General features: G+C 36.8%; 3 protein-coding genes across 3 annotated transcripts; 1 reads left to right on the top strand and 2 right to left on the bottom strand.

The window, feature by feature from the left end:
- Nucleotides 1-16,222: 16,222 nt before the first annotated feature.
- On the bottom strand, nt 16,223-18,775 carry LOC141670585 (uncharacterized). The gene is made up of 2 exons (XM_074476519.1): nt 18,578-18,775; nt 16,223-16,567 (listed from the first exon to the last, which is right to left on the bottom strand). The coding sequence occupies exons 1-2, from the start codon at nt 18,691-18,693 to the stop codon at nt 16,342-16,344; spliced, it is 342 nt and encodes a 113-aa protein (XP_074332620.1). The 5' UTR covers nt 18,694-18,775; the 3' UTR covers nt 16,223-16,341.
- Nucleotides 18,776-26,036: 7,261 nt separating this feature from the next.
- Nucleotides 26,037-26,913, top strand: LOC141671353 (uncharacterized). Its single transcript, XM_074477562.1, has one exon. It carries the CDS (start codon nt 26,072-26,074, stop codon nt 26,786-26,788), a length of 717 nt encoding a protein of 238 aa, XP_074333663.1. The 5' UTR covers nt 26,037-26,071; the 3' UTR covers nt 26,789-26,913.
- On the bottom strand, nt 26,914-32,285 carry LOC141671352 (ultraviolet-B receptor UVR8). Its single transcript, XM_074477561.1, has 5 exons — nt 32,145-32,285; nt 31,828-32,007; nt 28,774-28,809; nt 28,493-28,617; nt 26,914-28,410 (listed from the first exon to the last, which is right to left on the bottom strand). The coding sequence occupies exons 1-5, from the start codon at nt 32,233-32,235 to the stop codon at nt 27,130-27,132; spliced, it is 1,713 nt and encodes a 570-aa protein (XP_074333662.1). The 5' UTR covers nt 32,236-32,285; the 3' UTR covers nt 26,914-27,129.
- Between the last annotated feature and the right edge of the window lie 39,804 nt (nt 32,286-72,089).

The raw sequence follows: 72,089 nt of genomic DNA on the forward strand, positions 1-72,089 counted from the left end.
TAAGATTTCAAAGTAGAATAAGCTCAAGCTACAAATGAAGCTCTCAAAGTTCTGTTGAAGAATATAATAGAAGAAAAATAGATAATGATCCAAGTAAGAACTCCATTCATAAATATCATCTGATGTGGTTTTGGTAAATATTATCTGATTAGATACTTCGTAAAAAAAATTTTGATCTTGTGTGGAATATGAACCCTACTGCATAATGATAATTATGTCATATAATCTGCGTACACAGAGAATGTGATTGCATTAGTCCGTTAGTGGATAGTGGTGGTCTTGATTTCTCCATGTTTTCATGCTCTTGTACTATCATACATTTTATCACTATGTAAACAATTAAAAAGACTATTGCTCATTATTCTCTGGACTTGTTACTCCAGAGTAAACCTCCTCTCCCATCACTAAGCTCTATAATTTCTCCATGCTTATGGATCTGTTAATACTTTTTATAATTCTGGCTTTTACAGAAATATTTGCAGTCTATCACCATCAGAGAAGAGGAGATGAGGGTAAAAAGGAGAGATGTCGAGTTATGGATGTCACATCGTATACTCCGAGAGAGTCTAAGGGAGAGAATTAAATGTTACGAACATTACCAATGGAAAGAAACCGGAGGAGTTGATGAGGAATTTCTCATCCGTGACCTTCCTAAGGATGTGTGAAGGGACATAAACCGCCATCTTTGTTTGGATTTACTGACTAGAGTAAGTGGCTAAGTGCAATGCAACAAGTTAGCACATTGCTGTACATTTTAGCTATCATTTATGTTTTCATTTGATACATTTGTGTTGCATATCTTATGTCTCCTGCTAGTACTATATTTACGTTTCTGTTGGCACGGTCTCTTTGGATGCAAAATATTTTCTAGCCTAGACAAAGGCGGTGCTATTCAGTACTTACCGCGTAGCCTGATTTTTAGATAACTGCATTTTATGTGAATACTATACTACGCTGCAGAATTGGATTACATAAAGTTGAAATATAAAAAAATATAGATCTGAACTAGATAATGAAATTATATGAAGTTGCCAAATATTTTACAGTGCTTGTATTTTGGCTCCCCTGACCCTCAATCCTGGCTTGTAGGCGCCAATGTGTGCAAGCATGGATGAACAATTGTTGGATGCTATGTGTGATCGACTTAAGCCAGTTCTTTATACAGAGAAGAGTTGTATAGTCCGTGAAGTTGATCCAGTTGATGAAATGCTTTTTGTGATGCGTGGAAAGATTTTGACGATGACCACCAATGTATAAACTCTTGACAAGTCCTGAGTTAAAAGAGTCTGGATAACTAAGTTATTTTATTGTTATTGGTTAGGATGTTTATTTTAGACTTGGAATGTATGTCCGAATTGATTGTTGGAATATTGTATGTTAAGAAATTTGGTATCAATGTAGCTTTATGTTTCTGTTGGATGTTTTTAGTTGGATGTTTCATTGTTTGGTATTTTTTTGGTTGTGTAAATGTAATTGGTTCATGTGGCTGTAAAACAGGACCAGGATGGCATGTAATTTATACCACATTAACATCACAATGGTAAATGTAAACCGATGTAAAAAATGTACAAAAGACATCATGTAAAATAATATTAAATGAAAAAGAACTAAAAAAACCGATGTGAAATAGCCATTTGATATCGGTTCTGAGAAATTGGCCGATGTTAAACAAAAAGATTTAACATCGGTTTCGTGAAGAACACCCATGTCTTATCCATCATTTCACATCGGGGGGCTAATTTAACCGATGTCTGATCAAATATTTCACATCGGTCAACTAATCTAACCGATGTCTGATCAAACATTTCACATCGGTCAACTAATCTAACCGATATATAGCACTGTAATAGACATCGGCTGTTAACCGATGTCAAAGACTGATGACATTTAACATCACACGCGAAGACATCGGTTCAGATTTTTTTTTAACATCGGTTCTGAACCGATGTCTGATCTCATATTTCTAGTAGTGTATGCATTATCTTGTAATAGATGCATGACGGTTATATTAGCAAATTCTTGCGATATATTGTAGCATCTGATATGGTACATATGCATGCCTGTTTCGTATTCTTGCCATATATATCTGTTGGTTCAGTTGATAATACCTATGCTAGAGAATAGCGGTAAATTGCATATACCCTTAAGATAGGGACCCAAAGGTGAAAATATTTTCTAAAACCGGGAGTCGAGGATAACGAGTAGATTTTATATATATATATATATATTTATATATATATATATGGTTATAGTTTTCAAAACTATTAATCGAATAAGGTTTATTCGATAACTTTATTTTATTATTGAATATTATTTCGAATATTCATCCGAGGACTTATGACTCCTTTATTTTATTATTGAATATTATTTCGAATATTCATCCGAGGACTTATGACTCCTTTATTTTATTATTGAATATTATTTCGAATATTCATCCGAGGACTTATGACTCCTTTATTTTATTATTGAATATTATTTCGAATATTCATCCGAGGACTTATGACTCCTTTATTTTATTATTGAATATTATTTCGAATATTCATTCGAGGGTTTATGACTCAGCTTAATTTATTTATTGAATATTATTTGAATATTCATTTGAGGATCTATGACTCCGATTATTTGCTGAGATATATTCTTTATTTTATTAAAGAATAATGTTTCGATAATCAAACTTATTTTCGATTATTCAAATAAAGATAGTACTTTTGTATAAGTATATCTTTGATTATTTAATTTTCATTCAAGTAAGAGTTTTAAAACTTCTACTTCAATTATTTTTATAAAGATTATTCTTTATGGGAATATTATTTAAATAATAATATTCAGATATTTTCTAATATATTGGGACTGATTTATTTTACTAAATCAACATCACTCCGAACATTCTTAAAAATGTTTCGCGAGCCTTCAAAATGATTTTTAAAAGTTAGAGCCGATCCCAAAACTCATTTTTATATTTAAGATCCTCCTTTCGAAGGGGATTTAAATACTCGCTCAAAACCTGAGGGATCCGGCTCTGTGGTGTGTTTTATATTCGCAACAAGGTTGTTGTTTTGATAAATGAATTGATTACTTATCCAACACTCGGGAAGTAAAATTCTTGGAACAAGTTAATCCATTAACAGGCATCGCCTAGGAAATATCGGTGAGTTTTCCTTTCCAACTAGATACGACTTCTTGGTGGAGCCGTATCAACAAGTTTCTACTTGGGGAAAGGGGGAACGAGCTTTACATTTCAGAGTCATGGATTTCATCTGAACTAGGAGTGGCGTAAGTGGTCGAGTGGCGCCGACCCAGCCTTATTATATTGGCCCAAATGGCCTGGAAGTTCCGCTAAGGCGGTCCATTCCTTAGGAGTTCAGTGTTCGGTTGACAAGTAAATCCGACAGGTTCTCCTCTACATGTAGAAAATGGTGGGGTTGCACTACTACGACTGATCATCGTAAGTGGTCTTCCTGGCGCGGCAAACTCCCGTAATGAGTTCATCATCCAATTGGATATTTCTGCAACACTACCCAGAGCACTTCGATAGAAAGGCTACGGTTGGGCGATTGTTGAGTGTTGGCAGGATCAAGTTTTCAAAATGATGTTTGCATCAAATGAAGTATCTCATAACTTCATTTTATTTTGATAATATTTTAAAGGTTGAATCTATTCAAGTATTATCTTGTAGTCTCATCTATGTGATGAACTTTTGAACTAATTATAACTTGAACGGTGGTAGTTCAAGTAGTATTTGGAAAAGATATAAGTATATTGGAGTATCTTGTAACTTCATCTTTTAAACTTATATCTAATAAATGATTATCTTATGCATGACAAAGATTTTCAGAAAAACGTTGAGACAAGGTTAGATATATGAGATCACCTTGCAACGGTATTTTTATACAGTTATACACTGGAACTCTGTGTGTATTATGCATGGAAGAGGACTTCCAATATTTTGAAAAGTATATATGTATATATATATACTGAATATTTTGCGACTTCATCGCATTAAGATATCAACTTGGTTCATTTCTTTTGACCAAGACTTTCATGAGTACTATGAGAAGGCTCATATATTGTTAATCATTATACATATTATTTTGGTGGGCTTGCTGCTCACCCTTGCTTTCTTCTTTCATCACACAACATCAGATAGACAAGATGAATAGGACCAAGCTCCCAATTCGCGAGCGGATAGGAAACGTTCCGCAGTTTCCTATAGGCATTGATGTCGTTGTAGCTGATGTAGGAACTACCAATAGGCTAGGCTTTCAACTTTTGATGTACCAGACTTATGTATCTTTATCAATTGTAATAATGGCAAAGAAATATAAATCTATTCAGAAACCCTTTTAAGGTGTAATGGCATATAATTTTGGAATAAAATGACTCGTGTTACTTTTGGATATTCATCTCTGAGACTATAACTTGTGGTGTGTGTGTGTATATTGTGGGGTCACAGTACAGAGTAGTTGATTGTTTAATAAGATTGGTTGTTATTAAGGGAAATGGAACTCGTGACAACCCGGATCCCCGACCCCGGATTTGGGGGTGTTACAGAAATGGTATCAGAGCTAAGCGTTATAAACCTCAGAGATGATGTGACGTTAAGATAATAAGTTCACTAAGATAATAAGAACTCTTGCCAAGTTCATAGTCGGACTACCTAATGTAGTACTGACAGTTAAAACCCTTTGGGGAACCCTTATAAATATCGTGATATAAGCGTAGTTCGTTATCGTATATGGTAGCGGGACTCCGAACCCTGAGGTTGAGGAGCAACAACGCGATGATGTTTTATTAGTTATTGGAGATCAGATTGTGGATCCAATGGAACACCCTAATGAGGGATCGGATGATGTTCATATTGAAGATGTAGCGGTTGAGGATGTTGTCCTATAAAGGATTGTTGCTGAGAAGAATCCCGTAGAGGGTCCTGACAAGAATGAATAAAGGACCACCGAGGAATTGATGACCATGGTTCGGGGAATTACCAGAGGTAGGATTGGCTGGTCACTACCGGAGATTCGTTCAAGTTTGTAAAGATAGTAGCCCCTTTAACGCGGCTTACTCATAAGACTAAGAAGTTTGAATGGACAGAGAAATGCGAGAACAGCTTTCAAGAACTGAAGCAAAGATTGGTGATGGCCCCTATGTTGGCGTTGCCGGATGGAAAAAGGAGATTTTGTGATTTGTAGTGACGCTTCGCATAAGGAATTTGGGTGCTTCTTATACAGCACAGCAAGATAATCGCGTCCGTGTCAAGACAATTAAGGGAATATAAAATTCGATATCCCCGCCCATGAGCTTAGGCTCGTGGCAATAGTTTTACCCTACAGATTGGAGGCACTACTTGTATGGAGAGAAGTGCGGGATTTACACAAACCATAGGAGCTCTAGTACATTTTTACGTAGAAAGAGCTCAACATACGCCAGAGGAGGCGGTTAGAGCTAATCAAGAATTATGATTGGGAGATTCTTTATCATTCGGGGAAAGCCAATATGGTGGCTGATGCCCTTAGTAAAAAGGAGAGACTCAAGATGATAATGTCTTTTGGAGAGTTTATAAGAGATTTTGAGAAAATGGAAATAGAAGTGAAGGTAACCGGAGCCGGTACCGAAAAGCTGTTTGAGATTGCAATACAGTTCAAATTATTGGAAAAGAACAGATTGTGCCAGAAAAAGTGATGAACGAAGGCAGAGAGCCAACAATTAGATAAAAGATTAATATCGAGAAAGATGATAAGGGAATAATGAGGTATTCCTACAGAATTTGGGTTCCAAATGTTCAAGAGCTTAAAGATGAGATCTTAGATGAAAGCTAGTTTGAGGAATAAGATTTAGAGCAAACCCTGAACGTGATAGTCAGGGAGGTCGTCATCAAGATAGAAAGAACCCATAACATAATGAAGTGGAAAATGAGGATTTAAAACATGAAGGATGACCCCGATTACGGGGAGGAGGAGGAAACGTTCAGACTAAGGAAATAGAAGTCGAGTAAGGAAAGGAGAACCGAGACGGTACTCCTATATGATAATTTATGGACCTTTCTAGACAGAACTTAGACTATTATCCCCAACCACCACCCTGAGGAAACAATGCGGTGAGAAATTCTTTCAAGACCTTTAAGTTGCTAAGCTCTCAGAGTTCCAAGGAACAAGCTGACCCAGTCGAGGCAAGAGCCTGGCTAAAGGAAATATAGGAATCATTTGAGATTCTAAAGGATTGATGAACCACAAAAGACTGTTTTTGTCACTTACCCTCCTAAGAGAGAGACCACCCGCTGGTGAAAGGCCAAGGAAGGCACGGAGCAAGAGATTATAATAAACTGATTTAAGTTCAGTCAATTGTTTTTAGGAAAGTACTTCCCAAGGTTATGGAGATAGTGTAAAAGCTTTAGAGACAGAACAAAGGCAGACGAGTATGATGAATTATGAACCTAAGTTGTAAAAGTTATCAAGATTCGTTCTGAGGACACGAATCCAGAATGACGGGATGTATGAAATCAATGCTTATGTTGTGTTGGTTCATGAAATAATGATAAGAGAAAGGAAAATAAAAAGAAACTGAAGTGGAAAGGAATATAAAGGCAATAGAGTTTGAGGAATGATAAGGGAGTTGGGTATGAGGAAACCCTAAAGACTCGTAGTAATAGAAATAGAAAAGTATGTAATCGTCAGGATGAGGGTGATTCACCATGAATTAAATTGATGGTTGAAGGTATAAGAGATACATATATTTTATCCCCTGAAAGTTGGGAGGATTTGAGGAAACCTTGAGATAGTTCGAAGGATAAATAATGAGACGCAGATAGACTGAGGAGACAAGAAAGTAAGAAATTAGGAAAATTGGATGAAGGAAGTGACCTTCAAGAATGTGAAGTGTAAGACCAGGGGCATGATACCCAGAAAGGGAGACGCCAGGTATGAAAGATATCCCAACATTGAGATGACTGTTGAGATAAACAACAAAAGTAAATAAGGATTTATTAAGAAGAAGTTCACGTTGAACACGACCAATATCTTCCAGAACATCCATGTGATCACTACCAAATCAGGAAAGAAAAGCGGATAACCGTTATTATCTTTTGGAGGCCATATTGATTGACCTCATTTTGAATATAGATGTTATTGTGAAATTAGGAATATACTATCGAGGTAGAAATGATTGAATAAGACACCCTTATCAGGAATATATGACTTGATTTATCCATGGAAGGATGCATGTACCTTTTTAAAGGTGGAATTAAGGATAGAACATCGGTAACTTAAAACGAATCCTAGGGGAATACCTAAAGGTTGGCATTTCACCCTTAATAGGGATAGTATGAGTTTTGACAGTATGAATTGGAAAGGATTAAGGTAATAACAACCTTTAAGAATCAGTGGAGAAATTTTTTTTCAGAAGTATATAGACAATGATTCTGGTATTAATAAATGGTATCTTGATATGCCCTGTATCTAGGGAATACAGGAGGAACGATTCAAGGATAACCTTAGAGGTTTTACAAGGAGAAAGGTAATATTCAAAATTCTCAAGAATAGAAATGTTGATAAAGGAAATATGACGTCATTATAATGATGCCAAGTGGGGCACGTGTTAAACCACGAGAAAGTATGGATCGAACCAGTAAAGGTCGAAATTGTTCAGGGCAATTAGGGCCTAAGATAAAAGATGTTCTAAGTATGATTGAGAGTCAGTCGTGACAGTGATTAACCTCTAAAGACTGAGGCAATAACTTATGGAAAAATGGTGATATTTTTTTTTACTCATTAGATTTTAAGGAAAACATCTTCACAAAGGCAGTGATTGAAATAAGGTAGAAAATTTATTTGGAGGTGGTTAAAATGACATTGACTGTAACGAAATTTTACCATCAGGAAAGGCCAAAGAGGTGGTCGACACTTTAAATATAAGAGGATAATTATAGGCGCTCGTGCGAGAGGATTACAGTGATGATGGTTGAAGCCGGGAAGGTTGTATTACGGTTCGGAAGATTGACATTCCTTCTGATGACTGTGCAATACTCAACTGTAATAGTAGTTGGGTAAAGGTTTAATTCGTGTAATCGCCATTAGCGGGCTATCTATCTTAGAAGGTCCTATCTTGAGAATAAGCCAGGACCATATTTCAAAAAGGACCAAACAAACCTTTGAGTTAAGTCTTCTATTGAAGGCATATGATTAAGAATGGTATTAACCTGCTATCGGTGCTTTGATTGAAACTCTTCTGCAATTTTATATGCTTCTTGTCATGAAAGTACGTCAGAATTTAGAGTGTTCTTCATGAATTATGAATGGTGATTATGTTAACTCCTTAGAAGAATTCGATACGATATGTATGGACTCCGTATGGTTAGCTATTAAGACTTCATGAAAAACGAATGACGATAGTAGGTCAGTGGGGGACCATAGTAATACAGCAATAATTCTGCGAGTAATGAGCGGATTACAACCGTGAGAGTTGTATTGGAATGGATGTTGAGATTAAGTACCACTAATCGGGTCGTGGTGATGTATAAGTTATCATTGAATAGACTAATTAAGTAGATTATTTACCTATTGAATATTTATTCCTCCTTATCAATAGAGGGTCGTATGACTATATGAGGAAGGTTGCGGTGCAAGCATAGAATTCTAGTAACGATGATGTCTAGAATGAGATCCCAGGTTCGATTTTCAATATCGAGGGAGTTTCAAAGGTGATTGTGTATAAGATCGAGGAAGAGCATGGGTCCATAGAAGGATGGACGGAATAGCGAAAATATTTAGGCATGAGAAATACGATGCTATAATACTTGATGTTGATATAAATACATATATGTTTTGTTCTCCTATGACAAACCTCTATAGTTCAGAGGTAGATTCCAAGCCATATATTTTATGGCAATATTTTTTTACATATATACAATTCTCTTCGGTTCGTTCTTTTCTCTTCTTTTCATTTCATGTAAGCTGAGAAGAACAACCCTTCCAGAAGGGGAGGTATTGCCGAATGACTATCTATCTTTGTGATAGAAGCCTAGTAGGATACCATATATTGTTTAATTGCTTGTCAAGTACTAAAGGCTGGCCACCTTCTGTACTAACTATGCGATATAACAAGTGTTCATGATCATAGTGATCTCTCAACAAATTCCTTTACTTCTATATGATTGATCAAATTTTGGAAAATAGAAACAGCTGAAAAAGGAGTAATAAAGTTGTGGTAGTATTCGGAATGGAAACACATTCGTGATACTAAGGTTGACGTGGTTATTAAAAGGTTATAGAACGCTAACGAGCAAAAGTATAACCAGTATAATATTAGGAACGGAAGGTAGTAGTGACTACGAACTGGAAAAGGATGGGTAGTGAGAAGCAAAAGCTATAATGCTAGAAGCTATAATGAGAGTCTGTGAAATAGACTTGAAAGAAATTGGAATGATCACTTAACGCGGATTGAGTTATCTTACGACAATAGATCGCATGTCAGGTATCGAGATGTCGTTTTATGAGATTTTTGAGGGAAGACAATGTCGATCCCCCTTATGTTAGGATGAAGTTGTAGAGCGCAAGATACTCAGACCCGTAGTAGTCCAAAGGACCATGGATATAATAGATCTAATCAGAGGACGGCTGGTAGTAACCCAAGATGGACATAAGAGGTATGCTGATTTGACTCAAAAGGACAAAGAGTATGAAATAGGGGACCTAGTAATGTTATAGGTATCCCTTGGAAAGGATTGATGAGGTTCAAAAAGAAAGGAAAGCTAAGTCTACAATTTGTTGGACCCTTGGATATATTAAGACGTTTTGGGAAGTTAGCATATGAGCTAGCCCTACCCCCGAACATGTAGCAAGTTCATAACGTGTTCCACGTATCAATGTTAAGAAAGTGTAATTCGGATGCCAGATAAATAAGGGCATATGAGCGCATAGACATGCAACCCGACGTAACCTATATGGAGCAACCAGGAAGGGTTATAGATTGAAAAAGGAACAATTGCTTAGGAAAAGGGTTATCAAACTAGTCAGAGTTTGATGGTAGAACCACAATGTGGGAAAATTTACTCGAGAGTTAGAAAGTGCAATGCTAAGAGAGTATCCCTATTCATTTTCTATTTGATTTCGGGACGGAATCCTTTTAAGGAGGGGAGACTGTAATAACCCCAATTTTTGGAAATTTTTGGAAATTTTTGAAACCCTTATGAATAGTGTTTTTGCTGAATGAGAAAACTTTTCATGCCACACTATGTAGGGGTTCTGTTATGGATATTCTGAGATTTTATTAGTACTCTATATGGTATATAAGTGTATGTAAAGATCGTCAGAATCCAATTCTGAACACTTTGATTTTTCCCGAAAATCTACCAGATACAGAAAGAATTGAGTATAAGGTAACAGAATAAAAAGGATTTAAATTCAAGGATTATAAGAGAGGATCATGAAAGGAATATAATGTATTGAGAAAGGTTAAAGAAACCTAAGTAATAAGATCCCGGGTATGATCCCTCAAACGATAAACGAAAACGAAAGTTAAGCGAACCGTATAACAGATCAGCGGTCATTAGGCAAGCAATTAGGAGTTAATCAAGGAGGTTAGGGATGATGATGTCATCAAACCAACAAGGTGTGGACAAGTGGAAGCATTATGACATGTGCAAGATGACATAAGCATGACAAGGGGTTTTGTTTTGTTGGTTGATTTTGGGCCATGTAAAATTTACCATGGTAAAAAGCTAAAACATTTTCCAAGGCCAAAAAGGAGAAGCAACCAAGCAAATATCATAAAACACAAAAATTAGAAGTTGACTTTCCCATTTCAAGAAGAAAGCTCTCGGCTAAAACAAACCCAGCAACTTCAAACTGCCATATCTCCTTCAATACTCACTCAAATATTGTGTTCTATAGCTCGTTGGAAATGTATTGAGATGTCCTACAACTCTTTTTCACAAGTCTCTTCCAAATAAGCATGGTAAGACCCTCATTTTTACAGTTCTTTAAATCGGACTTTTAGAAACTTCAAAGCCTAACTTTGTGTTCTTGATTTCTTTGGAAAGATCAAGCTTGTAGGAGGCTCCCTAAGGCTTCCTAGAAACTTAACACCTTCCAAGGAAGGTATAAATCTTCACACCCTTTAGTAATAAGTTTGAATGTTGAAGTTTGGAGATGGTTTGGATGGATGAGTAGTAATTTGAATGATAAGCATGATTCGAGCTTAATTGTTAAGTAGTTTAGTTGAATTTGGAGATGTTATAATATATGATTGGATTGAGATCCTTGAGCTTATTATGACTGAAATCAGTAGCATTGATGTCTATCTTGAGTTGTTGTTGATTGGTAGTTGGATTGATATGATTTGGAATGGTAAAAATTTGGGAAATCGCGTAAACATAGCCGTCGTAATGTCTGATTTACTTTAGACTGCTTTTGTTCATAACATGAGGACCCGAGAACTCCCTGCTAGGTTTTGACCATTGCCATGTTTAGATAGTTCATGTTACGAGCTTCGTTTTGATATGTAGTTTGTTTGATTCCGATGTACGGTTTAGGAGAAACGACCGTTTTAAGTAACGGCATTTCGCGACCGAACCATTACCCCTCGCCTTACTTTGAAACCTTGGTTAAGGACCTTAAAGGGTTAATTAGTGTATGAAACAATTATGTTAAGTGTGTTAGGCAGTTGGTAAGACACTCGCGAAGGAATCTCCTTAAAACTCGTAATGGTTAAATTATTAAAAATGGTGGAGCCGAGGGTACTCGAGTGACTTAAGAGAATCAGTAAGCGCAAAGCAAGCGTTAGAGTCTAAGTTGGTTAAAGTATAGATTTACAAGTGACTTTGGTTTAATTCCAACTTACTTGTTGTTTATAGGTTATCAGACTCGTCCCGAGCCATTTGTAACCCCCAGTCGCTCAGACAAGTTTTCTATCCGTTATACTGTTGTTGTGATGTATACACTTGTATATGCATTATCTTGTAATAGATGCATGACGGTTATATTAGCAAATTCTTGCGATATATTGTAGCATCTGATATGGTACATATGCATGCCTGTTTCGTATTCTTGTCATATATATCTGTTGGTTCAGTTGATAATACCTATGCTAGAGAATAGCGGTAAATTGCATATAACCTTAGTATAGGGACCCAAAGGTGAAAACATTTTCTAAAACCGGGAGTCGAGGATCCCGAGTAGATTTTTTATATATATATATATATATATTTATATATATATATATGGTTATAGTTTTCAAAACTATTAATCGAATAAGGTTTATTCGATAACTTTATTTTATTATTGAATATTATTTCGAATATTCATCCGAGGACTTATGACTCCTTTATTTTATTATTGAATATTATTTCGAATATTCATCCGAGGACTTATGACTCCTTTATTTTATTATTGAATATTATTTCGAATATTCATCCGAGGACTTATGACTCCTTTATTTTATTATTGAATATTATTTCGAATATTCATCCGAGGACTTATGACTCCTTTATTTTATTATTGAATATTATTTCGAATATTCATTCGAGGGCTTATGACTCAGCTTAATTTATTTATTGAATATTATTTGAATATTCATTTGAGGATCTATGACTCCGATTATTTGCTGAGATATATTCTTTATTTTATTAAAGAATAATGTTTCGATAATCAAACTTATTTTTGATTATTCAAATAAAGATAGTACTTTTGTATAAGTATATCTTTGATTATTTAATTTTCATTCAAGTAAGAGTTTTAAAACTTCTACTTCAATTATTTTTATAAAGATTATTCTTTATGGGAATATTATTTAAATAATAATATTCAAATATTTTCTAATATATTGGGACTGATTTATTTTACTAAATCAACATCACTCCGAACATTCTTAAAAATATTTCGCGAGCCTTCAAAATGATTTTTAAAAGTTAGAGCCGATCCCAAAACTCATTTTTATATTTAAGATCCTCCTTTCGAAGGGGATTTAAATACTCGCTCAAAACCTGAGGGATCCGGCTCTGTGGTGTGTTTTATATTCGCAACAAGGTTGTTGTTTTGATAAATGAATTGATTACTTATCCAACACTCGGGAAGTAAAATTCTTGGAACAAGTTAATCCATTAACAGGCATCGCCTGGGAAATATCGGTGAATTTTCCTTTCCAACTAGATACGACTTCTTGGTGGAGCCGTATCAACAAGTTTCTACTTGGGGAAAGGGGGAACGAGCTTTACATTTCAGAGTCATGGATTTCATCTGAACTAGGAGTGGCGTAAGTGGTCGAATGGCGCCGACCCAGCCTTATTATATTGGCCCAAATGGCCTGGAAGTTCCGCTAAGGCGGTCCATTCCTTAGAAGTTCAGTGTTCGGTTGACAAGTAAATCCGACAGGTTCTCCTCTACATGTAGAAAATGGTGGGGTTGCACTACTACGACTGATCATCGTAAGTGGTCTTCCTGGCGCGGCAAACTCCCGTAATGAGTTCATCATCCAATTGGATATTTCTGCAACACTACCCAGAGCACTTCGATAGAAAGGCTACGGTTGGGCGATTGTTGAGTGTTGGCAGGGTCAAGTTTTCAAAATGATGTTTGCATCAAATGAAGTATCTCATAACTTCATTTTATTTTGATGATATTTTAAAGGTTGAATCTATTCAAGTATTATCTTGTAGTCTCATCTATGTGATGAACTTTTGAACTAATTATAACTTGAACGGTGGTAGTTCAAGTAGTATTTGGAAAAGATATAAGTATATTGGAGTATCTTGTAACTTCATCTTTTAAACTTATATCTAGTAAATGATTATCTTATGCATGACAAAGATTTTCAGAAAAACGTTGAGACAAGGTTAGATATATGAGATCACCTTGCAACGGTATTTTTATACAGTTATACACTGGAACTCTGTGTGTATTATGCATGGAAGAGGACTTCCAATATTTTGAAAAGTATATATGTATATATATACTGAATATTTTACGACTTTATCGCATTAAGATATCAACTTGGTTCATTTCTTTTGACCAAGACTTTCATGAGTACTATGAGAAGGCTCATATATTGTTAATCATTATACATATTATTTTGGTGGGCTTGCTGCTCACCCTTGCTTTCTTCTTTCATCACACAACATCAGATAGACAAGATGAATAGGACCAAGCTCCCAATTCGCGAGCGGATAGGAAACGTTCCGCAGTTTCCTATAGGCGTCGATGTCGTTGTAGCTGAGGTAGGAACTACCAATAGGCTAGGCTTTCAACTTTTGATGTACCAGACTTATGTATCTTTATCAATTGTAATAATGGCAAAGAAATATAAATCTATTTAGAAACCCTTTTAAGGTATAATGGCATATAATTTTGGAATAAAATGACTCGTGTTACTTTTGGATATTCATCTCTGAGACTATAACTTGTGGTGTGTGTGTGTATATTGTGGGGTCACAGTACAGAGTAGTTGATTGTTTAATAAGATTGGGTGTTATTAAGGGAAATGGAACTCGTGACAACCCGGATCCCCGACCCCGGATTTGGGGGTGTTACACATAGTATTAGACTGGATAGTTTTTGTTTTATTATCTTGTCTTATTACTTTGTAATCTTGGTGATATATAAACCAAGAAGCAGCAAATAGAACAACTAACTGAGATAGAAGGAGAGAAACATTTGTAAGCTGTATTCTTAGCATTTCTCTGTATTCTTAGTTGTTCTACATTTGTAAGCAGCTGCGAGCATTTTGCTACACAGAGTTCTCTCGATATATATTATATATCTCTGGTGGATACATTCAAATCCACCAGAAAGTTTTTAAAGACTTGTATTTTTAATTACTCGTGTTTTGATTCATTTGAAGTTATTATTCCGCACTCTGCAAATTAATTCACACTGATATATATTTGAGTTAGAACAATTTTATTTAAGAAAAAGTTTCAAGAATTCCATTCAACCCCCCTTCTGTAATTCTTGTTGAATTGTTAAGGGACTAACATATACATTATAAACAGACGCATAAATCAGTTCATATACGTCTGTTACTTTTTGGGTGGGGTACTAAGCTCAAAACCAAAATTATTAGGAAGAGGCATCGCAATCCGTACTAAAATTATTGGGAAATAAAAAAATAAAAAATTCAATATAATCAAATTAGCAAACTAATTATAAAGTATTTATAAAAAAATTAAAAATTTATATATCAATATTTTACCAGACGACAGTTTCAAAAATCCAATGAAATCACCAATCACAACTCCTTCATGCAAATCTTATCGACCCAAAATCAAAACTATAAACCCATTCATTCTAATAGAATTGTAAAACAAGTATATATATAAATACAAAAATATAATAATGTTGTAATAATGTGAATTTGGTATTAAATCAAACAACTCTCACAAGATATTTATCTTACAAACATAGTTTGATAACTAATTTTTAAGATTTTTTTTGTATATAAAAATTTAAACGTTAAATTATTATTTAGAAGAAAAAAAAATTAACAATAATTCTTGAAACAACATCTTTTAGGAGCCTTAAAATGCTTGTCAAACTCTCATCACCAAGGTAAACGTCTTGGGGACATACGGAGTACTATGTATAAAGATATACATTAAAATACTACAGACTACCACTATATTTTAATAATACTACCAAAAATTGACATAATGCTAATAATCAAATCCGAACATAACGTTAGTGACTAAAAACAAATACGAACCTAACATTAGTAATTAAAAGAAAAACAATAATAGCTAAATGGTAAATTCCTAAAAACACGATAAGTTGGTTGACGAAAAAATCAATTTCCCCCACATATAATATAGCCATGAAAGTGATCAAAAAATTATATTGTGCCACAGTTTATCCTTCAAAAATTGGGGAGAAACTTGGCGGATAAATTATTGAGAATTTCTTCTCTGATTTCTCACATATAAAAAATTAAAAATCGGGGGCCTACTTATAATAATAAAAAAATGGTGGCTTCTCCTCTCATCTCCTGTTTTATCAAACCACACAGACGCACAATATAAAAACGTTTAGCAAGTGTACAAACCACTGCTTAAGTTATGAGTGAAAAAACGAAAAAGTAAAATCCTAAATGTTAGTTTTAAATATTTCTAAATTGGGTCTGTCTTAAGCGCTAAATTCTGTGAATTTGGAGTGTTTTTATTAAGAATGTAAATGTATGGGGTCCATTAATTTTTATGATTGAAAAACCAATAAAATTTTTACACATGCTTCTTAGTCACACCTCAGAAAATCCCAGGAACCCTTCTAAATTATAACAAGTATACCTGACAACATCTTTGAAAGAACAATGAACATTTAATGCCCAACACACTTTTGAATTAAGAGAAAGAAAGGATAAGTATCAAGACTGGGACACATTTGAGCATTCTGGGCAGCTAAAATGTCCTTTAGCTCTGCAATTTTTACAAGACAGAGATCCCTTCCTGGAGTTACCCCCATATGACTGAGAGAGATCATCCATTGCATTGAAGTTAAAAAACATGTTTTCCCTGATTATTCCTTGTCCCTTGCATTTCGAGCAAGCTATCAACTTAAGGTCGCCACATCTTTTGCACATGCCAAGGGAGCTGCGAATTTAGAACATTGCACACATATCAAAAGCATGATTCATGAAATGTAAGAATTATGCAGAGTTTATCGACACTATTGTGGTTCTCTTACAAACTATTCTGTTATTAACAATGATTCAATTTGTATTTTTATGAGATCCTTATGTCTTGAACTGTTGAAAGTTTGAGTTTCGGGAAAACACTGATCAAGATTTGGATGGATACTTAAACTATATGCAACTTGAGTGCTTGCTAGAATAACTGGCCTAACTAATATGTCACGGTCTAAGGTTGTGTCTACTTGGAGAGAATGAAATGGAAAACTAATGTGCAGTTTAAATTTTCTGTGAGAAAGATTGCAGGGAAAATGAAGCATTATTTCCAAAATTATTGGGTTAGACTTGTACTTTAAATTGCAAGGAAAAGAATGAAGGAATGAATAAAGGTAGTAAACATTTCTTCCTAATCTCCCAAATATGAGTATAAAATTCATTTCATTCTATTCAAGTCAACACGACCTAAAGAGTCCAGGTGCCCTCCGATTAAACAGGTAATAGCAAGCAAATAGACGAGGAGCCCATGTACCAGAGCTTCCATGTTCTGAGCACTTTCGAAATGTAATTATTACCGTATACAGTACAGACACTACTGTGTGTCATCTGCTTAATTAATAAACTAGGTAAAAATATTAAATCAAAAGGCATTAAACACGAGATCGTACTAAAAAACATCCCATTTGAATAACAAAGAGTGTTTATGTTAATGAAAATTCAGAACCTGCATTTACACCATTCCATCTTTGGTTAAGGCCACACACAATTCGATCTCTACTTAATCTTGTCCTGGCTGCTTTGAGAACTACAATCAGTGAAGAATTCAGAGAGCATGTTTAAATTTTCATAGTTTGATTTGTGTACCGAGTGATATCACAAGTAGATAATTGGGTCAGCCTTTGATTAAGGCCAGTAGCATCGTGTGGATATAATTGGGGTAATGTGTTCTCATTTAGGATGACTTCAGGAACTGGCAATTATAATATTGGATGGAGCATTCGTTGGTGTCAATTATATATTACACACTAGGAGGCAACCAAAATGACAAATATACTATGATACTAATTGCAGCTCTTAAGTACTTGGTTTTACCTTGTCTTACTCCACTACTTTACGAATGGGGTATTAGTGACTAGTGACATGGGATGAAATGGAGCAGATAGTGAATATCAGGCTTAGCACACATTGGAGTCCAGATTGAAAAGGTAAAGAATGTTGGAGGATAATTTTTTTTTAGTGACAAGAGCACAAAACAGGTTGATGTGTGACTATGAGATTCAGAAATTTATTAGTTGTCTAAATCACCGTCTAGAAATTTTAACGAAAAAAATCTGAGGGCTAAAAATTTTAGGGGAGTAGACAGCATCAACCAGAATAGAAGGCAGAACTAATGTTGAGTCACCAGATTGCAACACGAAATTTTAGCCAACAAAATGCGAAATTGCATAATGTCCAGCCACGGAACTTCAACTGGAACTAAACCCCTAACAGATCAGCTTTCTTATCACTATAGACATTACAAAACAAATTAAGACCATTTGTTTAATACAGCAACAAGAAGTATGCTACAACTATGTTAATCTGTGAACCAAAATCCTCAACAACAATATAACTATAACAAATTAAACTTCTTGATTTCCGCCTTCCGTATTTTATTTTCACAGAGCAAAAGCTATCTAATTTGAAGGAAACCTACATGCGGCAACTTAATCAACATCGAATTATTGACAAGCAACAGTTGAATGGTCACGACAAAAAGATTGTGTTCAAGATACTTAATTATGCGGTGGTTTTTAGTGTTCACGTGCATAAATGTATTATCAGTGATGTGCTTCAAGATCACCAGTTTAAACTATACATGTCGCGGTCATTTTAAAACTAGCTAGTTCTCATTTGAGCACGAACCCTGTAGTCGTAAACATATTTAGCGAGAAGTTGGCAATTAAAAAAGGTGGGGGGGGGGTGTTGGGTGTACCTGCGTTGGGAAGTAGAAATGAAAGAATCAATCTTGGTAGCAGAGAGAGTTGCATATAACAGAAATGCACCAACTCCATAGCCTGCTACTTCACTTGCTGTTATATTTTCCAACATCCTTTTCTTCGACTCCCCCTGTCTGTCCTTCTCTAACACTTACTACTATATTACGAGTATGTGTTTATGTGTTTATTGCTAGGCCACTCAATGCTTGGATCATCACCTTATGTCCTTATCACAACTGAAAAAACTTTTGCTTGGTAAGTTGGATTGGTTTTTAATAATGGGCCATTTCTGTTTTGCCTTGTTAATGTTGGGCCTGTCTTGTATGCACTTGTTCTTCTTTATTGGACCCTGTAATTTGGTTTCTTATGCGCGCATATTTACTGAGATACAGTGTGTACATGGATATGTTCAAAAAATCCGAAACCCAAAATTCGATCCGGTCCGATTTGGAAAAAAGTCTGAAAAGTTCGATCCGGAAAAAAGTCTGGCCCGGTTAGCCCGGCCCGCGGGCCTTAAATGGACCTCATTTTTTCTTTAAAATCTGGCACAGCCCGAATGTGACGCCCTCAATCTCGATGTTAGGAAATGAGGACTCACACACCAATAAATTAAGACAATAACAATAAATATAATAAACCTCGATTAAAAAATAACAGAATCTAATCAGGATTAAGTTTTAGACAAGATTACAACTACCAACCATTATAAATATATTACAACCCAAAATATAATTAAATTCAAATTCATTCGATTCCGACATGGAACCGACAGATAACCCATTGTATCTGAACCAACATAAACAGTCCTTCCAACTAATACGCTTGCTCACACACACAACAGCTACCTGCTCTGGCATCTGGAAACCAACAACACGGTAGGGACCGCCAGGAACGCTCTTGCGAGCGGTGCGCCTAAGTCTGGCCATCTTCTTTCTTAACTGTCATGGTTAGATCAAAACAAAATAAATGAGCAGAGAAGCTCAACAAGTAACTATATAAACAGTTCTATAATGCAACAATAATTTCAATATCCAACTTTGAGGCATTCTAGTGGCAGCCTTCTATGATTAGCTAAGTAAAGGTTATGAAGAAGATTTGGGCTTTCAAGAATCAAGGCTTAGGATGGAGTGAAAGCCGACATTCATCACAAATCATTATCAGGATTTTAATGAGTTGCTCAATTGAAAGGAAACATCTAGTCAAGCTTCGAGAATCAATATCAACATCAATGCAAAATAACAGGGTTCTCAGATTCCACAATTTAAACGAAGAAACGATTCGATCCATTACATCTCATCTCATTTTAAGGAAGCAACTACTTAAAGAATATACATATTTTCTCTTGTATTAAAAAATAAGGAACCCTTGATTGAAATACTCATCTTATTAAATATAATGCGGGTGATCAGCCCGTACCGACCTCCATCTAGTCGTTATGGTACCTATGGCATTATTTCAGCCTTATATCGGATTAGCCCAGCTAGCCTCTTACATGACTGGACTAGTCCCACGAATCTCTTACGTATCTGTCGAATCCATCAGGAATTCGTTTGGAAAACTTTTGTGTTGGAAGAAGGAAGAGTTGTCTAAATTCATTTTATCATTACCAAGAATATGAAATCATTTGGACTCATTCAAGTCAAAAATCATTCTTAAGTTTAATTCAAGAAATCAAGGAGAGTGAACGAATCATAAGTAAACAAGGATCAATATAAAAATATCTTGATCAAATGGTCAACAGAGTATACTAGTTCCGAATTAGAATGACTCCAAAGATCAATACAGAACAAGGTTCACGGGTTATTGAAGAATTCAGGTTAATCAAAACAATACGTAAGAAGATTCTTCAAGGTTCTCTTAGGGTTTATGAGATCATAAGATAACAAAGGATATAAGTAAGGTAGTCATGGTATGAATCAATAAGGTTACTATAAAAGGTCGAACAGGAGTCGATATCAAGTTATCACAAGAAATAATATCAGGGTTTCTCGAAATAAAAAAGAATAGGGTTACACATTTGTTATAAAGATTCACTACTGTATCATGACATTAATAATTTCCTATCTATATTCAAATCACAAAAGAAGGCAGAGTTACTTGCCTCAAATAGCTATCCTACTTAACGGTTATTGAGCTACTGCCCCCTAAGATATCCTTCCCTTTACTAGTCTGAATGCCTCCGGTATCCGAATCTACAATCCAAAACAAAATCTCTAATTAGCAACTTACTCAACACTCAACGTTTCTCAGAACGTCTAACAATTACCCCATATCGCGATATTACTTAACCTATATTCACATGCAACACACATAGCACATAATCATATATACATCTATACTCTTATATCACTGATTATCCTACACTTTCTCATATAACTAGTAATCACGTAATCTCATGATTTTATCAATTCATCCTTATCAAAACGTATTTATGCTTACCCTTAACTTCTCAAGTATTCGCAATTACATTTAGACACATAACACGTAACATGCAATTTTCATCTCAACATATATATCCCGATTAGCACATCACAAAAGCTATAATCGATCTTAATTCTACAACCTATAATCTCATTTAACCGAGTTAATCCATCTATTCAAACCGAACTCTCAAAAATCTCGAATCAACCAAGAATCGAGCATCAACATTTAAAATCCTTACTTAACCATATGCAATTTGTCAATCAAAATCAAATAACTAACATGCTTAGGTCCAAATTCATAGTTCCCTATAAATCGAATATCATCAGTATTTTATAATCAAAACCTTAACTTAATCATACTTATATATCAATATATTAATCCATATTCATTTAATTCCCAATTAATTTCCAAACTAATCAATAAACCACTTAACACCAAAACAACTTATAAAAATCAACATGCAAACATTTAACTCGACATGCAAAGCTATTCTCACAAATTCAACTCGATTTCAACTATATACGAATCATTCAAATCGTTTTCTTCCAAAACTGAAACTAAAATTAAGATATTCATACTAAAATTTTATATGCATGCAAGAATACCAATTTAAAAACAGAAATTTGTGTAAATCATCGGACTCATGCTCATTATCGTCCCCGTCGGCTCACCGGAGGCTCACCGCCAACGGCGGCAAAGCTTGGTGGTGCCCCGTTTCGGGGTTTCCAATCGTAGCTCCACCTTGAACCCATTTTTGACACCAAACAAGCATGCAAACGAGATTCATCATCAAAACCATGAGAAACATCAAACCCCCTCTTGATTTTGCAAAAGCCGAACCATACAACCAACTAACCCAACTTGGGGTTTTTTAAAAACTCAAATATAATCACATGCATCCACATATATGCATACAAGAAGCAAAACCTCACATATATATGGGTTTAGAATAAAAAACGGATGAGAAATGAGAGAGAGAGAGAGAGAGAGAGAGAGAGAGAGTACCGAGAGAGGGAGAGAGAAAAAAAAAGAGTGAGAGAGACAACCGGGGAAGAAGAAAGAAAAAGGGGGGTGTATTTATATATACACTCAAGGGTAGAATGGTAATTTAGAAATTAAAATTTTGAATTTCTTTTTCTTTTCCATTTACAAATCTATAAATCTCTTTTAATAAAATATAAAACATTCTTATAAAACTAGAGAATATACTCAATCCCACTTTTAAAATAAAGAGCATAAAATTAGCTCTTCTCCTTTATTTAAAAATGAATTTTTAAGCGAATAAATTATTTGTAATGGATTTTATAATTAAATCCCAATTAATGAAAATACCTTTCATAAAATTATTTTAAAATATCAAATCATCCAAATAAATCCAACCATTATTTTTAGAAAATCTCTTGGATTCCTTTAAAAGTAGAAAAGAAAATCTCACACTTTAATCACATTTCTATAATTTTATAAAAATATTTCAATATCAATAAAATCCTTATAAATCCTTTTTAAAACATTTAAAATTCGACAATTTTCGAATTCAAGCATGCACACATCAAATATTATACAAATGATCATCAAATATATTTTACATTCGCATTCTTAAACACTTTAATCCTTTTTTAATATGGGTTCCGTTTAACTTGACGGCCCGACGACACAGTTTAATCTCTTAGCTGACTCATCAAACTCGAACGAGTTATTTTACGTTCCTAGTTATTATTATACAACAATGACAATTAACCATAAAATCATTTAGTCCCTTATTTATTCACATAATCTCACACTTATAGTACAAAACTATATTTTATTCAATTAATCACTTCGCGAAATTTTCAGTCGCTACACCGAAACCCGAAAAATCCGGATAAAAATCCGGATTTAACAAAACCCGGATAAAAATCCGGATCTAAAAATGCTCGGATAAAAGCCCGATTCGACCCGAATAAAAGTCCGGGCATTTTAAAAAACCCGATTAAGAAACTGAATTTGTATATAAAATTTGAAAATATACAATATTTTTTTATAATTTTTAAAATATTATATTATAATGTTAGAAGCAATTAAGGTATATATGATTATTTATATATTACATTAAAAAGTAATTATTTATTTCGATTCATAAACTACTCTATCTGATATATTAAGATATTATTTTCTCCGGTATTTAAACTAATAAAAATACGAGTTATAAAAAATTAAAATAATTTTTAATATATAAATAAAAAGTCTGGATAAATCATAATTCGGCCCGATCCGGCCCGGCCCGCGGGCCTAAAACGAGTCTTATATTTCTTAGGAAGTCCTATCCGGTCTGGCCCGATTTTTAAAAAAGTCAGGCCCGATCCGTTTTTAAAAGAATCGGACTTTTTAAAATCCGGATAAAATCCAATCCAATAGCTTTTTTGTGCATCTATATGTGCACTTACCACAAAACTGGAAAATATCCATAATTTAGAAATAAAAACTTTGTGACATATTTTACGGGATACCAAAAAGAGTCTATACTTGAGCACGGTTGGATAGCTCAAGTGGTAAAGGGCTTATCCTCTGTCGTCCCAGATCCTGGGTTCGATCCTGGCTCATCCCGAGAATTGTTGATAACAGATACTCATTTGTAAGGCTATAAGCCAAAATTAGTCAAAAAAAAAGAGTCTATACTTTAGAGCATCTTAACTGGGGTGCGGGAGTCGAAATTTATGTGAAATGTTATTCTTGGTTTGGTGCCTCCGTGCTTAAGTTGTCCATATAACTAGGGCTGTCAAAGGGATAATTCAGATACAGGCTATCCGTATCTGCATCCGCAATTATCGGATTCGAATACGGATAATATCCGCTTTATTTCAGATACGGATAATATCCGTTTTTTTTCGAATATGAATGCGGATATTTCAGACGAATATCAAATTTTTTGAATTTTTTGTTGCCCCTACCGTTTTGACGATGATTATAGAACATTTTCTACGATTAAATACAAATAATATATATATATATATATAAAGTATGTGTACAATTATATAAAATTTGTATAAACGTATTATTTAATACATTTACACACACTATAAACTAAAAAATAAATTTTAAATTATATATAATTATATATTTATATAATTTAAATATCATATTTGTATTTAGTTTCAGATTCGAATATCCCGAATTCGGATACGGATAATATCCGTTTTTTCTCGGATACGGATAATATCTGCTTTTTCTCGGATACGGATACGGATTTTTCGAACGAATATCGGATTTTTCGAATTTTTTTAACAGCCCTACATAGAAGTTGATAATTCCTGGCATTAAAAAACACAAATTCTTATTTAAAAATATATATTGAAAGTCTATGTTAGTGCGAAATGTGACAGGGATAAAATGAAAATAAAATGCTACAATATAACATGATCATTATTTGAAAATTAAATTAAACCAATATGAAAATTATCTCAGTCTGAAAATTTAACCGAAATAGTCTGAAATACTAGATCATATTAGAACTTAGAACCGATCAAAACTTAATAATATATTATCCAAACCGAAATAACCGGAATAAGTAAAATTCATACTTAAAATAATTTTATGTCTATGATAATATAATTATTTAATCATAATTTTTGGTAAGAAAATACATTATATTATGTTAAAAATATTATATTTAATGGAAAGATATTTTTTTTAAGTCTCAAATTTGAAAAAAAATGAATAAGTTATTATCCGTAAATATTCGAACCAAATATTGTACGATCTTAACTGAAATTTCTTCCAAATTAGACACAAACAAAATTACATTGGATCTCATTTGAATGGTCTCCAAAATATCATTATCCGAGAATAAATTCGATCCAAAATTGATATGATCCAAAATCGGCCCGATTATCTGAATTTACAGGTCTACTAGACGCCCATAAATCGCCTCTATCAAAGTGCTCTTAGCCCTACATGTAGGATGGACATTTCACCCACCCCTATCCGATCCTATCCCCGCTACAAGCGGATCGAAGATTTGGGAAATTTTTCTGGTTCAGGACGGGAAACTGGAAAAATTATTTAAAAAATTGGTAGATCGAGGGCGGGGATGGAAAAAATTATTAAAAAAATCTAGGATCGGGGCGGGGCGGGGATTATAATATCCTCGCCTAGTTCCCCGACCCTAAACCCCGATTATTATATTTAATATAAATAAATAATAATTTACACTTGTATTAATCAAAATATTATGAATGAAAATAATGCATATATATTTTTAAATTTTAATTTTTTTGATTATATGAATTTTTATAGTAGAATATGATTTAATAAAAATAATTTTAATACTATATTTTATTATAAATACATTTCAATTCGAAGTGCTATTTAAAATTTGATATTAAATTTAAAACATATTTATATGTCATGATTTATGAAATTATTTTTGTAAAAAAATAAATTAAAAATATTTATAATGTGATTTATTTAAAAGAATATTAGAATTCCTGATTATTCTCGAGGATCCCTGTTAGGGGTGGGGATCGGGGAGTATAATAGTGCGTATTCGGAGATCGGGTGGGGATAGCACACACCGAACTCGAGTCGAAAAACAGAGTCGAAAAACCTGAGACCCATCCTTACATGAAAACATAGTCGAACGACGTATTTATAGACCCTCGCCAAAAAATGGTTTTTCTTAAAGAAAATTAAAAATTAATTGAAAAATATAAAATTGTAATAAGGTTAAAATTGATAAATATGAAACTGATTGAATAATATATTGTAGCATATATAACATGAACTACCTAGCAGTTTGAAAGCCAACAAGCAGTATAACCTAACAAATGTCCTTAACAAATGTCCTTAGCTTTCCTTCAACTTTCACCTTGAAAACACTTTAACCTCCCCCAGCCGCAATGCCTCACGTACCATACACAATTTGGCAAAGGATCCTATCTAGTTGCGTACATCCCTTCTACGTAACCCCTTCAACAATCTAACATGTTCTACTATTGCTAATGCTTCCTATATATGAACCCATTTGTTCATATATTTCATCTTGTGTTCCTAATATTCTCCTTACTTTTCACAAGTCTTAACGAATATATATGGAGTCAGTTGGCTCAAACTCACCCTCGTCCAACAATAACCGCCCCCAACGCCGTTTCTGCCCCACGCAACCCTTAGCCGAACGCGTAATTCGCGCACTCCGCCACGGCCTTCGCCTCCTCCACCGCTCCTCCGCCACCTTTTACATACTTGGCGCCACTGCCAACGTGTACACCGTCACTATATCATCTACCCCAACATGTTCATGCCCTGACCGTACCACTCCATGCAAACACATACTCTTCGTCTACATTCAAGTCCTAAACATCTCCCTAGACGATGCATGTCTGTGGCGGAGGACTCTACGTCCTTGCCAGCTACAACGCCTACTCTCTGCCCCTATGTCCAACAAAGCCATAGCCGGAGCTAGCATTCGCGAAAGATTTCATCAGCTATTTTTCCAAGAAACACAATGTGGTGGTACTAGTAGTAGTAATGCTAATCAACAATCTTTAAAAATCGAAGATGGGACGTTATGTCCTGTTTGTTTGGAGGAAATGACATTGCAAGAGAAGCTTATTGCATGTGCCACGTGTAATAATTTGATACATGATGAATGCATGACAGCATGGAAGAAAAGTAGCCGGAGAAGGTCGATTAGCTGTGTGATTTGTAGGGCAAGGTGGAAATCAGCTAGGGATAGGGAAGATCAGATTAAATATTTAAATTTATCAGCTTATGTAAGGAATCAGGATGACATGGTACAAGCTGATTGAAACTGTAGGAGTTGGTAGTTAGGATTCCAATTCAAAAATGTGTAGTTGCATACCTTGCATAAAGTTTATTTACTTGGATATCAGTATATGTACATGCAATAAAGGGAAAAAAGACTTATTGTGCATTGTTTTCTTATTTTTTCTTTTATTCCATTGAAGTAACTAAAAAAACAAGATTGGATTGTATTTGTACAAGTCCAGTCCCCCAAAGGGATTAAGATTGTCAACATAAAAGTATAACCATAATACAGAAAGATTATTATACAGCTTGTTCACAAAGTTCAGAGCACATCAGCTAGCCATTATTCATAATTATCTTCTTCTTTTTAAGCTAAGCATAATTATCTTCTTTCATCTAGACACTCCTTGATTATTTCCTTTATTCTTTTCTTCATCAGCTTGTCTTTGATGTCTGCAAGCATGCTTCTGTAGAAAGTCTCCAAACGAGCTAGTTTTGCATGATCTGATGACTCCAGCATGTTCTCCCATTCTCTTGCAATATCAAAAGTACCTGTGTTCTGCAATGTAATGGGAATATCTTGTTCCCGAAACGGTTTTCCAAAAACTGAACCATGCAGTATGCTTGTATACTTTTCCATTGTAGAGAGTTTCATTTGAAGGAGTTTCATCTCCTCCAGTGCTGCAGATAGTCGTCTTTTATCCTCGGTGTCAACTTGATCTTTTAGTATGCTCTGTTTATCTCCACCGCCGTTGGCTGGTATCTCTTCCTTATCATGGTTTCCCACTGGTGGCCACAATACAGTACTCGGATCCATACAATTAATTGTGTTACCATTTCCAAGAAGGCCACTCTGTCCTCTTCCCCATGACCAAAGTTTATATCCACCAGCAGCAGCAAGAATAGTATGAGCAGCTCCGCACACAATTTGAACGGGTTCAGGAAATCTTGGCCCGTATAGCTCAGTACATGAAATTAATCGGGGATAAAGAGCATCCCCCGCATCTGTGCTGGTAAAAGTGGCATCGGGGCATAAGCCATAGCCTTTCTCCATTCCCCATGACCAGACATCCCCAGCAGATGAAACCACACTGGTGTGAAATAAGCCACAGTCAACAGAAATCAGGAAAACATTGTTTGGCAAGTCTTTTACAGGTTTAGGAAATAAAGCACTTTGGGTGGTTCCTTGGCCCAGTTGCCCATTATCCCCAAGGCCAAACGTCAAGCACAAACTTTCTGATTTGTCACTTGAGCTCTTTTTATAAGCAAGAACAGCTGTGTGAGACCCCCCACATGCTACATCATAAACTGCCCAGGGTGATTCAATGTTAAAGGTATTAATTATTTCTGGACTCAACCTGTTCTCTTTATCTCCCAAGCCCAACTGGCCTTGACGGTTGACGCCCCAAGAATAACATATAAGATCACCACCACTGGGTGTTTCACAGGCACTGACTAGGGCCACAACATGCTCATTTCCACATGCAGCCTTAACAACAGTGTGGCCGCGAAAATCTCGGACAGGTACAGGGGTGGAACTGCTGGAATGTAAGAGTTCTGCCTCACCACCTAATATGTTCTGCGGGTAATTGCCCCACATCCACAAAGCCCCGAGACTGTCAATAGCAAGTGACATCATTCCTCCAGCTTTGACGGATAAAATCTGAAATGACATATCAAATAATGAGAAAGTTATACTAAGCCAAGCACCTGGGGTTTAAGCTTGATCTGGAATTGCTTCAAACCTTCAATGCTGGTTTAGTCTTCATTTTCGACCCATCTGTTACTGAATCAGGTGACTCCAGATCATGGAACCCTTCTACCAAATGTGGGAGAGAAGAATTCTCTCCTTCATAGCCTAGTTGGCCATCTATGACAAAGTCAAGGATGTGAATTATGAATAGATAACATAACAATGGAAGGCAAGAAGATCACAAAGCCGGAAGTTTTGCTCTTTACTTTTTCCACTACAAGTTTGGTTAGTTTAAAGAATGTTTAAAATATAAAGGCATTTGCTTTAGGATACAACTGTTGTAACCCCAACTCCAAACTGATCCATCATCTGCACACATATAAACATAAAGAAATATCATTAGAAATCCTACATTCAACCCCAAAATCAGAACTGAAAAATTTTCACGTGGCATCATATGCACCAACAAAAAATAATAGCACTATTAATATATTTACTTCAAATTCAGCTCAGTCATGTACTTGGAATTTTTGTATTATATATTCAGAGCCGGGAAATTATCGGATTTAGTCAACTAGGCCATATTTCTTATAATAAAATATGCAATTGAGTAAGTTTCTCCTGCTACTAACGCCTTGAGCTGCTCCTGCCCCTACCACCTTGAGGGTTTTAAAAGAACCGGTAACTTAACATGGCATCAACACCAGATTCGATTGCCTCCGACCCCCTACTTTCTCTTAATTTAAAATTGTGGACACTTGGCTAATTTTTGACCCAAAGATGGACCCCAAATATGGATCCCAAGAAAAAATTCTTCTGACTCAAAAATGTAATTTCGAGTGGGAGGGAGTGTTGGAACATAATATAAGACCATGGAAAGCCCTCCACCTAACACTTTAAATTCTTAGGAGAATTGGTGACTTGACTAAATTTACTACACCAATTTGCATAGGGTATTAGTCGCATAATATTTGGACGGTGTTATGAACAGAAAACAAAGATAAGCAAACTGTTGTTTTATCTCTCATTAAGCAGGGAGAAATAATTTCTGTCAGGAAAAAGAATACCAATCAAATTTGAAACTGTCGATCAAATACTTAACTTTAAAACCAAAATATAAGTACAAAAAAAGATGAAAATAAAATATTACTCTAGAAGATAAACTAAATTGTATCTCAAAGTTCCCTCTCGAATGCAATAAAATTACTGTGGTCCGATGAAGCCATTGAGGCAAGGCAATGAGATGCTATGTGCGAGATAATGAGTGGGAAGTTTGTTTAGTTTGGTGGTCAAAAATCTTTCATCTTTTATTTCTGAATACAAACTAACTGCGAGCATCTCTGAACTTTACTGGAGTTCAAAATTTAAAAACTCAGAATAGTGTACCTGAGTTGCTGATAGTAATTTATCTCTATGCAGAATTGATAATGGCCAGGTAACTTTAAAAAATAAAGACTAATGACCAGTAAATTTTGAATTTCTAGGGAATAGTAGTATAGTTCTCACTTGGTAAGAAAGTGGTGAGGCTTGCTACACACTGTTGTGAAATTGCATTACCATGATTAATCCCAAAAGATGAATCCGATCTTTACTTTTTAGTAGGGGTAGAGTATCGGGTAATGGGTCAGATTTGTGTTGGGTTTGTTGTACTCCCTCCTGGGTCAATCCGAGTCCGACCTGTTAGTCCCGGGTCAACCCAAAAATGACTCATTTTGACCCGTAAATAAGTAAAAAAACTTTTATATATATATATATAGGGGAATGATCAAATACAAACTAAAATTAAAATAGAAACTTAGAACTAATCTAAGCCATTAGATCTACCTAATCTAATGGTCCCCCCTAAATCATACCACCCAACTATCCTGCACCCTCCCACACCCAATTTCAGCTTTTCCCCTCCATTTTTAATTTGATATTTCCCGTCAAACCGTCATTTTTTTTTAAATCCGACTTCACTGTATTTTTCTACATCTCTCAACGATCGATTTGCATACCATATGTGTTATATTTCAAATTAATTTAAAAAAAAAAATTATTTGGTTTTTAGTTTCCATTCTAAATTAGTTTCTATTGGAGTAAGATTAACTTTATCAGATGATATATGAATTAATATTATTTAAATTATATGTACATATATCTTAAATGTATACAAATATCTAATGAAAATTTATATATTTTATATAATTTACCATATATAATACATTTTTGGGTCGGGTTCGCGTATTTTGGGTCAACCGAAACTGGCCCATTATTTTCGGGTAAATTTTAACCCTACCTGAACCCGACTGGAAATTCAACCCAAATTCGTTATTTTTCCGTGTCGGATTCGTGTCTGGTTTATCGTGTCAAATTTTGTCAACCTTACTTTTAAGACGGAAAGAATATACTTGCGCTAAAAGCTTATAGTTGTGTGCAATATCCCATAACAATTATATTGCATTTTATTCACATTCTTTCCTTCTAGAACAAAATGGTTGGTCCTGAACGAGACTTGGTGACAGTGAAAGAAGTCGACAAAAGCAGAGGTTATAATGGATGTAAAAGAAAAGACGAGATTTTTGAAAAATTAGGAATTGGAAAGTTGACAGAAAAATGGAAGGTTGAATTAGTAATTCTGTGTACGTCTATATAATATGGTTAGTGGATGAAGCATTAAGCTCAAGTGTTTAGAAAACATACTAATTAAATTGTTACATCTTTGACTATAGAAGGATTAGTTAGTATTACATATATAGTACCGGCCTAGGCAACTTGATTAGGTACAACTATATAATATTGTTTACTGCAACATGCAAGCAAGATTTTGTGAGAACAGTAGCATCATATGAGGAATTGTGCAAAGTAAAGACATGTGTTTCGGACAACTATAATTTATACAGCCTGAGGCAATGTCTGTAATCTGTAGAGATGTCAAGCTTCCAAGACTTAATGACAATCTACGTGGTGAAAGTACTGTTGATTTGCACAGCACACAAACTGACCATAATACAGGAAGAATAACATTTTACAACAAGGAGGAAGCAGTCTAGGTGTGGAAGAATACCACTATTCTACAGCAAAAAAGAATGATACCTACAACAAGAGTAATCTTATGTAAAAAAACAGAGAAACTACTAACACTTAGAAAATTTAGAACTTGAAAATTTAGTTAGAAATTGTTATCATCACTAAAACCGGACACCTCAACCTGTCTTGGAAAACATTCATCACCAACACTTTCCAACATAACACAAAATTCAACATTATATCCTCAATCTATAACACTATTCTCATCATACAAGTACTTAAACTAATAAGACAATGCAAAAACAGTACAATTTAATAATTCACGCTAACAAAGGAATCATAACAGAAGACAATTTGCGAAAAATGTAATCTTTATACCTGCTAGTGCTAAACTATGATACGAACCGGCCGCAATTCCAACAATCTTGACCTGATCAATCTCTCCTCCGTTCTCGTCCAATTCAAATTTGACTCGAGTTGGGATAAGCTCATCAGCCTCACTACCAGTGCCAAGCCTACCAAACATCCCTCTCCCCCAAGAATACACACTCCCATCACCTGTTTTAAAAACATATTACAACATAATATAATAATTTTCACTTAAAAATGTTACATATTACACATAAATGTGTGTGATGTTTGTATCTATGTATAGAATTGTGATGGGTTTTTAAAGTAGTAAAATGGGTATTTACCTGTAAGCGCGAGAGTGTGAGATTCTCCGGCAGCTAATTGGATTATTTTATCCGGCAAGGTGCCGAAATCTTGATGTTTTCCGACGTCCATTATTAGTTTAGGCGTCGTATCTTGTTGGGCTACTTTTTCAATTTGTACCTTTTCATATTTATATTTTCAATTTACTAGCGAACATGTTATAACATTTATAATTTATAATTTTTTTTTTGAACTATATAATTTATAATTTTATTATTTTATATAAATAAATTATAAAAATAATAATTATATATTATTGAGATTAATGAAATTAAAATATGTACTTATTATTTTGTATGTATCAGATTCAAACTTTTTATCGTAAAAATCTTAAAATGTCCTATTCCTATTACAGTCTAAGACACTTGGTTGCCCACGTGTAGAGCCCATAGGGGGAGTCTGAGATGATTTGGTATTATTTATCTTAAATACTGTTTGCTTAATTTATTTATTTTGATTTATTAATTATATTTTTATATTATAATTTGAATTTCTAAAATTAATTTTGAAAATATTTGATTTCTTGCAAAAGAGTTAGAAAAAAAGTTAAATGCAATTAGAAATTAAGTTCGATAATAATTCATAGAGTTTGTAATTATATTAGATACATGATATCATTTTTTTAATAAAATTATATTTATTTAAATTTTATTTTGGAAAGTGTTAGCATACTTTTTTAATACAGACCAAACGAAACCATGTTTCGCTTATAGTAATGTTAGTATTGTTTTTTTAATATTTTTTTAAAGTTTTTTCTTAATCTACAATTTATATTATTATATTATAATTTGAATTATTAAATTTAATTTTATTTGATTCCCTGCAAAATAGGTAAGAAAGAAGTTGAGTCCAATTATAAATGAAGTTGAATAATAATTCGTAAAATTTATATATATATTAGATATATGATTTAAATTTTCTTTAATAAAATTATAATTATTTAAACTTTTATATTAGAGAAAATATAAAAATCACACCCACTTTTTATTTTATCTTACGGATTTTGAACGTCAAGCCTTGTGCACTTAGTTGATGTGAATGGATCTAGTGAAACAAGTTCCTGACGTAAAAATCTGGTCCTTGCGTATTTCTTTAGAGTTGCTCGGTTTCTTGGCAGGGTTTTGTATGTTTTTAATGTTAATGTGTTCATAAATCGAGTTTTTGTGTATATCAACCTTGGAGTTTTTCAGATGTATATAGGCATGATTGAATGAGTGGCTGAGGAGCTAACCTAGATCGGAGCCCCCCGCCAGCTGAAAATTACCAAATCGACAAATTCTAAAATTGTCTATATTGAAAATACTCAATGATAACTCCTGGTGGCGGGGCTGCTCCTTCGACGTCGTCCTGAATTCTTCGCCGCTGTAGAGGTATAGCTGTGGTTGAGTTCCTACAAAACAACGCCGGAAGCGGGGTTGGAGTCCCGCGGCGCCTCCGGCGTGAGAGTAAGAACTAATTTTTTGGGAAGATGAAGATAAATACGAATGCAAGGTGGCTGTGCGTGATGAAAGAATGATTAACCCCAAAACCTCACTTTCTTGGGCCATTTATAGCCCAAGGGTAGGGTTTTGGGGTTGGTACCTTTAGATCATAGCCATTGGTTCTGGGAGCGGAGGACACCTGGCTGGAGTGGATACTTTATACGTGTCAGCGCGAAACTGGCCGAGGAATGTTCTAAGGATCCTCTGACACGTGCCCTGATTATTCCCATGATTGATGTGTGACACTTGTCCCCGTCACGTGTCTAGGCCAACGTCTCACGTGCTGAGATTTATCAGGGTTATGCTTGCGGGACTGAGCTAGTTAGGAGTGGTAGTGTGCGGGACTACTCCTTCCTAGAGCTGCGTGGAGTCAGGGGCCTAGGAGTAGCCCTCCCAGGAGCTGCATGGAGTTAGGAGCTTAGGAGTAGTCCTTCCAGGAGCTGTATGGGGTTAGGAGTTTAGGAGTAGTCCTTCCAGTAGCTGTATGGAGTTAGGAGCTTAGGAGTAGTCCTTCCAGGAGCTGTATGAGTTAGGAGCTTAGGAGTAATCCTACCAGGAGCTATATGTACTATCATGTGCCCCCCACTCCCTTATGCGGATTTTCTGGATGGGGGAGTGAATTTGTGTTTGTCTGTAGAATGTGAGCTTTTGATTGTTGTGTTAGAAGAATTTGGGCTTTTCTTGCCCCCCAGTCCGGATTGCGCAGAGTTCGGCGAATCAGGACTAAGGTGGTTGTCCTTTTCAGGAGATGAGCTTTTCGTGCCCCCCAGTCCGGATTGCGCGAGTTCGGCGAATGAGGGCTAAGGTGGTTGTCCTTGTCAGGAGTTGCGCTTTTCTTGCCCCCTAGTCCGGATTGCGTAGAGTTCGGCGAATCAGGACTAAGGTGGTTGTCCTTGTCAGGAGATGAGCTTTTCGTGCCCCCCAGTCCGGATTGCGCGAGTTCGGCGAATCAGGGCTAAAGTGGTTGTCCTTGTCAGGAGTTGCGCTTTTCTTGCCCCCCCAGTCCGGATTGCGCTGAGTTCGGCGAATCAGGACTAAGGTGGTTGTCCTTATTAGGAGTTGCGCTTTTATAGCCCCCAGTCCGGATTGCGCAGAGTTCGGCGAATCAGGACTAAGGTGGTTGTCCTTGTCAGGAGATGAGCTTTTCGTGCCCCCCAGTCCGGATTGCGCGAGTTCGGCGAATCAGGGCTAAGGTGGTTGTCCTTGTCAGGAGTTGCGCTTTTCTTGCCCCCCAGTCCGGATTGCGCAGAGTTCGGCGAATCAGGACTAAGGTTGTCGTCCTTGTCAGGAGTTGAGCTTTTCTTGCCCCTCAGTCCGGATTTCGCTGAGTTCGGCAAATCAGGACTAAGGTGGTTGTCCTTGTCAGGAGTTGAGCTTTTCTTGCCCCCCAGTCCGGATTACGCTGAGTTCGGCGAATCAGGACTAAGGTGGTTGTCCTTGTCAGGAGTTGAGCTTTTCTTGCCCCCAGTCCGGATTCCGCTGAGTTCGGCGAATCAGGACTAAGGTGGTTGTCCTTGTCAGGAGTTGAGCTTTTCAGTCCCTTGGTTCGGATTAAATTGAGTGGTGGAGTCCGAACTTGGAAGTTGAAAGGTTTTTGGTATTTCCCCCCCATAATTTGAATTGTTACAGTTGTCTTTTTTCAAAAGACGTGTTGTAATAATGACTCTCCAATAATGACCGCTCATGATGAGCGGTTAGGATTGTGCCACGTGTCGTGGCGATTAGGTTTTTTACCACGCCTATAAAAGGCAGTCCCTCCCCTCTTTTTTTTATCTTCTTTTCTCTTGCTCTTGCTTTCCTTTTCTTCTCAATTTCTTTGAAGCTTTTCCGTCGGGATTTCTTGCTGGTGTGCCGCCGTTGCCCGGTCTTCTCCAATCTCTCTGTAATCTTTTCATTTGTAAGTTTCCTTCTCTTCTTTTCTTTCTTTGCTTCTTTCTTTTAGTTTGTTGTCCGATTGGGTTTTGTGTTTCTGCTATATTGCTTGTATGCTGTTGTGTTTAGTTTTTGGTTTAATTCTTGTGTATATCTGTATGTATATAGTTTTTTGGCATATTTTGGTGTTTTAATTTTGGTTGATAGTGTTTCTGGAATTAGGGTTTTTTGTTAGGGTCCAGATTTAGATACCTAGTCCGGACTAATAGGCTAGGATTTGGAGTTTGTAATTGGTTGCTGATTTTGTGTTATCGTGATATCTGATTCGGAGTAATAGGCTAGTTTTGAGTCCGGAGTAGCTTTTAGTTTTCGGGTTTTGGTTCTCCGGACTGTTTGCTTTTGACTTGTAATAAAATTGAACATAGTGTAGTCCGGACCATGTAGCTTTCAAGATAAATAAACTGTAGGATTTTAGACTAACCTTTGTCACTTGTTTTAGGTTTATTGTAACACCCCCCAAATCCGGGGTCGGGGATTCGGGTTATCACGAGTTCCATTTCCCTTAATAACACCCAATCTTAGTAAACAATCAACTACTCTGTACTGTGACCCCACAATAAACACACACACCACAAGTTATAGTCTCAGAGATGAATATCCAAAAATAATCACAAGTCGTTTTATTCCACAATTATAAGCCAGTACACCTTAAAAGGGTTTCTGAATAAATTTACATTTTCTTTGCCATTATTACAATTGATAAAGATACATAAGTCTGGTACATCAAAAGTTGAAAGCCTAGCCTATTGGTAGTTCCTACCTCAGCTACAACGACATCAATGCCTATAGGAAACTGCGGAACGTTTCCTAATCGCTTGCGAATCGGGAGCTTGGTCCTGTTCATCTTTTCAATCTGTTGTTGTGTGATGGAAGAAGAAAGCAAGGGTGAGCAGCAAGCCCACCAAAATAATATGTATAATGAATGATTAACAATATATGAGCCTTCTCATAGTACTCATGAAAGTCTTGGTCAAAAGAAATGAACCAAGTTTGATCTCTTAATGCGATGAAGTCGCAAAATATTCAGTATATGTACATATATACTTTTCACAATCTTTGAAGTCCTCTGACATGTATAATATACATAGAGTTCCAGTTTATAACTGTATAAAAATATCGTTGCAATGTGATCTCATATATCTAACCTTGTGTCAACGTTTTTCTGAAAATCTTTGACATGCACAAGATAATCATTTACTAGATATAAGTTTAAAAGATGAAGTTACCAGATACTCCAATATACTTATATCTTTTCCAAATACTACTTGAACTACCACCGTTCAAGTTATAATTAGTTTCAAAAGTTCATCACATAGATGAGACTACAAGACAAGACTTGTATAGAATAAAGCTTAAAAATATCATCAAAATAAAATGAAGTTACGAGATACTTCATTTGATGCAAACATCATTTTGAAAACTCGACCCTGCCAACACTCAACAATCGCCCAGCCGTAGCCTTTCTATCGAAGTGCTCTGGGTAGTGTTGCAGAAATATCGAATTGGATGATGAACTCATTACGGGAGTTTGCCGCGCTAGGAAGACCACTTACGATGATCAGTCGCAGTAGTGCAACCCCACCATTTTCTACATGTAGAGGAGAACCTGTCGGATTTACTTGTCAACCGAACACTGGACTCCTAAGGAATGGACCGTCTTAGCGGAAATTCCAGGCCATTTGGGCCAATATAATAAGGGTGGGCCGGCGCGACTCGACCACTTACGCCACTCCTAGTTCAGATGAAATCCATGACTCTGAAACGTAAAGCTCGTCCCCCTTTTCCCCAAGTAGAAACTTGTTAATACGGCTCCACCAAGAAGTCGTATCTAGTTGGAAAGGAAAACTCACCGATATTTTCCAGGCGATGCCTGTTATTGGATTAACTTGTTCCAAGAATTTTACTTCCCGAGTGTTGGGTAAGTAATCAAAAACTCTTTTATCAAAATAGCAACCTTGTTGCGAATATAAAACACACCACAGAGCCGGATCCCTCAGGTTTTGAGTGAGTATTTAAATCCCCTTCGAAAGGAGGATCTTAAATATAAAAAAATGAGTTTTGGGATCCGCCCTAACTTTTAAAATCATTTTGAAGACTCGAAAACATTTTTAAGAATGTTTGGAGTGATGCTGATTTAATAACATAAATCAGTCCCAATATATTAGAAAATATATGAATATTATTATTTAAATAATATTCCTATAAAGAATAATCTTTATAAAAATAATTGAAGTAGAAGTTGTAAAACTTATACTTGAAATGAATATTAAATAACCAAAGATATACTTATACGAAAGTAATATCTTTATTTGAATAATCAAAAGTGAGTTTGATTATCGACACATTATTCTTTAATAAAGTAAAGAATATTAATTAGTAAATAATCGGAGTCATAAGTCCTCGAATGAATATTCAAAATAATATTCATTAATAAAATAAAGGGAGTCATAATTCCTCGGATGGATATTCAAGTAATATTCATTAAATAATATAAAGTTATCGAATAAACCTTATTCGATTAATAGTTTTTAAAAATTATAACCATATATATATAAAATATATATATTATACTTGGGAACATCGACTCCCGGTTTAGAAATATGTGCACCTTTTTATCCCCTACTAAGGGTAACTCAAATACCTCTTATCTCTAGCATATGTATTATGCAACTATAAGCATTTTAACCAACAGATATATAATTCAAGAATATGAAACAGGCATGAATATATACCATATCACATACTACAATATATCGCAAGAATTTGCTAATAACAAATATGCATTTATCGCAAGATCATGCATATACACATATACATCACAACAACAGTTATACGGGTAGAAAACTTGCCTGAGCGACTGGGGGTTACAAATGGCTCGGGACGAGTCTGGTAACCTATAAACAACATGTAAGTTGGAATTAAACCAAAGTCACTTGTAAACCTATACTTTAACCAAACTAGACTCTAATGCTCGCTTTGCCCTTACTGATTCTCTTAAGTCGCTCGAGTACCCTCGGCTCCACCATTTTTAATAAATTAACCATTATGAGTTTTAAGGAGATTCTTTCGCGAGTGTCTTACCAACTGCCTAACACACTTTACATAAATGTTTCATACTCCAATTAGCCCTTTTAGGTATTTAATCTATATTTCAAAGTAAGGCGAGGGGTAATGATTCGTTCGCGAAACATCGTTACTTAAAACGGCCGTTTCTCCTTAACAGTACATCGGAATCAAACGAACCACATATCAAAACGAAGCTCGTAACATGAACTATCTAAACATGGCAATGGTCAAAACCTAGAAGGGAGTTCTAGGGTCCTAATGTTATGAACACAAGCAGTCTAAAATAAATCGGACATTACGACGGCTATATTTACGCGATTTCCCAATTTTATACCATTCCAATTCAACCACCAATCAATCCCAATCCATCCATTCAACCAAAATCCATCCTCACTACATCATAACAGCCCCAATCAACTCAACATTAACAATATATACTTATTCTTAAACTTGAATTTAAACTATACTTAAGTCCTTTAACCAAACCATAAGATTTCAACCTTCAATTCACTACCATTCCAACCCAAACTCTAAACCAACAAGCATCAAGCTACTCTTTACCATAACTATCAAAATCATCCTAATATACAAAGTAAAGCTAGGGTTTGGAGATGTTATACCTTCCTTGAAGCTTTTAATCAATGAAAGATCCTTGGAATGCCCATGGAAGCCTTGATCTATGCTTAAGCTACCTTGAACTTTCATAAAAAAATCAAGAAAACCAAAGTTATTTCTTGAAGGTTACTATTCACCATCTTCTTCCTTGATTTATTGGAAGAGATTGTGAAGGAATTAGAAGCTTAAACTTATAGGACATCCATATCTATGTACAAGGAACCTTAGATAATTACCTTGTGATTTAACAATGCTTGGAACTTGATTTTTGATTTTTCTTCCTTTGAAAAGAAGAAAAAGCCGAGAGTAATGTTAAAGGAATGAAATAATTTTGTGTTTGCTTTGATTTGTTTTGGCTAGCTTGGTTGTTTTTGTTTTGTTTTTAGGTAATTACCTTTTTAACCTTGACTTTGTGTGGTTTTAAATCAACCACATCTCCTTCCCCTTAGGTCATGCTTATGTCATGCTTATGATGTCATCATCCCTTACTTGCCCTCTTCTTATTGGTTGGATGACCTCATCATCCCTAACCTCCTTGATTAACTTCCTAATTGTTTGCCTAATGACCGCTGATCTGTTATACGGTTCGCTTAACTTTCGCTTTCGTTTATCGTTTGAGGGATCATACCCGGGATCTTATTACTTGGGTTTCCTTAACCTTTCTCAATACATTATAATCCTTTTATGATCATCTCTTATAATCCTTTAATTTAAATCCTTTTTATCCATCTTTTCCAAGGGAATACCTATAACAGCACTAGGTCCCCTACTTCCTATTCCTTGTCCTTTCGTGTCAAATCAACATATTTATCATGTCCATCTTAGGCTACTACCAGCCGTCCTCTGATTAGATCTATCATATCCTTGGTCCTTTGGACCACTGCTGGTCCGAGCATCTTGCGCTCTACAACTTCATCCTAACATAAGGGAGATCGACATTTTCTTCCCTCAAGGATCTCATAAGACGACATCTCGATACCTGACATACGATCTATTATCATGAGAAAACTCAATCCGCGTTAAGTGATCATTCCAAATTCTTTCAAGTCTATTGCACAGACTCTCATTATAGCTTTTAGCATCAGAGCTTTTGCTTCTCAATACCCATTCTTTTCCAGTTCGTAATTGCTACTACCTTCCGTTCCTAATATTATACTGGTTATACTTTTGCTCGCTAGCATTCTATAACCTTTTAATAAATGGTTAACCTTAGTATCACGAACGTGTTTCCATTCCGAATACCACCATAACTTTACTACTCCTTTTTCAGCTGCTTCTGTCTTTGGAAGCTTGATCAATCATATAGAAGTAAAGGAATTTGTTGAGAGATCACTATGATCATGAACACTTGTTACATTGCATAGTTAGTACAGAAGGTGGCCAACCTTTAGTACTTGACAAGCAATTAAACAACATGTGGTATCCTACTAGGCTTCTATCATACAGATAGATAGTCATTCGGCAATACCTCCCCTTCTGGAAGGGTTGTTCTTCTCAACTTATACAAAATAAAAAGGAGAGAAAAGAATGATTTGAAGAGAATTATATATGTGAAAAAAAAAATATACTGCCACAAAATATCTGGCTTGGAACCTACCTCTGAACTATAGAGGTTTTGATATAGGAGAACAAAACATATGTGTATTTATATCAACATCAAGTATTATAGCATCGTATTTCACCTGCCTAAATATTTTCGCTATTCCGTCCATCATTCTATGGACCCATGCTCTTCCTCGAGCTTATACACGATCACCTTTGAAACTCCCTCGACATCGAAAATCGAATCTGGAATCTCATTCTAGACATCATCATTACTAGAATTCTATGCTTGCACCGCAACCTTCCTCGTATAGTAATACGACTCTCTATTGATAAGAAGGAATAAATATTCAATAGGTAAATAATCGACCTAGTTTTTCTATCAAAGCTAACTTATACGTCAACATGACGCGATTAGTGGTACTCAATCTCAACATCCATTCCAATACAACTCTCACTGTTGTAATCAGCTCATTACTCGCAGAATCATTGCTGCATTACTATGGTCCACCACTGACATACTGTCGTCATTCACTTTCCATGAAATCTTAATAGCTAACCATACGGAGTCCATACCTATCGTATCAAATTCTCCTAAGGAGTTAACATAATCACCATTCATAATTCATGCAGAACATTCCAAATTCTGACGTACTTTCATGACATGCAGCAGATAAAATTGCAGAAGAGTTTCAATCAAAGCAATGATTGCAGGTAAATACCATTCTCAATCATATGCCTTCAATAGAAGACTTAACTCGAAGGTTCGTCTAGTCCTTTTTGAAACATGGTCCTGGCTTATCTCAAGATAGTACCTTCTGAGATAGATAGCCCGCTCATGGCGATTACACGAATTAAACCTTTACCAACTACTATTACGGTTGGGTATTGCACAGTCATCAGAAGGAATGTCAATATTCCAAACCATAATACAACCTTCACGGCTTTTACCATTATTACTGTATTCCTCTGGCACGAGCGCCTGTAATTGTCCTCTTACACTTAAAGTGTCGGCCACCTCTTTGGCCTCTCTTGATAGTAATATATCCTTACAATCAATGTCATCTTAACCACTTTCACTAATTTTCTACCTCATTTCCCATCACTGCTTGTGTGAAGATATTTTCCTTAAAATCTGATGAGTAAAATAAAAAATAAATTATCACCATTTTTCCATAAGTTATTGCCTCAGTCTTTAGAGGTTAATCACTGTCACGACTGACTCTCAATCATACTTAGAACATCTTTTATCTTAGGCCCTAATTGCCCTGAACAATTTCGACCTTTACTGGTTCAATCCATACTTTCTCGTGGTTTAACACGTGCCCACCTGGCATTATTATAATTACGCCATATTTCCTTCCTCAAAATTTCTATTTTTGAGAACTTTGAATATTACCTTTCTCCTTGTAAAACCTCTAAGGTTATCCTTAAATCCTTCATCAGGTACACCCTAGGCACAGGGCATATCAAGATACCATTTATTAATACCAGAATCATTGTCTATATACTTCTGGAAAAAAAATTCCACTGATCCTTAAAGGTTGTTATTACCTTAATCCTTTCCAATTCATACTGTCAAAACTCATACTAGCCCTACTAAGGGTGAAATGCCAACCTTTATGCATTCCCCTAGGATTCGTTTCAAGTTACCGATGTTCTATCCTTAATTCCACCTTTAAAAAAGGTACATGCATCCTTCCATGGATAAATCAAGTCATATATCACTGATAAGGGCGTCTTATTCAATCATTCCCACCTCGATAGTATATGCCTAATCTCGCAATAACATCTGTATTTAAAATGAGGCCAATCAATATGGCCTCCAATAGATAACAACGGTTATCCGCTTTTCTTGCCTAATTTGGTAACGATACAAGGATGTTTTGGAAGATATTGGTCGTGTTCAACGTGAACCTCTTCCTTATAATTCCTTATTTACTTTTGTTGTTTATCTCAACAGTCACCTCAATATTGGGATATCTTTCATACCTGGCGTCTCCCTTTCTGGGTATCGAGCCACAGGTCTTACACTTCACATTCTTGAAGGTCACTTCCTTCATCCAATTTTCCTAATTTCTTACTTTCTTGTCTCCTTAGTCTATCCGCATTTTATTATTCATCCTTCGAACTATCTCAAGGTTTCCTCGGATCCTCCCAACTTACAGGGAATAAAGTATATGTATCTCTTATGCCTTCAACCATCAATTTTTAACTCATGGTGAATCACCCTCATCCTGACGATTACATTACTTTTCTATTTCTGTTGCTACGAGTCTTTAGGGTTTCCTCATACCCAACTCCTTTATCATTCCTCAAACTCTATTGCCTTTATATTCCTTTCCACTTCAGTTTCTTTTTATTTTCCTTTCTCTTATCATTATTTCATGAACCAACAAAACATAAGCATTGATTTCAAACATCCCGTCATTCTGGATTCGTGTCCTCAGAACGAATCTTGACAACTTTTACAACTTAGATTCATAATTCATCATACTCGTCTGCCTTTGTTCTGGCTCTAAAGCTTTTACACTATCTCCATAACCTTGGGAGTACTTTCCTGAAAATAATTAACCGAACTTAAATCAGTTTATTAAAATCCCTTGCTTCGTGCCTTCCTTGGCCTTTCACCAGCGGGTGGTCTCTCTCTTAGGAGGGTAAGTGACAGAAACAGTCTTTTACGATTCGTCAATCATTTAGAATCTCAAATGATTCCTCTATTTCCTTTAGCCAGGCTTTTTCCTTGACTGGGTCAGCTTGTTCCTTGGAACTCTGAGAGCTTAGCGACTTAAAGGTCCTGAAAGAATTTCCCACTACATTGTTTCCTCAAGGTGGTGGTTGGGAATAAAGTATAAGTTCTGTTTAGACAGGTCCATGAATTTCCGTATAGGAGTACCATCTCGGGTCTCCTTATCTCGCTCGACTTCTGTTTTCTTAGTCTAAATATTTCTTCCTACTCCCCATAATTGGGGTCATCTTTTAATTTAATCCTCATTTTCCACTTTATTATATTCTGGGTTCCTTATATCTTAATTGCGACCTCCCTGATTATCATATTCAAGGTTTGCCCCTAATCTTATTCCTTGTGGGGGCATATTACTTGGAAAAAATTTAAGAATCTCTGGATATTTGTCTTACTTACTTTGCTTAAGTCTTTCCCTCGTTCAGTCCTTTCACGATTGCAAATTATGAATTCTCAAGTTCTATAAACTTCATGACACTTTCTTAAGTGTTAATAGTGCAATTAACAATATGAACTTATCACCACGAACTGATCTGAACTGAAATTAACGAATATATACATAACCATTGGTTCGAGGGTACAACAACTGAACATATTAAAGAGAATTACATCATGTGATCTGATCGCTTCTATCCCAAAAGTACTACCATAATAATCATCTAGTTATTAAAACTAATCATTCATAACTTAGGCTAATCTTCCAAAAGCGGTGCTACATGAAACCCTTGTCTGATTGCTCTGGCTCTGCACACTACCATGGATCAAGAAATGCGGGCACGCACGACATCCCTAACCTGCTCCATCACAGAGGTGATGAGGTCTAAGATAGTTGCAAGTAGAGCTGGATCAATCTGACCCTCAAGATGGCCTCTAGCTGTAACACGGGTGGTAGCCTCAATCCTTTCCATGCTATGAGCTAATCCTGCCGGAAGTACCCCGCCCTCAATCCTTGGTGCAGTAAGTCGATCCGACAGATCACTCCTAACATTACGGGCCTCGGACAGGCCACCCAAAGTCATGTGATAATTGGCGATAAGAGAAGCCTGAGTGGTAGCATCTAGCAGTCCATGGGGTGCAGGTGGCGCTGACCCAGGAGATCCAAACGGATAACCAAGCACGGTATCAGGTGACAATGGTGCAGGAGATAAAGGTGGCATTTCCTCAGTAGGTGCTGGGCTCTGTACAGGGGAGGGAACATGAATTGGTGGAACCTCATGGATGTCTACAGGAACCTCTGGAAGAGGGTCTGATACTGGTATAATTGGGGTCGTGGAAGGCCCCACTCCTTCTGCCGTCATTAACCTTTGTGCCCTTGGTAACTCTTCATCCTCTAGTGCCACCCTCGCGGCCATTCTTGCTCTGGCAGTCGCCCTGACTACGGTCATCAATTCTCCAGCGGTCCTCTCTTCATTCTCATCAGGATCCTCCATGAGATCCTCCTCAGCCACAATCCTTTCCGGAATAACATCCTCAACCGCAACATTCTCAATATGAATCTCATCCGGTCCCTCATTAGGGTACTCTATCGGATTCACAATTTGATCTCCAACTTGTAATAAAACATCCTCATGCTGATGCTCCTGAACCTCAGGGTTCGGTGCCCCGCTGCCCTATACGAGAACGAACTATGTTACTATCACGATATTTATAAGGGTTCCCGTAAGGGTTTTAACTGTCAGTACTACGTTAGGTAGCCCGACTATGAACTTGGCAAGAGTTCTTATTATCTTAGTGAACTTATTATCTTAACGTCACATCATCTCTGAGGTTTATAACGCTTAGCTCTGATACCATTTCTGTAACACCCCCCAAATCCGGGGTCGGGGATTCGGGTTGTCACGAGTTCCATTTCCCTTAATAACACCCAATCTTAGTAAATAATCAACTACTCTGTACTGTGACCCTACAATAAACACACACACCACAAGTTATAGTCTCAGAGATGAATATCCAAAAATAATCACAAGTCGTTTTATTCCACAATTATAAGCCAATACACCTTAAAAGGGTTTCTGAATAAATTTACATTTTCTTTGCCATTATTACAATTGATAAAGATACATAAGTCTGGTACATTAAAAGTTGAAAGCCTAGCCTATTGGTAGTTCCTACCTCAGCTACAACGACATCAACGCCTATAGGAAACTGCGGAACGTTTCCTAATCGCTTGCGAATCGGGAGCTTGGTCCTGTTCATCTTTTCTATCTGTTGTTGTGTGATGGAAGAAGAAAGCAAGGGTGAGCAGCAAGCCCACCAAAATAAAATGTATAATGATTAACAATATATGAGCCTTCTCATAGTACTCATGAAAGTCTTGGTCAAAAGAAATGAACCAAGTTTGATCTCTTAATGCGATGAAGTCGCAAAATATTCAGTATATGTACATATATACTTTTCACAATCTTTGAAGTCCTCTGACATGTATAATATACACAGAGTTCCAGTTTATAACTGTATAAAAATATCGTTGCAATGTGATCTCATATATCTAACCTTGTGTCAACGTTTTTCTGAAAATCTTTGACATGCACAAGATAATCATTTACTAGATATAAGTTTAAAAGATGAAGTTACCGGATACTCCAATATACTTATATCTTTTCCAAATACTACTTGAACTACCACCGTTCAAGTTATAATTAGTTTCAAAAGTTCATCACATAGATGAGACTACAAGACAAGACTTGTATAGAATAAAGCTTTAAAATATTATCAAAATAAAATGAAGTTACGAGATACTTCATTTGATGCAAACATCTTTTTGAAAACTCGACCCTGCCAACACTCAACAATCGCCCAACCGTAGTCTTTCTATCGAAGTGCTCTGGGTAGTGTTGCAGAAATATCCAATTGGATGATGAACTCATTACGGGAGTTTGCCGCGCCAGGAAGACCACTTACGATGATCAGTCGCAGTAGTGCAACCCCACCATTTTCTACATGTAGAGGAGAACCTGTCGGATTTACTTGTCAACCGAACACTGGACTCCTAAGGAATGGACCGTCTTAGCGGAACTTTCAGGCCATTTGGGCCAATATAATAAGGCTGGGCCGGCGCGACTCGACCACTTACGCCACTCCTAGTTCAGATGAAATCCATGACTCTGAAACGTAAAGCTCGTCCCCCTTTTCCCCAAGTAGAAACTTGTTAATACGGCTCCACCAAGAAGTCGTATCTAGTTGGAAAGGAAAACTCACCGATATTTCCCAGGCGATGCCTGTTATTGGATTAACTTGTTCCAAGAATTTTACTTCCCGAGTGTTGGGTAAGTAATCAAAAACTCTTTTATCAAAATAGCAACCTTGTTGCGAATATAAAACACATCACAGAGCCGGATCCCTCAGGTTTTGAGCGAGTATTTAAATCCCCTTCGAAAGGAGGGTCTTAAATATAAAAAAAATGAGTTTTGGGATCCGCCCTAACTTTTAAAATCATTTTGAAGACTCGAAAACATTTTTAAGAATGTTCGGAGTGATGCTGATTTAATAACATAAATCAGTCCCAATATATTAGAAAATATCTGAATATTATTATTTAAATAATATTCCCATAAAGAATAATCTTTATAAAAATAATTGAAGTAGAAGTTGTAAAACTTATACTTGAAATGAATATTAAATAACCAAAGATATATTTATACGAAAGTAATATCTTTATTTGAATAATCAAAAGTGAGTTTGATTATCGACACATTATTCTTTAATAAAGTAAAGAATATTAATTAGTAAATAATCGGAGTCATAAGTCCTCGAATGAATATTCAAAATAATATTCATTAATAAAATAAAGGGAGTCATAATCCTCGGATGGATATTCAAGTAATATTCATTAAATAATATAAAGTTATCGAATAAACCTTATTCGATTAATAGTTTTTAAAAACTATAACCATATATATATAAAATATATATATATTATACTTGGGAACATCGACTCCCAGTTTAGAAATATGTGCACCTTTTTATCCCCTACTAAGGGTAACTCAAATACCTCTTATCTCTAGCATAGGTATTATGCAACTATAAGCATTTTAACCAACAGATATATAATTCAAGAATATGAAACAGGCATGCATATATACCATATCACATGCTACAATATATCGCAAGAATTTGCTAATAACAAATATGCATTTATCGCAAGATCATGCATATACACATATACATCACAACAACAGTTATACGGGTAGAAAACTTGCCTGAGCGACAGGGGGTTACAAATGGCTCGGGACGAGTCTGGTAACCTATAAACAACATGTAAGTTGGAATTAAACCAAAGTCACTTGTAAACCTATACTTTAACCAAACTAGACTCTAACGCTCACTTTGCCCTTACTGATTCTCTTAAGTCGCTCGAGTACCCTCGGCTCCACCATTTTTAATAAATTAACCATTACGAGTTTTAAGGAGATTCTTTCGCGAGTGTCTTACCAACTTCCTAACACACTTTACATAAATGTTTCATACTCCAATTAGCCCTTTTAGGTCTTTAACCTATGTTTCAAAGTAAGGCGAGGGGTAATGATTCGTTCGTGAAACGTCGTTACTTAAAACGGCCGTTTCTCCTTAACCGTACATCAGAATCAAACAAACCACATATCAAAACGAAGCTCGTAACATGAACTATCTAAACATGGCAATGGTCAAAACCTAGAAGGGAGTTCTAGGGTCCTAATGTTATGAACAAAAGCAGTCTAAAGTAAATCGGACATTACGACGGCTATGTTTACGCGATTTCCCAATTTTATACCATTCCAATTCAACCACCAATCAATCCCAATCCATCCATTCAACCAAAATCCATCCTCACTACATCATAACAGCCCCAATCAACTCAACATTAACAATTTATACTTATTCTTAAACTTGAATTTAAACTATACTTAAGTCCTTTAACCAAACCATAAGATTTCAACCTTCAATTCACTACCATTCCAACCCAAACTCTAAACCAACAAGCATCAAGCTACTCTTTACCATAACTATCAAAATCATCCTAATATACAAAGTAAAGCTAGGGTTTGGAGATGTTATACCTTCCTTGAAGCTTTTAATCAATGAAAGATCCTTGGAATGCCCATGGAAGCCTTGATCTATGCTTAAGCTACCTTGAACTTTCATAAAAAAATCAAGAAAACCAAAGTTATTTCTTGAAGGTTACTATTCAACATCTTCTTCCTTAATTTATTGGAAGAGATTGTGAAGGAATTAGAAGCTTAAACTTATAGGACATCCATATCTATGTACAAGGAACCTTAGATAATTACCTTGTGATTTAACAATGCTTGGAACTTGATTTTTGATTTTTCTTCCTTTGAAAAGAAGAAAAAGCCGAGAGTAATGTTAAAGGAATGAAATAATTTTGTGTTTGCTTTGATTTATTTTGGCTAGCTTGGTTGTTTTTGTTTTGTTTTTGGGTAATTACCTTTCTAACCTTGACTTTGTGTGGTTTTAAATCAACCACATCTCCTTCCCCTTAGGTCATGCTTATGTCATGCTTATGATGTCATCATCCCTTACTTGCCCTCTTCTTATTGGTTGGATGACCTCATCATCCCTAACCTCCTTGATTAACTTCCTAATTGTTTGCCTAATGACCGCTGATCTGTTATACGGTTCGCTTAACTTTCGCTTTCGTTTATCGTTTGAGGGATCATACCCGGGATCTTATTACTTGGGTTTCCTTAACCTTACTCAATACATTATAATCCTTTTATGATCATCTCTTATAATCCTTTAATTTAAATCCTTTTTATCCTGTTACCTTATACTTAATTCTTTCCGTATCTAGTGGATTTCCGGGAAAAATCAAAGTGTTCGGAATTGGATTCTGACGATCTTTACATACACTTATATACCATATAGAGTACTAATAAAATCTCAGAATATCCATAACAGAACCCCCTACATAGTGTGGCATAAAAAGTTTTCTTATCCAGCATAATCTGCAAAATCACTATTCATAAGGGTTTCAAAATTTCCAAAAATTGGGATTATTACAGTCTCCCCTCCTTAAAAGGATTTCGTCCCGGAATCAGATAAAAATGAATAGGAATACTCTCTTAGCATTGCACTTTCTAACTCTCGAGTAAATTTTCCCACATTGTGGTCCTACCACCAAACTCTGCCTAGTTTGATAACCCTTCTCCTAAGCACTTGTTCCTTTTTACTCTATAACCCTTCCTGGTTGCTACATATAGGTTACGTCGGGTTGCATGTCTATGCGCTCATATGCCATTATTTATCTGGCATCCGAATTACACTTCCTTAACATTGATACGTGGAACACGTTATGAACTTGCTACATGTTCGGGGGTAGGGCTAGCTCATATGCTAACTTCCCAATACGTCTTACTATATCCAAGGGTCCAATAATTCGTGGGCCTAACTTTCCTTTCCTTCCGAACCTCATCCATCTTTTCCAAGGGAATACCTATAACAGCACTAGGTCCCCTACTTCCTATTCCTTTTCCTTTCGTGTCAAATCAATATATTTATCATGTCCATCTTGGGCTACTACCAGCCGTCCTCTGATTAGATCTATCATATCCTTGGTCCTTTGGACCACTGCTGGTCCGAGCATCTTGCGCTCTACAACTTCATCCTAACATAAGGGAGATCGACATTTTCTTCCCTCAAGGATCTCATAAGACGACATCTCGATACCTGACATATGATCTATTATCGTGAGAAAACTCAATCCGCGTTAAGTGATCATTCCAAATTCTTTCAAGTCTATTGCACAGACTCTCATTATAGCTTTTAGCATCAGAGCTTTTGCTTCTCAATACCCATTCTTTTCCAGTTCGTAATCGCTACTACCTTCCGTTCCTAATATTATACTGGTTATACTTTTGCTCGCTAGCGTTCTATAACCTTTTAATAAATGGTTAACCTTAGTATCACGAACGTGTTTCCATTCCGAATACCACCATAACTTTACTACTCCTTTTTCAGCTGCTTCTATCTTTGGAAGCTTGATCAATCATATAGAAGTAAAGGAATTTGTTGAGAGATCACTATGATCATGAACACTTGTTACATTGCATAGTTAGTACAGAAGGTGGCCAACCTTTAGTACTTGACAAGCAATTAAACAACATGTGGTATCCTACTAGGCTTCTATCATACAGATAGATAGTCATTCGGCAATACCTCCCCTTCTGGAAGGGTTGTTCTTCTCAACTTATACAAAATAAAAAGGAGAGAAAAGAATGATTTGAAGAGAATTGTATATGTGAAAAAAAAATATACTGCCATAAAATATCTGGCTTGGAACCTACCTCTGAACTATAGAGGTTTTGATATAGGAGAACAAAACATATGTGTATTTATATCAACATCAAGTATTATAGCATCGTATTTCACCTGCCTAAATATTTTCGCTATTCCGTCCATCATTCTATGGACCCATGCTCTTCCTCGAGCTTATACACGATCACCTTTGAAACTCCCTCGACATCGAAAATCGAATCTGGAATCTCATTCTAGACATCATCATTACTAGAATTCTATGCTTGCACCGCAACCTTCCTCGTATAGTAATACAACTCTCTATTGATAAGAAGGAATAAATATTCAATAGGTAAATAATCGACCTAGTTTTTCTATCAAAGCTAACTTATACGTCAACATGACGCGATTAGTGGTACTCAATCTCAACATCCATTCCAATACAACTCTCACGGTTGTAATCAGCTCATTACTCGCAGAATCATTGCTGCATTACTATGGTCCACCACTGACCTACTGTCGTCATTGACTTTCCATGAAATCTTAATAGCTAACCATACGGAGTCCATACCTGTCGTATCAAATTCTCCTAAGGAGTTAACATAATCACCATTCATAATTCATGAAGAACATTCCAAATTCTGACATACTTTCATGACATGCAGCAGATAAAATTGCAGAAGAGTTTCAATCAAAGCAATGATTGCAGGTTAATACCATTCTCAATCATATGCCTTCAATAGAAGACTTAACTCGAAGGTTCGTCTAGTCCTTTTTGAAACATGGTCCTGGCTTATCTCAAGATAGTACCTTCTGAGATAGATAGCCCGCTCATGGCGATTACACGAATTAAACCTTTACCAACTACTATTACGGTTGGGTATTGCACAGTCATTAGAAGGAATGTCAATATTCCAAACCATAATACAACCTTCACGGCTTTTACCATTATTACTGTATTCCTCTGGCACGAGTGCCTGTAATTGTCCTCTTACACTTAAAGTGTCGGCCACCTCTTTGGCCTCTCTTGATAGTAATATATCCTTACAATCAATGTCATCTTAACCACTTTCACTAATTTTCTACCTCATTTCCCATCACTGCTTGTGTGAAGATATTTTCCTTAAAATCTGATGAGTAAAATAAAAAAAAAATTATCACCATTTTTCCATAAGTTATTGCCTCAGTCTTTAGAGGTTAATCACTGTCACGACTGACTCTCAATCATACTTAGAACATCTTTTATCTTAGGCCCTAATTTCCCTGAACAATTTCGACCTTTACTGGTACAATCCATACTTTCTCGTGGTTTAACACGTGCCCACCTGGCATTATTATAATTACGCCATATTTCCTTCCTCAAAATTTCTATTCTTGAGAACTTTGAATATTACCTTTCTCCTTGTAAAACCTCTAAGGTTATCCTTAAATCCTTCATCAGGTACACCCTAGGCACAGGACATATCAAGATACCATTTATTTATACCAGAATCATTATCTATATACTTCTGGAAAAAAAATTCCACTGATCCTTAAAGGTTGTTATTACCTTAATCCTTTCCAATTCATACTGTCAAAACTCATACTATCCCTATTAAGGGTGAAATGCCAACCTTTATGCATTCCCCTAGGATTCGTTTCAAGTTACCGATGTTCTATCCTTAATTCCACCTTTAAAAAAGGTACATGCATCCTTCCATGGATAAACCAAGTCATATATCCCTGATAAGGGCGTCTTATTCAATCATTCCCACCTCGATAGTATATGCCTAATCTCGCAATAACATCTGTATTCAAAATGAGGCCAATTAATATGGCCTCCAATAGATAACAACGGTTATCCGCTTTTCTTGCCTAATTTGGTAACGATACAAGGATGTTTTGGAAGATATTGGTCGTGTTCAACGTGAACCTCTTCCTTATAATTCCTTATTTACTTTTGTTGTTTATCTCAACAGTCACCTCAATGTTGGGATATCTTTCATACCTGGCGTCTCCCTTTCTGGGTATCGAGCCACAGGTCTTACACTTCACATTCTTGAAGGTCACTTTCTTCATCCAATTTTCCTAATTTCTTACTTTCTTGTCTCCTTAGTCTATCCGCATTTTATTATTCATCCTTCGAACTATCTCAAGGTTTCCTCGGATCCTCCCAACTTACAGGGAATAAAGTATATGTATCTCTTATTCCTTCAACCATCAATTTTTAACTCATGGTGAATCACCCTCATCCTGACGATTACATTACTTTTCTATTTCTATTGCTACGAGTCTTTAGGGTTTCCTCATACCCAACTCCTTTATCATTCCTCAAACTCTATTGCCTTTATATTCCTTTCCACTTCAGTTTCTTTTTATTTTCCTTTCTCTTATCATTATTTCATGAACCAACAAAACATAAGCATTGATTTCAAGCATCCCGTCATTCTGGATTCCTGTCCTCAGAACGAATCTTGACAACTTTTACAACTTAGATTCATAATTCATCATACGCGTCTGCCTTTGTTCTGGCTCTAAAGCTTTTACACTATCTCCATAACTGTGGGAGTACTTTCCTGAAAACAATTGACTGAACTTAAATCAGTTTATTAAAATCCCTTGCTTCGTGCCTTCCTTGGCCTTTCACCAGCGGGTGGTCTCTCTCTTAGGAGGGTAAGTGACAGAAACAGTCTTTTACGATTCGTCAATCATTTAGAATCTCAAATGATTCCTCTATTTCCTTTAGCCAGGCTTTTTCCTTGACTGGGTCAGCTTGTTCCTTGGAACTCTGAGAGCTTAGCGACTTAAAGGTCCTGAAAGAATTTCCCACTACATTGTTTCCTCAAGGTGGTGGTTGGGAATAAAGTATAAGTTCTGTTTAGACAGGTCCATGAATTTCCGTATAGGAGTACCGTCTCGGGTCTCCTTATCTCGCTCGACTTCTGTTTTCTTAGTCTAAATATTTCTTCCTACTCCCCATAATTGGGGTCATCTTTTAATTTAAACTCCTCATTTTCCACTTTATTATATTCTGGGTTCCTTATATCTTAATTGCGACCTCCCTGATTATCACATTCAAGGTTTGCCCCCAATCTTATTCCTTGTGGGGGCATATTACTTGGAAATTTTTTGAGAATCTCTGGATATTTGTCTTACTTACTTTGCTTAAGTCTTTCCCTCGTTCAGTCCTTGCACGATTGCAAATAATGAATTCTCAAGTTTTATAAACTTCATGACACTCTCTTAAGTGTTAATAGTGCAATTAACAATATGAACTTATCACCACGAACTGATCTGAACTGAAATTAACGAATATATACATAACCATTTGTTCGAGGGTACAACAACTGAACATATTAAAGAGAATTACATCATGTGATCTGATCGCTTCTATCCCAAAAGTACTACCATAGATAATCATCTAGTCATTAAAACTAATCATTCATAACTTAGGCTAATCTTCCAAAAGCGGTGCTACATGAAACCCTTGTCTGATTGCTCTGGCTCTGCACACTACCATGGATCAAGAAATGCGGGCACGCACGACATCCCTAACCTGCTCCATCACAGAGGTGATGAGGTCTAAGATAGTTGCAAGTAGAGCTGGATCAATCTGACCCTCAAGATGGCCTCTAGCTGTAACACGGGTGGTAGCCTCAATCCTTTCCATGCTATGAGCTAATTCTGCCGGAAGTACCCCGCCCTCAATCCTTGGTGCAGTAAGTCGATCCAACAGATCACTCCTTACATTACGGGCCTCGGACAGGCCACCCAAAGTCATGTGATAATTGGCGATAAGAGAGGCCTGAGTGGTAGCATCTAGCAGTCCATGGGGTGTAGGTGGCGCTGACCCAGGAGATCCAAACGGATAACCAAGCACGGTATCAGGTGACAATGGTGCAGGAGATAAATGTGGCATTTCCTCAGTAGGTGCTGGGCTCTGTACAGGGGAGGGAACAGAAATTGGTGGAACCTCATGGATGTCTACAGGAACCTCTGGAAGAGGGTCTGATACTGGTATAATTGGGGTCGTGGAAGGCCCCACTCCTTCTGCCGTCATTAACCTTTGTGCCCTTGGTAACTCTTTATCCTCTAGTGCCACCCTCGCGGCCATTCTTGCTCTGGTAGTCGCCCTGACTATGGTCATCAATTCCCCAACGGTCCTCTCTTCATTCTCATCAGGATCCTCCATGAGATCCTCCTCAGCCACAATCCTTTCCGGAATAACATCCTCAACCACAACATTCTCAATATGAATCTCATCCGGTCCCTCATTAGGGTACTCTATCGGATTCACAATTTGATCTCCAACTTGTAATAAAACATCCTCATGCTGATGCTCCTGAACCTCAGGGTTCGGTGCCCCGCTGCCCTATACGAGAACGAACTATGTTACTATCACGATATTTATAAGGGTTCCCGTAAGGGTTTTAACTGTCAGTACTACGTTAGGTAGCCCGACTATGAACTTGGCAAGAGTTCTTATTATCTTAGTGAACTTATTATCTTAACGTCACATCATCTCTGAGGTTTATAACGCTTAGCTCTGATACCATTTCTGTAACACCCCCCAAATCCGAGGTCGGGGATTCGGGTTGTCATGAGTTCCATTTCCCTTAATAACACCCAATCTTAGTAAACAATCAACTACTCTGTACTGTGACCCCACAATAAACACACACACCACAAGTTATAGTCTCAGAGATGAATATCCAAAAATAATCACAAGTCGTTTTATTCCACAATTATAAGCCAATACACCTTAAAAGGGTTTCTGAATAAATTTACATTTTCTTTGCCATTATTACAATTGATAAAGATACATAAGTCTGGTACATCAAAAGTTGAAAGCCTAGCCTATTGGTAGTTCCTACCTCAGCTACAGCGACATCAACGCCTATAGGAAATTGCGGAACGTTTCCTAATCGCTTGCGAATCGGGAGCTTGGTCCTGTTCATCTTTTCTATCTGTTGTTGTGTGATGGAAGAAGAAAGCAAGGGTGAGTAGCAAGCCCACCAAAATAATATGTATAATGATTAACAATATATGAGCCTTCTCATAGTACTCATGAAAGTCTTGGTCAAAAGAAATGAACCAAGTTTGATCTCTTAATGCGTTGAAGTCGCAAAATATTCAGTATATATACATATATACTTTTCACAATCTTTGAAGTCCTCTGACATGTATAATATACACAGAGTTCTAGTTTATAACTGTATAAAAATATCGTTGCAATGTGATCTCATATATCTAACCTTGTGTCAACGTTTTTCTGAAAATCTTTGACATGCACAAGATAATCATTTACTAGATATAAGTTTAAAAGATGAAGTTACCAGATACTCCAATATACTTATATCTTTTCCAAATACTACTTGAACTACCACCGTTCAAGTTATAATTAGTTTCAAAAGTTCATTACATAGATGAGACTACAAGACAAGACTTGTATAGAATAAAGCTTTAAAATATCATCAAAATAAAATGAAGTAACGAGATACTTCATTTGATGCAAACATCATTTTGAAAACTCGACCCTGCCAACACTCAACAATCGCCCAACCGTAGCCTTTCTATCGAAGTGCTCTGGGTAGTGTTGCAGAAATATCCAATTGGATGATGAACTCATTACGGGAGTTTGCCGCGCCAGGAAGACCACTTACGATGATCAGTCGCAGTAGTGCAACCCCACCATTTTCTACATGTAGAGGAGAACCTGTCGGATTTACTTGTCAACCGAACACTGGACTCCTAAGGAATGGACCGTCTTAGCGGAACTTCCAGGCCATTTGGGCCAATATAATAAGGGTGGGCCGGCGCGACTCGACCACTTACGCCACTCCTAGTTCAGATGAAATCCATGACTCTGAAACGTAAAGCTCATCCCCCTTTTCCCCAAGTAGAAACTTGTTAATACGGCTCCACCAAGAAGTCGTATCTAGTTGGAAAAGAAAACTCACCGATATTTCCCAGACGATGCCTGTTATTGGATTAACTTGTTCCAAGAATTTTACTTCCCGAGTGTTGGGTAAGTAATCAAAAACTCTTTTATCAAAATAGCAACCTTGTTGCGAATATAAAACACACCACAGAGCCGGATCCCTCAGGTTTTGAGCGAGTATTTAAATCCCCTTCGAAAGGAGGATCTTAAATATAAAAAAAATGAGTTTTGGGATCCGCCCTAACTTTTAAAATCATTTTGAAGACTCGAAAACATTTTTAAGAATGTTCGGAGTGATGCTGATTTAATAACATAAATCAGTCCCAATATATTAGAAAATATCTGAATATTATTATTTAAATAATATTCCCATAATGAATAATCTTTATAAAAATAATTGAAGTAGAAGTTATAAAATTTAAACTTGAAATGAATATTAAATAACCAAAGATATACTTATACGAAAGTAATATCTTTATTTGAATAATCAAAAGTGAGTTTGATTATCGACACATTATGCTTTAATAAAGTAAAGAATATTAATTAGTAAATAATTGGAGTCATAAGTCCTCGAATGAATATTCAAAATAATATTCATTAAAAAAATAAAGGGAGCCATAATTCCTCGGATGGATATTCAAGTAATATTCATTAAATAATATAAAGTTATCGAATAAACCTTATTCGATTAATAGTTTTTAAAAACTATAACCATATATATATAAAATATATATATTATACTCGGGAACATCGACTCCCGGTTTAGAAATATGTGCACCTTTTTATCCCCTACTAAGGGTAACTCAAATACCGCTTATCTCTAGCATAGGTATTATGCAACTATAAGCATTTTAACCAACAGATATATAATTCAAGAATATGAAACATGCATGCATATATACCATATCACATGCTACAATATATTGCAAGAATTTGCTAATAACAAATATGCATTTATCGCAAGATCATGCATATACACATATACATCACAACAACTGTTATACGGGTAGAAAACTTGCCTGAGCGACTGGGGGTTACAAATGGCTCGGGACGAGTCTAGTAACCTATAAACAACATGTAAGTTGGAATTAAACCAGAGTCACTTGTAAACCTATACTTTAACCAAATTAGACTCTAACGCTCGCTTTGCGCTTACTGATTCTCTTAAGTCGCTCGAGTACCCTCGGCTCCACCATTTTTAATAAATTAACCATTACGAGTTTTAAGGAGATTCTTTCGCGAGTGTCTTACCAACTGCCTAACACACTTTACATAAATGTTTCATACTCCAATTAGCCCTTTTAGGTCTTTAACCTATGTTTCAAAGTAAGGCGAGGGGTAATGATTCGTTCGCGAAACGTCGTTACTTAAAACAGCCGTTTCTCCTAAACCGTACATCGGAATCAAACGAACCACATATCAAAACGAAGCTCGTAACATGAACTATCTAAAAATGGCAATGGTCAAAACCTAGCAGGGAGTTCTTGGGTCCTAATGTTATGAACAAAAGCAGTCTAAAGTAAATCGGACATTACGACGGCTATGTTTACGCGATTTCCCAATTTTATACCATTCCAATTCAACCTTTAATCAATCCCAATCCATCCATTCAACCAAAATCCATCCTCACTACATCATAACAGCCACAATCAACTCAACATTAACAATTTATACTTATTCTTAAACTTGAATTTAAACTATACTTAAGTCCTTTAACCAAACCATAAGATTTCAACCTTCAATTCACTACCATTCCAACCCAAACTCTAAACCAACAAGCATCAAGCTACCCTTTACCATAACTATCAAAATCATCCTAATATACAAAGTAAAGCTAGGGTTTGGAGATGTTATACCTTCCTTGAAGCTTTTAATCAATGAAAGATCCTTGGAATGCCCATGGAAGCCTTGATCTATGCTTAAGCTACCTTGAACTTTCATAAAAAAATCAAGAAAACCAAAGTTATTTCTTGAAGGTTACTATTCACCATCTTCTTCCTTGATTTATTGGAAGAGATTGTGAAGGAATTAGAAGCTTAAACTTATAGGACATCCATATCTATGTACAAGGAACCTTAGATAATTACCTTGTGATTTAACAATGCTTGGAACTTGATTTTTGATTTTTCTTCCTTTGAAAAGAAGAAAAAGCCGAGAGCAATGTTGAAGGAATGAAATAATTTTGTGTTTGCTTTGATTTGTTTTGGCTAGCTTGGTTGTTTTTGTTTTGTTTTTGGGTAATTACCTTTCTAACCTTGACTTTGTGTAGTTTTAAATCAACCACATCTCTTTCCCCTTAGGTCATGCTTATGTCATGCTTATGATGTCATCATCCCTTACTTGCCCTCTTCTTATTGGTTGGATGACCTCATCATCCCTAAGCTCCTTGATTAACTTCCTAATTGTTTGCCTAATGACCGCTGATCTGTTATACGGTTCGCTTAACTTTCGCTTTCGTTTATCGTTTGAGGGATCATACCCGGGATCTTATTACTTGGGTTTCCTTAACCTTTCTCAATACATTATAATCCTTTTATGATCCTCTCTTATAATCCTTTAATTTAAATCCTTTTTATCCTGTTACCTTATACTTAATTCTTTCCGTATCTAGTGGATTTCCGGGAAAAATCAAAGTGTTCGGAATTGGATTTTGACGATCTTTACATACACTTATATACCATATAGAGTACTAATAAAATCTCAGAATATCCATAACAGAACCCCTACATAGTGTGGCATGAAAAGTTTTCTTATCCAACATAATCTGCAAAATCACTATTCATAAGGGTTTCAAAATTTCCAAAAATTGGGGTTATTACATTTATGGTCCGGACTAAAGCTCTTGACAAGGCTTACATAACTTGCTATCCGGGGCCATCTAGTTCGGATTCTGAGTCCTCCGGTGATTCTTGTCGGGATGAGATGGGGAAGAAGGCTTCTACTTCGGATTCTGAGGCCATAACGAAGCTTTCAGTTGCTAAGATATCTTCCAGGAAGGTACCTTGTAGTCCGGAGGGGTTGTGGGTGGAGAATCTTGGATATTTTGTTACTAAGAGTGAGGAGATAGAGGATAACTTTTATTATAGGAGCATTAGGTCCGGATATGCTAGGCAGCAAAACGCTGGTCCCGGACCTTACGATAGGGAAGCGTTTGATAGGTAGTTTGCGAATAGCATAGTGGCTAAGGAGCACTATGAGCTTAAGGATGAGTATATTGGGCTAGATCATGAGGCTCAGGATTCTGCGGACCGGGCTGCTTTTCAGTTGGATCGCCGGATTGAGTGGAGGTGGCCGACTCCAGACGAGAGGGCTCATCATAGGCCGGCTGATGGATTTGTTCCAGTGTGGCTGGAGCATCTCCGGTCTGGATGAAATCCACACTGACATCTGTTCCTAAAGCATTTGTGCAAGTATGTATACAAGATTTCTCCGATGCAGATAACGCCTAATGGTATAAAGTGGATGACTTGGTTCTTTGCTACTTGCAATCAATTTAAAGTTTAACCCACGTTCAAGTTATGGCATCACATCTTTCACCTGGTCCGGTCCAGCCAGTTCCCTTTGTATGAACTTCGGTTCCGGGCTCCGGAGTGCGGCTACGGTGTCTCCTATAGGCCTGTTATTCAGCAATCTTCGCTGAAGTATTGGAATGGGGAGTTGATCATGCTCCGGGGTTTAGACTTGTACTATCTCCCCCATATGGCTTCAGAAGGGGTCCGGACTCGCTTCCGTAGGGATGTGCTCCGGGGTGATGCCATCCGGTTAATTTTTGCATTTTGTGAATCTCTGGGTTTCCAAATGACCCGAGACACTTTTATGAATCACAGAACTTTGCATAGGCTAGGCTGTAAGTATTTTTCTTTCCTGTCCAGACCTCTCATATGTTTCCTATTTGCTTTCATCTGCTTTGGTTATTTATTGGTTTTGACTTGGGTTTTTTTTTGTTTCTTGCAGGTTTGCCACACTATAATCCGGACATGTCGTCTTCTGCGTACAGCGATACGTTGAAAGGTCTGGGCAAGGCTTTCAAGTTGCCCAAGAAGAATGCTGCTGCTGAGGACTTCTTTGATCTTGTATGGCCCTTCCCATTTGGGCATTAGCTTTCCAGTGTTTGTGGGATCTAATGCTTCAGTGTTTCGAAGAACTAAGTCTCCAACTTGGAAGTTTTTGACTCTTGACTTCTTACTGAAGTGCTCTCTTGTTTTCTCGTTGTATTTTTCCATCCTTTCTACAGCTTGGTCCCGGACCTCATCAATTAGCTCCATGTTTGTTCTGAGTCCTTCTTCATTTGCTTCTTCTTCAAAGTTTATTGCTCTGTGAGAAGGAGAGCCAACTTCAATAGGCAGCATTGCTTCTGTTCCATAAGCTAGTTTGAATGGAGTTTCTCCGGTGCTTGTCCTTGGGCTTGTCCTGTAGGACCAAAGGACACTTGATAGTTCTTCTGGCCATTTGTTTTTGCTTTCTTTGAGTCTCTTCTCGATACCTCGGAGCAGGATTCTGTTAGTTACTTCTACTTGGCCATTTCCTTGGGGATATGCCACTGATGATTTTTTGTGCTTGATCCCGCGCTCTTGGAGGTAGGACTCGAACTCTGATCCAATGAATTGGGGCCCATTGTCTGATACTAGGACTCGCGGTATCCCGAACCTCATCGAAATGTTATCCATAAACTTTATGCAGTCTTGTTGATTGATTGTCCTCATACCTTTTGCTTCAACCCATTTTGTCATGTAATCAATAGAGACTGGTAGGTACCTGTGGTCTCCTTTGGCTCGAGGGAAGGGTCCCATAATATCAATACCCCAAACAGCGAAGGGGATAGGTGACAGGACTGAGGATGGTAGGACTGGGCTTATCCGGGATACGTTACTGAATAGCTGGCATTCCTTGCACTTCTTGAAGAATTCTATTGCATCCTGATGAATGGTTGGCCAGTAGTAGCCTTGTCTTATAATCTTATGAGCTAGGGCTTTTTCAGACATGCGGTCTCCGCATATCCCTTCATGCACTTCTGCCAAACAGTACTTTGCTTCTTCCGGGCCAATGCATTTCAGGTGAGGAGATGAGAAAGTCCTCCGATAGAGTACTCCTTCTTCGAGGAAGAACTTGGCTGCTTCGGTTTTCAGTCTTTGAGATTTTCCTTTGTCTTCTGGGAGCTCCCCTTTGTCCAAGTAGTTTATGAAGGGAGTCATCCAGTTTTGAGTGCTTTATATCTCCAAGACCTCTCCGAATTCAATGGCTGGTTTGTGGAGTTCTTCGAAGTAGACTGAGCAGTCCAGATCTGATGAGTTCCGGACTAATTTGGATAGTATATCTGCTTCTTCATTTTCTTCTCGGCATATCTAAAGGACTTGTGGCTTGGTATTGAAGCTAAGTAGCTCTGGACCGGTGCTTGGTACTTTGCCAGAGTAGGGTCCTTTGCTATGTATTCTCCATTTGTTTGCTTGACCACTATCTGGGAGTCGCTGTAGATTTTTAAGTCCTGGACCCTTAGAGTCCGGGAGAGATTTAGTCCTGCGATCAATGCCTCATATTCTGCTTGATTGTTTGTTGCTGGGAAGCTGAAAGATATAGCTTTCTGAATCTTGAATCCTTCTGGACTCTTGAGTATGAGTCCGGCTCCTGACCTCTCGCTTCTTGAAGAACCATCTACCTTTAAGGTCCAGGCTCTTGGACTTGTATCCTTTTTTGGGTCCTGGTCCATGTCCATTGGTTCTGGAACTTCTTCTAGGAAGTTGCATTCAATTATGAAATCTGCAAGAGCTTGAGCTTTGATTGCAGTCCTGGGAATGAAGCTTAGGTTGAACTGGCTCAACTCCATAGCCCAATTGACAAGTCTTCCCGAGACATCTGGCTTGTGAATTATTTTTATTAGTGGTTGATTTGTCACTACTCTGATTTCCCTCCCTTGGAAGTAGTGCCTGAGTTTCCTTGAGGTTGTAACCAAGGCAAAGGCAAACTTCTCCAATCTTGGGTATCTTTTTCTGCGTCTTTTAAAACTGGCTTACATAGCAGACTGGTTGCTGTATTCCATTCTCTTCCCAGATTAGGGCAGCTCCTACGGCTTGTGCTCCTGCTGACAAGTATAAGTAGAGAGGCTCTCCCGGCTGAGCTTTAGTTAGGACTGGTGGCTGAGAGAGGTAGGACTTGATTTCTTCAAATGCCTTTTGGCACTCCGGACTCCAGTTCACCTCTTTCTTGTTTGTTGCTCCTTTGAGTAAATCAAAGAATGGTAGGCACCTCTCTGCTAGCTTTGAAATAAATCTCCTGAGTGCTGCTAGGGACCCTGCTAGCTTCTGCACATCTTTTTGGGTCCTGGGAGCTTTCATCTCCTGGATTGCTTTTATTTTTTCCAGATTGGCTTCTATGCCTCTGTTGCTGATCATGAATCCTAGAAACTTTCCTGCTCCTACTCCGAAGGTGCATTTTTCCAGATTTAGCTTGAGATGGTTCTTTCTTAGGTTTTCAAAGCATTCCTTCAGATCTTCCACATGCCCTGGTGTAGTTGTTGATTTGGAAATCATGTCATCGACATAGCACTCCAAATTCCTCCCAATCCGGGACTTGAATATCTTGTTCATTGCTCTTTGGTAAGTGGATCCTGCGCTGGTAATCCCGAAGGGTAGCATCACATAAGCGTAGACTGCTCTGTGAGTTATGAATGCTGTCTTGGGGATGTCCTTTGGGTTCATCTTTATCTGGTTGTATCCGGAGAAGGCGTCCATGAAGCTGAGCATAATGTGTCCGGAGGTGGCATCTATCAGTTGATCAATGTTTGGAAGAGGATACGGGTCCTTCGGGCATGCGTCATTCAGGTCAGTGTAGTCCACACACATTCTCCATTTGCCGTTGGACTTTTTAACCATGACCACATTAGCTAGCCACTCCGAATATTTGATTTCTTTGATGATTCCTGCTTTGAGTAGCTTTTCTACTTCTTCGTCAATGGCTCTTTGCCTCTCCGGAGCAAAGTTTCTTCTCTTCTGTTTTACTGGTTTTCTGTTGGGGTTGACATCGAAGCTGTGCATTGCTATGGACTCATGTAGTCCTGGCATGTCCCTTGGACTCCAGGCAAAAACATCTCTGTACTCCCGGAGCAAAGATACTAATCTCTCCTTGAAGGACTCCTCGAGTCCTGACCCAACTTTCACTTTTTTGCTAGAATTGCTTTCATCTACTTCGACTTCTTCTGTTTCGACTGCAGCTTCGATTTTTGCTTGTTCTTTGTTTGATATCATTTGGTGAATTCGGGCTTCAGAGTTTTTCTTCAGATAGATGTTTGCTTGTTCAGGTTCTTTTGTTGCTTTCATAGTAGGACTAAGTTGGTCTGGGACTTGGTTTGTCTTGTCCAGTACCATGACTTGGTTGCTTGCCAGTTCTTCTGGACTTGTTTTGTTCACTTCTTCCCATGTTCGGGGTCGGTGCTTCTTCATGCTTTGTTGCTTGCGAAGGACTGTAGCCTTCCTTTTGTTATCTTGATGTGTCTCTGCCATAACTAATCCCTGGTTGTAGCATGTTTCAGCGACTCCATAATCTCCTTTAATCTCTCCGACTCCTGTCGGGGTTGGGAATTTGATCTTGAGATGGGAGATTGAAGTTATTTCTTGCATCATGGTTAGAGCTGATCTGCCAATGATTCCGTTGTATGAAGAAGGAGCATTGATCACATAAAATTTGATGACATGAGTCACTTGGTTAGGAGCAGATCCAAAAATGACTGGCAGATATAAAGTTCCTTGGATCGGGACTAAGTTGTGGCCGAAGCCATAGAGTGGGTCCTCTCGACATTCATTTGAGCGGACGCTCCCTAACTGCATTCTATCCACCGTGTGCTTGAAGAGAATGTTTACCGAGGAGCCATTGTCTATGAGCATTCTTGTTACCTCATTATCGAAAATGTCTAGAATGACAACCAAAGCTGCATTATGATGAGGTTTTACTCCTTCGTAGTCCTTGCTGCTGAAGGATATCACCAGGTCTGGGAGTGATTGGATTGAGAGAACTTCTTCGCCGAAGTCTGGGCTCCGGGGTGGGGAGTAGGATCCAACTAGGACCACATTGACTACATTCTTTCCTCTCTTCTGTGCTTCCCCTCTGTTGTCCCGAACTAAGTACTTGTTCATGTTCCCTTTCTTCACTTGGTCCTCAATGAAGTACTTGAGTGATAAGCAATTCTCAGTCTTGTGGCCATGGGTCTCGTGGTAATTACATTGCCTATTATAAGGCCTGCTTTCCGGAGGAGTTTGCATTGGTTTAGGAGGATAATAGAAAGGCTTGTCTTTTACCTCTTTCAAGATTTCCTCCCGGGTCATGTTGAGAGGAGTCCAGTCCGGCTCCTACTTTGGCTCTCGAGGCTACTTCGCGGGTCCTGGGTCACTGCTTGACTGCTTCTTAGGACCAAGTCTCTGGAAAACCGGAGTAGTTTGTCTTTCTTGGCCTTGGTTGCTTTGCTTGAACTTCTTATCCTGATGGTAACCTCCTTTCGGTCGGTCATCAGTGTTTTTGCTCCTGGACCCTCAATTTTGGGTCATCCTCATTGCCTGGAGCACATATGTTTCCTTAATGAATTTGGCAGCCATGCAATAAGCTGCTGCCAGACTTTGCGGCTCTTTATTGATTAGCTCCACAATATACCTCTCGTTGTGCTCTGGGTCCAGGTTTCTTCTGAAAATGCTTAAAGCTTCCCTCTCATCCAAACTTGAAACTTTATTGATTGCTTCCTGGAACCAGCGCATGTATGCAGAGAGGGACTCATTGTCATGCTGCCGGATCGTCTCCAGGTGACACATGTGCATTTCGTGCGTTTTGTTTGCCTGAAATCTCCGAAGGAAGGAGGCTCGAAATTCCTTCCAGGAGTGGATGCTGCGGGAGAGGATTCTGCTGAACCATCTCTGGGCCCCCCCTTAAGAGTTGAAGCGAAGAACCTTGATTTCGTCAAGTCATTGTAGTAATATATCTGCGCTATCTGCTCAAAGTAGTTCAAGTGCTCCTCCGGGTCCCCTAGTCCATCGAAGGAGTCGAAGTTGTAATGCTTCAAGTTCCACTGCCGGGGGATAGCTTCCAAGGAGTAGCTGAATGGATTTAATGTTTCCCCAACCTCTACTCCTGAGTCTCTGTCCATATTTCTCTGCAATTCATAGATCATGTCTTTGAGGTCCTTCTGCCCTTCTTCTTCTTCGTCATCAGAAATCAGCTCCAGAGTAGGATCTCTCCGGGTTCTTTTGCTCCTAGACTTGGCCAATAAATTTTCTTCTTCTAGCTACATTCTCTTTTGGATCTTTAGCTCTAGCTTTACTTCTTCTTCTTTCCTGATTTGCTCCCGGACTTCTTCCAACTTTCTTTGCTTAGCAGCTTCTGCTTCTTTCTTGCTTTGATCTTTTTTGCTTTTCTTCCCTTTGGCCCCAATTCGGTCGAACACAGACCTCTTTGATTGTTGGGAGTCCCCGGACTCCTCCGGTTCCTCCTCTAGTTCGGCTTCTTCTTGGATCCGGGTCTGCTCCTGCCTATATAGTCTAATTGCTTCCGTTAGTTCATCGCTTGTAAGGTTTGCCATGTGTTCTTCGGCTACCGGGACATTGGTGTACTTGTACTAATTGAGCTCTATGAGGGTCCTGGCATCCCTGGTGTTTACAATTCTCTCCACTACAGGAGTGTGTAGTGGCTTCTCCTGGAATGTTTCTCTCTCGGCTCCCGGGTCGAGGGCCTGGGAGTGGTCCGGCTCCTGGACCTGAGTACTAGCAGATGGTCTTCCAGAGGTATTCTTTCCTGGTCTTGCCATTTATCAACAATACCAACAACAAATAACAACAATATGCCACAGAGAATATCGGTCTATGGTTGCTTTATGAAATTTGCAAAAACTACCCAGAATAACAACAAAAACTAACAAATAGCTTCTTGGGAGAAGTTCAAACAATTTTATGGGACTACTCAACGATGAAGTACAACGCAAATGCCATATTCAAACTTAGAGCAATAACGATTAAAACTAACGATAGCTCATACAAACGTGGCTTAAATCTACAAAACGGGTTCACACAAACGTGGCCTAAAATAACGAGCACACACAAACGTGGCTGAAATAAACAACATTCATGCTTATGGAAAAGGTTGGTTGCTTGGGTTCTTACAAGTTTGAATAAATGGACTCTTTCAAGAGTTTGTTGATGAAGGTGAATCCAGGGGCACCGAGACCCAAGGATGGAGAGCCCCTCCTTCTAGCGCCAAATGATAACTCCTGGTGGCAGGGCTGCTCCTTCGATGCCGTCCTGAATCCTTCGCCGCTGTAGAGGTATAACTGTGGTTGGGTTCCTACAAAACAACGCCGGAAGGGGGGTTGGAGTCCCGCGGCGCCTCCGACGTGAGAGTAAGAACTAGCTTTTTGGGAAGATGAAGATGAATATGAATGCAGGGTGGCTGTGTGTGTATATGAGTATGAAAGAATGATTAACCCCAAAACCTCACCTTCTTGGGCCATTTATAGCCCAAGGGTAGGGTTTTGGGGTTGGTACCTTTAGATCATAGCCATTGGTTCTGGGAGCGGAGGACACCTGGCTGGAGTGGATGCTTTACACGTGTCAGCGCGGGACTGGACGAGGAATGTTCAGAGGATCCGCTGACACGTGCCCTGATTATTCCCATAATTGATGTGTGACAATTATCCCCGTCACGTGCTTGGGCCAACGTCTCACGTGCTGGGATTTATCAAGGTTATGCTTGCGGGATTGAGCTAGTTAGGAGTGGTAGTGTGCGAGACTACTCCTTCCTAGAGCTGCGTGGAGTCAGGGGCCTAGGAGTAGCCCTCCCAGGAGCTGCATGGAGTTAGGAGCTTAGGAGTAGTCCTTCCAGGAGCTGTATGGGGTTAGGAGCTTAGGAGTAGTCCTTCCAGGAGGAGTAGTCCTTCCAGGAGCTGTATGGGGTTAGGAGCTTAGGAGTAATCCTACCAGGAGCTATATGTACTATCACTCATCTTTTGTTCCAATTTGATGAATCTTGAACTTAAATCCTAAAACCCTAATTTTGATATTGGTGGGAGTTTTATTTGATCAGGTCTATGAAAAACGAAGGTATACACTGGGAAAGATTTTCGTTGGGGTGTGTGTGATAGGAAATAATATTAGTTTTTTCAAAGATCCATGGATTATATACAACGTTGGGTTTAGAATATAAAAAATACTCATCTTTTGTTCCAATTCGATGATTTTAGAACTTAATCATGTTGTTTCATTGATCTCTTTCTCGGTTCCAAAATTCAAATCCTTGATTTGACGCTCCACTCGGCAATCTACACTTAACATCGAGGATCCAAGTGATGATTTTAGGCGGGCAATAGCGGTTGCAGGAACTACAGATGAAGGACAATCTCAGCTCGTCCAAATGGTGGCGACTTAGCGTGTCAACTCAGCGGGTTAAGAGAAATTTTGAGTTTGGGATGACTGCTATTTCTTTGTGGGTAAGTCTCAGCTGAATATAATCAAAGGCTTTGAGTATTACTTTTCATTCTCTAATAAATGTATATGCAGGGTGATACTCTAATAGAAACTACAATTCAAATATTTTTGTTTAAAATTACTTCGAAATAAAACACATATGGTATGCAAATCGATCATTGAAAGATGGAGAAAAATAGAGTGCAGTCATATTTTAAAAAAACTTACCGTTTGACGGGAAAAATCAAATTAATAACGAAGGGGAAAAGCTGAGATTGTGTATGGGAGGGTGCAAATTAGTTGAGTGTTGTGCTTTTAGAGGAACATTAGATTAGATTGAACTAATGCCTTAGATTAGTTTATAATTTATATTTTAATTTTGGATATATATATATATATATAGGGTAACACTCCATGGAGTACCCTCTTACATAGAGAAATCGTGGAGAACCATTATTTAAAAAATATAAAATATATATTTTATTTTATTTTTTGTCATATATAGTAATATATTTTAATTATCAAGTTAAAAATCGAAGTCACACAATTTTTTATTCAAAAAATCATTGAAAAAGTTTAAATTGGTTCTATAGTAGAATCACAGTAGAATCACACTTATTAAAAATAATTTCACCGTAGAATCAGATTTAAAATCAATTAATTTTATCTAATTTTAATTGTTAATTTAATTATTATAAAAAATATAATTATTATTCTAGATTAACATCGAATTTTATATTTTTTAAAATAAAATTTTACAATTTTTGATAGATTCTATAATAAAATTAAAGGTTCTCCACGATTCTCCATATATATAAGATGGATCTCGATGGAGTAAAGACATATATATATATATATACTAGTATATAACCCGTGCGATGCACAGTTGTTTTTATCATATTTATTGTAAATTCTAATTTTGATTATACTTCTTAAAGAATGCTAATCTTTTTTATAATTTTAATATGTTACCGGCAGGATTCGAACCTTATACCTCTTAAATAATACTAATTTTTATAAGTGTCCTATTTTAAATATAATAGAATTGATAGGAGATTAATTTTAGGTGTCATGTTTTAAATATTATATTAAGTGTCATAATATAAGTGTCCTATTTTAAATATAATAAAATTGATAGGCGAGTAAATTTATGTATCTTATTTTAAATATAATATTAAGTATCCTATTTTAAATGTAATAGAACGACCAACAACGAACAACCAAACTTTTAATGTTTCGTCTTTAATATAATGGTATATATATAGCGCTGGTCCACTAGAAATATTCTTATAATGAAAACTAGAAACTAAAATAAAAAAAAATTCTAAATCACGCCGAAATATAGCACATATGGTATGCAAATCGATCCTTGAGAGATGGATAAAAATACAATGAAATTGGATTTTTTTTAAAAAAATTATCGTTTAACGGGAAAAATCAAATTAAGAACGGAGGGGAAAAGCTGAGATTCTGTGTGGGATGGTGTAGGTTAATTGGTGGCCATTAGATTAGATTGATCTAAGGGTGTGGATTAGTTTCTAATTTTCATTTTAAGCTTTATTTTTATTTTAACAAATGCATATATATATATATATATATATATATATATATATATATATACCAGCGTAAAACCCGTGCAATGCACAAATTGTTTTTAATATTATATAATTTTTGAATTTAATTTGAAGTGAAATTTTAAACTCTGAAATTTATTTATTAGAAATTTTTGATAATATAATTTTATAATTATTTTTTAAATTACTTCGAAATAATATGATAATTACTATATTATATTTCGAATTAATTTTTTTTAATTACATCGAAAATAACACATATGGCATGTAAATCGATCGTTGAGAGATGGAGAAAAATGTAGTGAAGTCAGATTTTAAAAAACATATTGTTTACGAGAAAAATCAAATTAAGAATGGGGGAAAGCTGAGCTTATGTATGGGCGGGTGCATATTTGTTGTGCAAGACATGCCTGTACTTTAACAAGACTAAGTCAAATTGACAACCCTAAGTAAGTTGTATTGTAATCTTAGTTTGCATTTTATATTTGTAACATTTAAAGCCTGTAAAATGTCAAAGAGCGGACTGGAGTCTTTTTCTTTTAAATGGTATCAAGTCTAAGAATTCTATCTGGAAGAAGATCAAGAAGATCATGCCTCAGAAGAATTATGAAGAAGCTTGGAGTTGAATAAATCTGTTTTGGGAAAAATATTCTAAGTCGAGATCTCTACAAGTCACAGATTTAGTGTTATAGAGAAGTCATTTGAGAACTCCAGAATGGCTTATAGAGAACTCAGGAAAGCTACTAGAGAACTCAGAGATATCGACAAGCCAAATTGAAGACATGAAGATTGGAGATATCAACAAGTCATTTCTTCACTAGAGAACTCAGAGTTATCGACAAGTCAACATTCATTAGAGAACTATGAGTTATCGATAAGTTAAATTCCACTAGAGAACTCAAAGATATCGATAAACCAAAATTCACTAAAGAACTCTGAGTTATCGACAAGTCAAATTTGACTAGAAAACTACGAGTTATCGATAAGTCAATAAGCCACTAGAGAACTCAGAGATATCGATAAGTCAAAGTGAAGATATGAAGACTAGAGATCTCGACAAGCCAAATTTTCTTATAGAGAAATCAGAGACCTCTACAAGATAAATTTACAAACTGGAGATCTCGAGGTAAAATCTCAAAGTACAAAATTGCAGACCAGTTCAATATCCAAGATTTACAATCAACAAACAATCCAACCAGCTGGATTGACAAGTCTATAAAAAGCAGCTTGAAGAGTGTGCAAGATTAAGGGTTATGATTAACTGACAAAGGAAGATCAAAGTTAACACAGTATGCAAAGATATGATAAGCCAAAAATGGAAGATATACTTTTCCCATAATGGAAATGACAAGTGACAGTTTACTAAAGTTAATAGCATGTCTTATTATACATTGTGTAAACCAGCAGTTAACTAAATTATAAAGTTAATACTGGTCCTTTGTTAGAAGTAACAATTAGATCAGAAATTCTTGTATTCTCTCAAGATAGAAGCTAAGCTCTTTATCAACAAAGAGCCTAGAAATTTTGTAGAAAAACATTTTTAATTTTAATATAAAATTAAGTGAGTTTTGAAAGATCCGTGTTCTTTATTATTGCATGTTTAATTTGTGCATTAACACAGTTCACTACAAGATTTGATTTACTTTGTTCACAACCAAAATAGTTCTAGAAAATCATAAAAACACAATAACACATTCACCCCCCCTCTATGTGTAATTCATTACCTAACAAGTGGTATCAGAGCAAAATGTAAAAGTAAACAGATTCAAGATCTTGGAAGAATGAATACACAAAAATTCAGTAGCATTAAAATTCCTACCTTTGACAAAGGTAACTACACTCTTTGAAAAAAGAAAATGTTGTTGTTTATCAAAATGGCCAATCCACTCTATACTCAGATTCTCAAAAATGGACATTTCATTCATATGGTTAGAGTTGAGGAATCTGCAGATGGTGATATGGTCATTCCATCTCATTATGCTCCAAAAGACCCTGTCGAGTACTCTGAGCTTGAGAAAGAAAAACTTTCCCTGGATAGTGGCCTGCAGCTTATTTTGATTGAGTCACTTGACAATGTAATGTACAACAACATTGTCAACTATGACACTGCTAAGCAGATCTGGGAAAAGATTGAAATACTCTGTTAGATATATTTGTGATGTCATGTCTAATCTGTTGTGTATAGTTTCAGAACTTAATATCAGGACTTATCAGGACTTACTGAAGTCAGAACTTATATCAGAACTTAAGGCGTCAGAAGATATATCAGTACTTAAGTGCGGGAAGACTTTAGATAAGGAATGCGGCTGATTTACAAGAGAGGGTCTGGATTAAACAAATAAAATATACATGGAGAGTTGGACAGCTATAGGACTATAGAAGATAATATTT

The sequence above is a fragment of the Apium graveolens genome, chromosome 7, assembly GCF_009905375.1.
Source record: "Apium graveolens cultivar Ventura chromosome 7, ASM990537v1, whole genome shotgun sequence".
Classification (NCBI taxonomy): Eukaryota; Viridiplantae; Streptophyta; class Magnoliopsida; order Apiales; family Apiaceae; genus Apium; species Apium graveolens.

Excerpts from the sequence above, each read along its gene's own strand:
- LOC141670585 (XM_074476519.1), bottom strand. The coding sequence starts at position 18,693 with ATGTTGGAAAATATAACAGCAAGTGAAGTAGCAGGCTATGGAGTTGGT. Across the intron at positions 16,568-18,577 it reads ATTTCTACTTCCCAACGCAG|CTCCCTTGGCATGTGCAAAA; the intron begins GTACACCCAACA and ends CTAAATTCGCAG.
- LOC141671353 (XM_074477562.1), top strand. The coding sequence starts at position 26,072 with ATGGAGTCAGTTGGCTCAAACTCACCCTCGTCCAACAATAACCGCCCC.
- LOC141671352 (XM_074477561.1), bottom strand. The coding sequence starts at position 32,235 with ATGGACGTCGGAAAACATCAAGATTTCGGCACCTTGCCGGATAAAATA. Across the intron at positions 28,810-31,827 it reads TCATAGTTTAGCACTAGCAG|ATGATGGATCAGTTTGGAGT; the intron begins GTATAAAGATTA and ends ATATGTGTGCAG. Across the intron at positions 28,411-28,492 it reads AGACTAAACCAGCATTGAAG|ATTTTATCCGTCAAAGCTGG; the intron begins GTTTGAAGCAAT and ends ATGTCATTTCAG.